The sequence below is a fragment of the Trichoplax adhaerens genome, genomic scaffold, assembly GCF_000150275.1.
Source record: "Trichoplax adhaerens TRIADscaffold_10 genomic scaffold, whole genome shotgun sequence".
Taxonomy (NCBI): domain Eukaryota; kingdom Metazoa; phylum Placozoa; class Uniplacotomia; order Trichoplacea; family Trichoplacidae; genus Trichoplax; species Trichoplax adhaerens.
The window spans coordinates 953,670-1,025,758 of NW_002060952.1; the positions used below are offsets into that span (position 1 = coordinate 953,670).

The following is a 72,089-nucleotide window of genomic DNA, read 5'->3' on the forward strand; positions in this document are numbered from 1 at the left end:
CAGTATATTGTAGCACTGTTAATCGAAGAAAAACCGACAATAAAAAGTGACCAATTTTCGTTAGCAGCTTCATACAGGTGTATTAACATGTAAAGTACAGTACATGCTCGCTGCAGCTTACCCAACTGGAAGTAAGCAAGAAAGTGCATACGTACGATCAATCTCACGTTATTCACTGCCAAAGTGATTAAAAGACTTAATTTAGGATTGAGAAGATGTATCCTTATCTAAGCATGGTACATGAATGGCTATGCGATCACTGCATCATTAGCTCAGTCGCTGGCTTAAGCGTCTTATTTTTGATTTATAAAAGATTAACACGAAAAAGCAAGAAGACTGTGGCAAAAGATGTGATTTTACTACATTCTTTTCCCCGAGCTCCCTATGCACCCAATGCATCTCCTTATGTTTTGAAGTTGGAAACTTATCTACGCATGGCTAAGATACCATATGAGGTAGATGACAGTATTGTTTTTGGCAAGAAAGGCAAAATACCTTGGGTTACGTTAAACGACGAAGACGTTGCTGATTCATATTTTATTATCGAGCATGTGAATAAGTACTTCAAAGTCGATTTAGATACAAAACTGACCGCTGAGCAAAGAGCCACTGCAAGAGTACTTGAAAAGACAATGGAGGAAAACACGATTTGGTAAGGAGAATATTTTATTAATTCCTCTTTACTCTAATCTTGTGCTTACGTTGCCTTACAGGCGGATGGGATTGCTGCTGAGCTATCACAAAAATAATGTACTTCATTAGGATTAATTGCATTCACTATTCGTAATCGCTCAGCTACAATTCCTCATTTTTATGTGCTAATCGGAAGCGTTTATTCATCAGATTAATATGCACTTGCACAGCATAAAAACGTAATTTTTACATAAGATTAAAAGATTACTTTACTTACCTTATGCTTCTCGTATAGTAATATACAATACGTCTAAATGCAAGATTCTAGAAGAAGTTGTTAGCAGCTGAAAGAGCGGCTGGCTATTTGCCAATCTTGCATTATACTACATTAAATTTTGATGCTGTATTGCGAAATTATTATTACTTACTTATTTTATAAAACTTTGTCTTATGAGGATTTTAACCTTGGTTCACCAGATCACTCGATTATATGCAGTATAATTGAGCCTTCAAACTTTGTTACATTTTGATAGGGCAACTTTGGTACAAAATCGACTATTTGATCATTTTGATGAATCCATGGCACTACAAAAGGTCTCCTTCATGCTCAAGTTATTTTTTAAATATTACTTCATACCTAACATTCAAAAATATCGTTGGGGACACGGTATCGGGCGTCATTCTTTTGAAGAGATTCGTCAAATAGGTGCCAAGGATCTACGTGCTATGTCGGTGTTACTTGGTGATAAGCCCTTCTTTATGGGTGAGGAGCCTACTCGCGTAGATGCTACAATGTTTGGTTTTCTGACTTTGCTCATATTTGGGATGGCACCTGAGGCTTCGTCATATAAATTACTTCACAACGAATTAAAGAATTTAGTTGATTTCGTTCATCGAATGAAAGAAAAATTTTGGCCAGACTGGGATGACGTTTTACTAAAGCAGAAAGAGAAAAAATTGAACTAATTGCATGTAGTTAATGGCTCACCCTGTACTTTATTAAAGGTGTAAACTTCATAGTGCCAGAAACATGATGACTAGGTCATTTTTGGCCTTTTTTCGAAGGAAAATGAATGATCTTCTGGTTTAAGTACTCTATATCGTATGTCGGCTTAATGCTATTATACCCGCATAGCCGTTTTGCACGTGTTTATAAGCTTTCTGACGACAGTTCATTGTAAAGTTATACCTACGCATATAATTTATGGTTCTTTATTGTGATGTGCCTGTGTAACTTCTCCATTAAGATAGTCCATGTTGAAAGTGTATTCTAGACTATTTTTATATTTCAATAATAGTATTAATCTCAATTCTGTATTTAAAGCTAGGTATAGGTTATTATTATATTGTACTCTATTCGTAACTTTTATCAATTAAGGAATTATTTTGCAAATGCTCTCAACAGTCTATTGCAGATCTAGAGTGAATATTGCACTTTTATACCGATTGCATTTAAATTGTGAATTCTTCATTTGGACGCGATATAGTCAATAAATGCTCGTATTATGTACGTATCTTATCGAGCATACCATTGCAATTTTAGGTCTAGTCAGCAGTGAATAGTATTCTTGTATTTTCATCAGCCTAGTCAATATTTGATACCAGTGTTGTGCAAAATAATATTGTTCATAAATAGCTGGGTGATACCATATTACTGTCTTACTGTACAGTACAATTCATGAACTAAATGAATGATAAAATATCTCTTCACCAAGCTGTTGTAAGGGGCTGATATGCATACTGTATGACATATATACATATATTAATCAGAATTTTCGCATGCTTGATGATCATAACACTAATGACAGGTATAACAGTATGTGAAAAGTCATTGCAGACTTCTGGAACACTATTTGAGAAGGGCAATAAAACGAAAACTAATGCTTTAGCTACTAAGAGACATGCAGGATATCCTTGAAATCTCGAAACAGTATCTTGTGCAGGCTGCAGCTGGTTTGCAATTGCCATGATTGAGGTTGTTTGTTTGTAAAATGCAACAGGTCACGTGATGCTCTCGACTAACAATACAATATAGTAAGTTGACAATAACCGAATCCAACCCTCGAACGTGTTCATGCATGTTGCAGAATGAGATTTACGATCAGAAGTAGAGGCAGAATCTGCACAGCTTCGGCTATGCATTACTCTGAACCTGATTGCTAGTTCGCTCAAATATGACCCCAAAATCTTTATGGCTCCATCAGCAATGTTTTTTAGCTGTAAATGATAAAAAAACAAAGATCTAGCGAGCATTAAACCATGCTTTAATGCTTTAAACCTGTAACCAATGTCAGCGGTGTCTGCATTATATTTTTGCACGGTCCAGCAGTTAGACCTGAGTGTACGCAGTGTACGATACCTTCTACAGTACTTTACGTGCACCTACTTTACAGTGCACTGTACAGTACTGTAAAGGAAGGCTTACAGTACACTCACTTCTTACAGTACAGTGCAGAGTACTTAGTATTCTGTTAAGCGAAGAATGCAGTAAAACGAGGTCGTTGGCAGCTCTCCATAAAGCACTTTTTAGCTCGATGGCAACAATTGCTGTTTATGCTTTTGCTTGTATGTTGAACGGGGAGGCTAATCGTTATCCAATCATGGTATGTGAATGGCTATGCAATCATTGGATCATTGGTACAGTCGCTGGTTTGGGCGTCTTACTTTTGGTATATAAAAGAGTAAGTGGAAAAAGTAAAAAGACTGTGCCCAAGGACGTAGTTTTGATGCATTCTTTTTCCCGAACTTCGTTTGCACCGAGTGCATCCCCTTTCGCTCTGAAATTGGAAACTTACTTACGTATGGCGAAGATACCATATGAGGTAGATGGAAGCTCTACTTTTAGCAAGAAAAGTAAAATACCCTGGATTACCTTAAACGACGAAGATGTTACTGATTCCTATTTTAGTATTGAGCATGTAAAAAAGCATTTCGAAGTTGATTTAGATAGAAAGCTAACCGCTGAGCAAAAGGCCACTGCAAGAATTATTGAAAAAACTATGGAGGAAAACACGTTTTGGTAAGGAATATAGTAGATTATGAGTTGTCATGTACTGTTCACGCTAGTTATCCCTGTATTGACGTATACTTTGTCAGCATGCACTGCCCTGCAAACAAGATGTGCAACAGCAGCTTAACACTATTACTCACCAATCACAGATAGTTTTAATTTTTTCATTTTGTTTGCGGATCATGGTATTAGCTAGACAGAATGCGGGCTGGGTCCGTGTAATGCAATTGATCCGACAGAAGCTTTCAACATGCACTTGCGCTGCCCAGCGCAAAATATACTTAAAATTTTTAGATTTTTACTCACCTTAGCGTTAGTGCTATTCATTTGCTATACAATATCAAGACGTCGAAACTCAAATACTGTACTGTAATATTCGAATTTATTGGGACTGAAATCCTGGTTGGCCGTTTGCCAATCCCACATTATTCTTGGCTGAACTCTTGATGCTATAGTACTGTAGTGTATAATGAGTACTTTACTACCGTACTTATTCTTAGTTTTTGTTTTGACTTTTAATGCCAGATGTAGATTTTCGTCATGTTGCTATTAATTATCGCTAGATTACGGTTCAAGTGCTTTGATTAATATTATTGACAGTATTACAGTATAGCACTAATGAATTAACGAAACGCTACCGTACTTTGCGCATTGATAGGGCAACGATGGTACAGGACCGAATGTTCGAGTGCTTCGATGAATGTATGGCAATATATGAGGTCTCCTATGTGTTCAAGTTAGTTATTAAATATTATTTCCTACGTGTTATTAACAAGTATCGTTGGGGACATGGTATTGGTCGTCATTCTTCCGAAGAGATTCGCCATATAGGCGCCAAGGATCTGCGAGCTATATCGGTGTTACTTGGTGATAAGCCGTTTTTTATGGGTGAGGAGCCTACTCGTATCGACGCTACAATGTTTGCTTTTCTGGCTTTACTTATATTTGGAATGCCGACTGCAGCTCCATCGTATAAATTACTTCACAGCGAATTGAAGAATTTAGTCGATTTCGTTTATCGAATGAAAGAAAAATTTTGGCCAGATTGGGATGACGTTTTATTGAAGCCGAAAGAGAAAAAAATAAACTAGTTGCATATTGTTTTTTACCATTTGATCACCTCATGCTGACGCTATATTGTATGTACTTAACTACTTGCATCATCTGTCAATATTATATAGTTGCATAAACGTTTTGTACAGGTTCGCGCTATTTTGGCTACAGTTTATTAATTGTAAGCTATGACCTACGGTATAGCGTAATTATTGTTGAATCATGTAGCTCACGTTTGATTTAATATGTAGTACAGTACATTACTGTAGATAGTAGTATATAAATATTATTGAATATTATTATTATTTTTTTTTATTAATTAATCGAAATTACTACCTCCTGTATAATGTACATGCATTACGCTTCCATTAATAACTATCAGATACTGTAAATGTTTGATTTGGATTAATAAATTCAAATTAACACCAAGTAGCGTATCTAGCCATGTACACCGTATGGTAATATTTGATTTACTGTCATTACAAATATGCATTTGTATCGCTTTGACTTACGTTTGTTGCTTTGTTAGCAAATTTCGAAATGAAACAGTGCAGGATTTAATAATATCCAGCTATCTGAAGAACCAATAAAGCACAGCTTCACAGCTTTTTGCTTACTCATTTCCGGAATGCTTGTTACAAATGCCAATAAAGTTAATGATGTGGCTATACTGCACTGTCAACGGTCAATCGCCAAGTTAAAATTATTTGTGCGTACAATAGGCAATTAGGCATACTGTATGTACTCAGGACAGAAACTTAACTGGCTTAAACCCTAAGTTCTTATTATTAACAAAACTGTTGGAATCGTGCGAAGAATTTTTAAAGAAATTTTTTGCCTCAGCTAAATAGTTACCTTACAATACAGTAATGCAGTAGCATCCTGAGATCATATAGGTACAGCATTTCTTAAAATAGAGACAATGAATCGTATCATGAATTCCAGCCATGCAGGTACGGCAGTGGAAGAGTGATGTTTTTAGAAATTCGAAAGTTTTAAACTAAGAACGCTAGTATCCGTTGTAAATATACTAGTTAACAGCGACATTTATTTTAATCTTAATCTTTAATAATATTCGTATTATTTTTTTACACTTTAATTCTTCGTGCGTCGGATAATTGAGCATGCAGAGTAAAGATTAAAATTGAATTGACTTATTTAATTTGTTGTGAATTAAATTTTAGTGCACGCATGAGACATAACTCACACTAGTAACGGGTGCAGTACTGGACTTGAAGAAATTCGGACTGTATTTCATGGGCAAAAGACTGTCGTGTTTGGCTTTCCCTGGATTATTTCATCCCAGTCTGGCCAATATTCGTTTCTCATACGTTCAACACAGTCATTTAAACTCTTCAAATCACTTCTCAATATATTATAAAACGATAACTCCTTTGGCAGTCCGTAGCTAAATTGGCCACTACGCCAAATATAGTAGCATCCACTGTTGTTGCTACAGCATGTTTACCTAAAAAATACGGTTTCGTTCCAAAATTGTCGATATAGCTTTTAGATCTAGCTCACCGATATGCCGAATTTCTTCTTGAGAGTACCTTCCTATTCCATGGCCATGCATTACCTTCTTTAAACGACGCACCAAGATCCACTTGATAAACAAGACCATCAAAAATGGAGCTTTGCAAAGCTCCATGAAACCGTCCAAATGATTGATAATGTGTTTCTGAGCCATACCAGCCCTGTTAATGAAACAAAAATTAGTTTATCATTCGTTCTCAAGATTGCAGTCCTTTTTAACCACGTATTTCAGGTATGCAATTGAAGCCTAGTACAGCATATTAATGTGCTTTGCTTGACACAACTTATCTCTCTAAAAAGCACATTATTTTTTGAGATGGGACTGTACTTCGGTTAACGATGATTGTAATTCATCCCTTACATGTAGTAAGTTAAGCTTTGTTTACTGCAACACTGCAAGTGGCTACGCGGTCACTCGGGTAGTTACATCATCATGAAGAGATAGCAATTATAGGGTGCTACATACTGCACTAGAAACTACAGCTTGTTGAATTGCTGAAATATTACAACGTACCAGAAGGTATTTTCTTCAATCATTTTCCACATGCATCGAGCGAGTGCTTTATCTTCACTAAGATTGTTATCTAGCTTTACTCTAAATCTATCTATTAGATATTCTATACAAAATGTTGAATCTGCGACTGCCTCTTTGTCAAGTTCTATCCAAGGTATCTTGCCTTTTTTTTAGACATTTTACTACTATGATCAATTTGGTAAGGAATTTTGCCATGCGTAAGAAAGCTTCTAGCTTTAAGGCAAATGGAGAAAATGATGGAACGACACCTCAGCATGGAATTTGATACACCGTCATCACACCCGGCTTAGCCAAGGTTGCAGTTGCACGATTTCGAGTTAAAACATATCATGCAAAAGTAGGAGCCGCTGCACCTCCAACAATATGGTAGGAATTAATCTCATAGTTGCTCAAATTTTCAAACCAAGCCATCGCCAGCTGCATAGCAGTCTGCAGTTAAGCAATATTGAGGAAACTGCAGATTCAAGTCAGTTTATTTATTTATTATACGGAATATATTTAGTAGTTTACTGTATTATTATTGACGAAGGACTTCTATTAGCTTGTGACAATATTATATAATACTGTACTATGCAGTACTATATATATAGAAGTGTAGGAATCGAATCTAATATTCTGTATTTCAGGAAAGCAAATAAGAAGTGGGCACTATGATTTTATAATGCTCATCATTGAACAAAGTCGATGTCGGCTAATTTGATTGAACTGTTCTTTTATACACGTTTGAAATGTTGGAAAGGTTGGCGCGAGCACGAGCAGCTAGACCTGACGGAGCGGCATTGTGAGGCAATGCCACTATGGATATCGCCGAAGGATAACAGCAATATTGGCAAAATAGTAGAGTATTATTAGGGGGGAGATGACATGATGTAAATTTTCTTAATATTGTTCTGTATCACTACAGTTACTGTGCAAGCGAATATATTACTGTATACAGAACAGTACTGTACAGTATTATTGCCATTATTACTCGAAAAAGTATTTCCCTCGCTCGTTCTACTTGGCATAGTTTTCTGTATTATTATTATTTTAATTTAATTTATTCATGATCAATCCTGGGTTCAATTGTTGCGAGATAAATTACTACGGCTGTGGCCGCTGTATTTTTTTCTGTCACAAGTGCTGCGAATCTGTAATCCAATTTTTAAATGAGTACCTCTAGTGTACAACTGTACATACGGTACTGATGTGCACTTTGGGGGTCATTGCCTTTTCTTTCCTTTGGCTTTCCTCTTTCCAGTTGGTCATGGACTGCTCGAGTAGTCCCTGACTGTATTCATCAAGTACAGCTGCTGCTTTATACTCCATGGCCTAATGAGCTGCACGCGTTAGTACCAGTCAGATACAGGATTCATAAATGTACTTTTTATACTACAGTAAACAGTATTAATTAATCATGCCCTTCAAAATACGCAGCAGAGCCTTACTGGTTGCAGCTAAATACAGTACAAAGAAAGCAAGCCACAGCGATCGAAAGGCAGTCTACATGGGAAAAAGTTATTTATTATGTAGTCGCGTAGTTGTTGTACTGTAGACTCAGCAAATGTAGCAGTTGCAATGTACAATTGTACATTCGGCCATTCCATTTATGCATGGCATACTGCGATACTTGGTTCAAGGCTTCAAGCTGCCCTGTACAAGTGTACTTAAATCGATGGTAGCTTTAGTGCTAAGTTGATTGAAAGCGAGTATCATGCTAGTCATTATAATTCATTATTGTGGAAAGAGTTTCTGCACATCCATTAACGACCATTACTTTATTATTCACCGTCAGTAGTAGAGTACTATAAGCTAGGCTGACTGTAGTCTACTTACCTGGACTAAAAGTCTAGAAATGTAAGAAAAGCAGAAAAGTTCCATTCGAATGACAACAACGCGATGCATTATTGTCCATTGCATTGTTGGAGTTGAAGGAGAAGAAGACAACGACAATGTCTAATAATAGTAGGAAAATGTTTTTGTTGTTTTTTTGTCCTTTCTGACGCTGCCATTCAATTAGTAGTATCGCATGATGGACTGCTTGTAACTCTACAGTACTACAAGGTGTAGACTGTACAGTATGACTGGAATGGCGGACGTAGGAGCGTAACACTAAGTACGTACAAAGTGACACTAGACATGATTTCTAGTACAGTAGTGTAAATAACGCAGAGATCTGCTATCCCAACGACTACTAGAAAGACCTTATTTCTACTCAGTATCGTGTAAAATCGGCATCGCGTTTGGAAAATTCCAGAAATTGTCCGCTACCTTGGGCGACGATGATCGCCAAATAGCAAATTCATGAAGGAGTCAGAAGGAACCTACTGACACTGCTCAGTATACTGTACTGTACAGTATTATTATGGATTGATGGACAGTGCTGACTACTGTACCGTACAGTATTTATTTATTGTAGATTGGATTGAAGTTTGTGATGGAGTCTTGCGCAGTTCGTTTTGTTATTGGATCCCAACGGTGATCCAATGACAAGTAGCGTACTGTACTGGGCACTGTAGACTCAAGCACAACACGTCGCTACATTGTACTGTAGACTACAATGACACTCCTGTTTGAAGCACACAAGCGTTGAACTGCATCATGACTGACCCCACTGTATAGATAACCGTCAACGCAGGCGCAGCCTATTGTATTGGCCATTTTCGATTGTACTTCAACATAATCAAGATTCAACTGTCGTAGCGACGTCTAGTCTCCATGGCCAGCAGCCGTGGCAAAGGAGCACAGCCAACTTTCAAGTTGCATGAAATGCGATCCGCAGTTCCCCAATTCGAATCCAATAGCCAATTTGGTGACCAATATCAAGATAGAAGGTAGAATAGGAGATTGCAATTGCAAATCACTTGAATAGATGTTGTTGAAATAGGTTGCAACTTTTCCACAGTACCTTCGTTGGAGAACAATGCAAGCCAGTTGACGATACTTGTCGTACTGGAAATCAATAAACAAAAAAATGGCACGCATGGATAGCGTAGTCCAGCAATTTGTAATCGCCGAGAGGCTCTTCATCACCTGATGATACATTAGCTATTTTTGATTTCTTCCATCTTATCATTGCATAGGGTATTTCTCAGTCCATCGTATTATGGGATAGCGAGCTATGCAATTTGATTTTGACGCAGGTAAAGTGGAAAGTAGAAGGGGGGGGGGGGGGAAAAAAAAATCAACCAACCAATGAGCTAGGGTACGAGGTACATTGGCGTACCGAGTACCTATTAGGAACGCTATGCTTTCCACATTGGAGCTACTGCAAAAATTGGCGTTGATCACAAAAATTCATTTTCCTTGTTGTCTCATTAACGATCGATCCTTATCAAGGATCATCATGGTCGTGCAATTGCATTGCTTGCGTCGTAGGATAGACGATGGATTTATTTTTTGACCTTACGATCATCAAAATGATATTAGGACTTAAGAAACATCAAAGTAATGTGCAAAACAAGCAATCAATTACTGTCATCATTGATTCATCATGGCATACAGTCGAGATACAATCCTGCTAGCGTCGAGAGTAGACGATTGATACTCTCGACACTACGCAAGTAGAAATGGACATGATATAGGCATTCATTGGCTAACTACAAAGTTATTGCAAGCTTACTATACCATCGGCAAAGTACTCTCTTTTTTTTTTGCATGTCAACCTGGGATTGCTCTTGGAAACGTAGTATTCTTTCAAATAGACAATGTTGATTCAAGCTAATAGCAATACTGTAGATAGCAGTAGCAGCGGACCTTCACCTTGTTTGTACTACATTTTTGATTCAATCATCCCAAAATTCCTTCCTCTTTTCGAGAAGGATCGATCATTTTTCAACTAAAATTAGGTATCATTACCCTTGATAGAGCATCCATTAAACAGTTCGAGCTTCATCGACTTTCAATATACTGTACACTATCTTACCCCTGTTACTATCAACTAATTATTCTCATCACAATCTATTTTTATTAGATATATCCCATCATATCAAGTTCAATCTGTAAAGGAGACTGGACGAACAATGCCTCATGCCAATTACGATCTTTCTAAACTTTACGAGCCAGCAACACAAGAACTTCGGAATCAACAAATCCCTGATAGCGACATTCATATCAATAGCTCACCAAGCGATACTTCGAACACTAATACAGCTTTGACAACAGAAAATAATGGAAGAATGTAAGTTACTATTCGAACTTTTTGCACGCTACCTCTTATATCATTGCTGGAAATAAATAAAAAATATGACTACAATGGACTTGCTTGTAGTATTTTGATCATTTTCTTTTTGCAATAAATAGACAACCTACTGTAGTGTAGAGAGTTGAACTGTATGCAATTTGGATAAGGTATTAAAATTAGGCGCCACCATGATATCGTTTCTAATTGGATGTTCTACTTTTATAGATCACACTCTGGTAATGGTAAAATGCCGTCAACGAGTATGGTAAGTGTTTACAAAATGACCTATAGTATATTGATATCAAACCGATAGAGAATGCTTGTATAAATATATTTTTTTTTTACTAACCGGCGGGATTTATCTTCATGTTCGTAATCGCATTTGCTATATGAAATCGATCCATTATTTTATCCAATTCTTGTACCATGTTTTTGATTGATTTCTCTCAATTTACTTACAATCACTTAATCGTGATCAAGTATAAACTTACTGCATTGCTAACCAATGATGACACTGTTGATTCAGTTACTAGAATAGATTGCACCATACGTAGTACAGCACTTTCATCATACTTGGTTAGATTGAGTAACTTGACAGAGAAAGTGTTTCTAATTTTACCCAACTATTCTTAGATACCTCATCCCTACGACATGACAACTCGTAACTTTCCTCGACGTGATAGTCGGTAAGAAAGTATCTTCATTTTTGCATTCTTTTGTAGGAATAAACATATGAATAGGCTGATCGCTAACCGCAAACAGAGTAGAAGACTCTATGTAGTAAACCTGCTTTTTTTTGTATAGAACACAAAGTGCAAGTAGCACCCGAGCATTAGAGCTACTCAGATCAACTGTACAGTATTCTTTCAATAAAGAAATTATGAAGTTATGTGAAGAAAATCTAATGGTAAGTTGACTTCCTACGGCGCCTACAAATTAGTGAGATGCAATACACAAAATAGGTCGATAAAACTTGCGCAATTACCGTAACTACCGTGTTATCTCACGAATAACGAAAGCTTTATAATCGCCATCAAAATCGTGTAGTTATACGAAATTGCCGCAAAGAATATCCGAGAGAATACAGGCGATAATATAACTCGAGATGATATTTACGCACTGATTAGGAAAAGTCTAGATGAGGTAATCGTATACTAAATGACTATCGATGTGGTCATACTCATTCTAGTGTAACTATATGATCATTCCGACGTTACTAATCTTGCTTGCCAGTCTTGAAAAAGAGTTTTAATGTCTTTGAATATATACCATTCATTCAGTCAAAAAGAATGTTCGAACCTGGCAAAACGAAAGCTTCTCAAAGTGGCGAAAAGCGTGAAAGAATAAAAGAGCCTAGGATTGAGAAATATAAACACAAAGTAATAAATGTTGATTTCGTTATCGCTATCTTCAGTTAGTTATCTATTTGAAAATAATTACTCATAATTATAACTTTACGAATAGGCCGCTACAGTAAAACAAAACATTCATGCAACAGTTGCAGCCAAGAAAAAGGGAATTAAACTTAAGGTTACTATTTATTTTTTCTGAATCGAATTTAATATTTTATTGCCGCTTGCTTAGTGCTAAACGTGTCGTTTTTGGTAGTAATATTATCCGTATATTTTCTCTCCCAACAGCGAAAGGTTCGTGGTAAAGGTGCAAAAGGGTGAGTTGATTATTTTTGTTTGCTTAATCAAACGTGTAGCATTGATAGGCTGTATTCTTCCCTGCAGTGAAAGAGGTAGTAAAATGGCCCGTCTAGAAGATAAGCATCCAGCTTTACAGGTAGAAAGAATTATTACCGAATGGTTATGCTTTTAATTCTCCAGGACATTTTGTTTACTTCGTAATAATTATTGTATACCTACTTTAGTGGCATGAAGATGACGTCGATTACAACACAAGATTTATTCTTGGATCAAAAGCTAATAAGTTAGTTGGTACATTGTTATATCCTGTTAAGATATAGCATATGTCAAGTCTGATTATTCAACGTCTATATAGGATTCTTGGTTACAGCAGTGCTCGTGGCCGTTTATATAGCAAGCATCCACAATTGTTTAAGGTACTACCAATGCTGTGTTAGTCATTATAAGTAAATTTTATATTTCGTTTTGTAAAGACATTACTAATGACTGTTATAGTACGTCGGCGATCAAGATGACCGACAATGGCTTTATGATAACAAGTTATTACCGATTACCGGAGGAAAGGTATGATAATTATAATTAGAAATTTGGACTGTTGAAAACGATGGCTGTGATATGCAAATAAGTATACTATTGACTCACACTTTTCTTTAACCTATAATCGTAGGCATACATGTTAATAGCAAGACGCGTCAAACAACTTGTCGAAGATTTTGAAGAATACCGGTAAATTCTGATCGTCATCGATTATTGAGAATAAATATTATACCACAGGGCTATACTTCACGCCAGTTAATAACCTATACTGTGTATGACCAATTGATCAAACAGGAATAACGATACCATACAGGGGAGAAAAGAAGAACTAAATGGTTTTCATGTTCCTAGACAGATGATAGAAAAAATGAAAAACGCTATCAGAGCGTCAAGAAAAGCTGCAGAATGTTAATAAATAATAAATTACGTGATACTTTCTATTGCAGTATCTATAGTATCACTGCCTATGCAATTAAATTTAATTACTGACGTAAAGTTTTTTATTATGTTATAGCATCTACAAGAAGATACAATAAGGTGCATCGAAAACAAGATACTAAACAATCGACAGGTAGCGATGAGAAAGAGAAACGTAACTATGTAAGTCATACATCGGCAAAGAGTAATCAGATAGAAAATGGTAAATCTAAGGAAACGGATAAAAGCTCCGATACAACAAAAGGTCATTCCCTAAATGAAAAAGAACTGAGACGACCAGCTTCAGCGTCATCATCGAGGAGAAGTTCAAGGGAGAAACCACCCGTTATCTATTCTCAAGATAGTAGTTCTTCACCGACTGTGGGGGCCAATAATTCCGACGAAGAAACTGATGATGCAGAAGAAACGCTAGAAACCAACCGAAAGTTACAGTACGAAGAGAGTCAAATGTTGAAGCAAGCTCGTGAATGAAGAATCGATTTCAGCTAGTGTGCGATGATATAGGGTGTTTTATTAATATTTAGAGTTAAGGATTATTAACTCCCTAATGAAATGTTAATCTCTGTCATAGAGATACTAACAGTTATCAAAATGTGTAGGAAATAGGATGTTGGACTGTTATTCCTACAAGCTATTTAAGTTTATATGGCTGAAATGCAAACGTTGGCATAATTCTTGTTGACAATTTTATTCCTTAATATTGAATTTAAGTTATTGCAGTTTACGAGTGCAATTTGAAATATACTTGGCATTGGTTATGTGCAACAGCGGTATCGTACTTGCGAATTCCAATATATCTCTCAGGATTGTTTATGATGAAAGTATGGATACCCATTAAGTCAATATTATTTAAAATTGTTATGAAACCGTAAACGTACTGTACAAATTAATATTATTTCGTTTTATTATATCGTCAATAAGTTTGTTATTTAACAATTATTAGAGCTCGATATTTTGAATTTTATTCACTACCAATTTGAATTGGCTATCTCCTGGAGTACTATTTAGAGTAAATGACTATGTATTACTATTCGACATTGACTAATCAGATTTCTCTCATTCTTATACTTTTATACCATGGACAAAATTTATTGTAGAATATGATAATAGCCAATTAAAATGTAATCGTTAAATTAACCAGTTTCATTCCTAAGTAGCAATTTAATGAGATTCGGCCTGTAATTTAGGACAATAGATAAAATTTAATTGATGCCATGTTTAGATAACGTTGGCATACTATACTATGCATCACATTTTGTATGACAATCATCCTCAAGCATCGTGATTCTAATTGTATGAAAGATGGAGGTAATGGAATATAGATTGACTGAAAGCTACATAATAAAATTCTTTTAACATTGTTAAATCCTTACCACAACGTTGTAATTTACATTGCTGCTGCTTATCTGCGCAATTATTACCTTTTTGTTCGTCGAAAAAGTTGAATTTAGTTGCTAGACTATCATGCAACAGTAAAATCATCGATTGAGGAGCCATCACATGGCTGCATGATCCTGCGTGATATCACGTCTTAGATATCTATAGCGGTTTGCACTAAATTGAAGTATTTCATGGCTTAAGAAATTGGAACTGACGGTAATAATTTTAACAGAACTGAAATATTACATGATCTCGTATTTCTAGTTAGCTATAGCCGCTTAATTATATTATTAATTGCAAGGGAGTAAAGGGGTCCATGAATCAATTATGTTCTGATCATAGATACTCATACGTATACGTATGTCTGGTATCAAATACCGAATATTAAGTAAACAACAGTTACAGCCTTACAGCAAAATGATCAATGTCAGCTAACTGAATTATTGAAACAAAATTTCCTACAAGTATGATAAACATTTTTAATACAAAATTATCCAAATCCTGTATATGGCAACTACAAGTAATTACATTTTCTACTACTGTATAATCGATTCACTGTGAGTGTATGGCATTCAGTTCCTACTACGGTATACCAAGCATATGTAGTTTACGACAGATTCATGCTCCTTCAGTGATCAAGGCCTAAACTTCGATAGCTGGCTATTAATAAATTTGTTTACTATTAAAATTGAATCGTATATCAATTCTAGGATGATTTCTAGCTTCTCTTCTATAGATTGCAGAGCAATCAAATGGCAGAAATTCTATTCAATTACCGACTAATCAACGTATCGATTGGTAGGATGAAAGCAGAAACGGATACAACCTCGGTGTGTAATTGTTTTATTAGGTCTGAAATGGATTAAACTTCTCTCAGAAATATACTTCGATATCTATTACCCATCAATAGTACGAAAATGAAAATTAACTATGAAAGCAATCACTGTACACACTCTGATATCAGTCTAGTTGTAAACCAATTTCGGGCGCTCAAGATGAAACGGCTTTAATATTGTCTTGACCGTAGATTTCCATCTTATTTTTTAGGCATGTAAGGAAGCTTGAAGGGATAGCGTTTGTCACTTTTTAAATAATCTATTACTGCAGGTCTGTTAAACATTGAGTTGTAGTACTGCGCCAACTTTGGGAATGGTTTCAACACGTCAGTTTTTGCTTGATCAGGAGAGTCGCCTGGGAGTAAAAACTGTCCAAATTCAATGTTTGCATCAAGAGCAGCTACCAACAAATAGTCTACCCACGTTAAATGACCATGAATAATATAATCGGATTGCTTTTGCGAGTTGGTAGATTGTGAAGGGATCAGTCTTTCAAAGTATCCTAGCCATGTAGGTAATGTGGATTTTAGATATTCATCTCTCATTGCGACTGAAAAGCTTGGATCATACATAATTTTACTCAGTTGTTTTCCCATGTCCTCTAGACAAGCAATATAGTTTAGAAATTAATATTTCATATTTATACTCAAATATTGATGCCCAAGGATATACATCCATAGTCGATAACTTACCAATTCCCGCAGCAATCATGTTGCAATAATCCAATTCATCACATTCACAATCTAATCCAACCGAACGACCCAAGTACCTAAGGATAACTAAGTCAATAGATACCGGAATAGTTAGCATTGATGTACTAAATCTCATAAGCGAGATGGATTGAAATAGTTGTATTACATATCAAATTTAAATTTAATCATTCTTAAGCAAAATGATTCAGCCGCTTTGGATTACTATGCAGAGAAACATAACGTAATATAAAAAGAATTGGCCCTATTCATTCTAACTTGATAACACATCGCTTATATAAATAGCTAGAAATAAACTAGCGTACAGTCACTTGATCCTATGTCTAATTTTAGTACATCAATGATTTGCTTCATGTTGGATATTCAAAACGTGGCGTATAACATAAAATTATCAACAATAAGATATGACTTTTCCTACCGTGGCTTTGAACTAGCTTAACTCCATCGCTGGTTTCGATTGCTGGAGCTTTAATAATTAATATAACAGTAGCCAGAAGAGTCATAGAAAATGATGATTAGAAAACGAATAGTTAGCTAAAAATTACAATTACTCCAAGTGGAAAATTGTAAAACTTTATATACAATATTATTATTCTGCAAGACAGCAATTACAGTGGATTATTACCATTATGGCTAGAAATCGATCAAAATTGAGACTACGCTCAATGTACTTTTGCTGAGGACTTACAGCCTTTAATACTATTGTAACAGACTGTTGCTAGCATCTTTATTAGATTGTATTATATTGGTATGTAATAAGCAATGTGTTCGTAGTTTTGTCTGTACAAGTTGCCTTTGCTAAAAATTTCTCTAATTGCTGTCTTTCTGAAGTTATTTTACACAAGTTTTCAACTGTTGTACTTGTTATACTGGTATAGTCAAATACACAGATAGGTATGGAATACTTATAAGACCTATGAAGTATATAACATATACACACAATATTCGTAAATGGTTATAAAGCATGTTATACACGTTTATCGAGCTTGGTTATGGATTGTGCTATAATGATCGCTAACATCGGGTGAGAAGATAGCTATAGGCAGGATGCCTAGTAACAACACTTGTAATTTCAATACAGAAACGCTATTGCCTCATTTTCAGGTTCAGCAATTTTTCATTATTTACAAAGGGTGGAAGAAATGTATCTTAGCATCGAATTAGTTCACAAACTGCTTGAATTGATCATGACTTGCTACTTGATTGTACATATTGCCTTACTTACTTTGCTATATTATGTGATTTCTGTATTCAATACTATACAGTATTATAGACAACTGATGCATATGCAATGGCAGCACTTGCCATTCAATCTTATAGAAAGCATTACGATATCACTCTATTCAAGTGAAATGTAGGTCTTTATCAATTGGGTTATAGTGATGCTAACTATAGTGTTGTAAAAGTATTGCCTTAGCCTACGACTTGATTTGATGCAGTCGTTGTTACAGAACAGAATAATCCCTGTCAAGAAAAATTGGATTATTTGTTCTACTCATTTGTCGCAGGCTGCAAAATGATTTAGCACTAGCTTTATCACTATGAGTTAAATTAGACGTAGCTTGTTCGATTCTACACTGTTATCATATTACAATTTGTTTGAACTAGATGAGATGATATCAATAACTTGCAACAGCACGTTGTAGCTTTCCATATTAGCACTTCAGAATCCAAGGTGTTATCCCGTTGTATCGGTCAATTCTTGCACAGTTTGATTTTCCATCCAAACATACTCTGGAATATTTGGTAATATGACTGACTTGATTGACAGTATACCGTGGTCAAATCATTCCAAATGAGATTGAATACCGTCATTCAATATTTGAACATTGAAATCATACCTTACCCCTATCGTCTCTAGACATTGATTATGATGTATTCTAGAGAATCATTTGGATGGTATGTTGAATATTGTCAAGTAGGTAATGTGACGGATTGTGCTTGGCACTAGCAGCGAATGCAAGTTAGTTGGACATGCATAGCGATGGAAGCTATTATTATCCTTTGCTATCCACTCACCCTGGCCAAATAAGTATAACCCACTCTTTAATCCTTCTTGTTTTGCGTTAGGCCAAGTCTCTCGTGTATATCCCATCTCAGAATAAGATATATTATAATCATTCATCAGCAATCGCATCGCTTCGCCACGGCCACGTCCAGCAAAATAATGCAATTTGACATGCTTGATGTCTTTGATTGGAAAACAACCCGCCTTACCGTGGACTAGTCGACTGACTGTTTTACTTACTAGAGCTTCATGGCCAGTATAATGTAATGCAATTAAACTGGCAATCAAGACAACAACAAGTGTTGCAGCACTCATCTTGCAGCAAGAAAAGTTAGGAAGGAAAAGCCACTTGGAAAGAGCGATTGGACGACAGGAAAGGCTAGTTTGCAAGTTTCCTTCTCCAATTTTGATACGTGGCCTGTGTTTCAAATCGACAACAGTATTATTATGGCCATCTGGCTAGCATTATCGACACAGTACAGTAGAGTACTTCCATCGTATACAAATCTGTATACCATGGATATCGATGAGTCATTGCCCTCTGATGACGTGGCGGTTGAGACTCACTTTTACTAGCAGATGAGGTACACTGTGCCTTGACCTCTACTGTAAGTCATTCAGCAATGTCCTCCGTGGTGCGCACCAGTTCCCTCTCGTTCTGCGATCGATCTTCAACTCTCCATCATGAGTTTGGGGGGGAATTGGGGCATCAATTTGTACAATATTAATCGCAAATGCAATTAGTAAACCCTAGCCATAAGAAATCTATGTGTATAGGAAGGAAGCAAGGCTCATAACGATTGGTTTTGAAGCGCTTGACCGATAGTTTTGACTGTTTAAATACATCGACTATTGATACACGATGTTGAATCGATTGTCTGCACTACTTTGAACGCCTAGAACTCCAGCAATTGTGGCCAAATTTCCCTGAAATTTCATCAAATGATCACTCATGAAGAAGCTTAAATATATATTTAAAAGCCATTTGAAGCTTAAATATATATGTAAAAGCATTTCTAAATTGAATGATCAATTTTGGGCAAATGAGCCCACTAATTTCAAATGACTTCCCATTCATCCTGTATGGACGCTGTACTTTGAACACACATCTAGCCATCGGGTCTGCATATACAGAAATATTCTATCCCTTTCTTTGAGTAATTTCTGGTTCTACTCTATTGACGCTGTACTTTCAACATACTTCTAGCCATCGTATTATGGTGATCGGGTCTGCATAGCAAACAGAAATATTCTATCTCTTCCTTTGAGTAGTTTCCTGTTCTACTGTATTGACGCTGTACTTTCAACATACTATAGCCATCGTATCATGTCGATCAGGTTTGCTTAGCAAATAGAAGTATTCTATCTCTTCCTTTGAATAGTTTCTGGTTCTACTGTATTGACGCTGTACTTTTACTTTTAGCCATCATATCATGTCGATCGGGTCAGCATAGCAAACAGAAATATTCTATCTCTTTCAGTAGTTTCCGGTTCTACTGTATTGACGCTGTACTTTCAACATACTTATAGTAGCTATCTTATCATGTCGATCAGGTTTACATAGCAAACAGAAATATTCTATCTCTTCCTTTGAGTAGTTTCTGGTTCTACTGTATTGACGCTGTACTTTCAACATACTTATAGCCATCGCATCATGGCGATCGGGTCTGCATAGCAAAAGAAATATTCTATCTCTTCCTTTTAGTAGTTTCTTTTTTCTACTGCATTGACGCTGTACTTTTATCACAAGTCCATTTGAATAGTAAGAGACATAGTCAATAAGCGTAGACTAGTATGATAGTAGCTAAAGTCTTGGACCAAGAAGCTACTGGTCCACGCACAACTTTCACTTGGCATTACTGTACACGGTTAATCCGTTGTAGGTAATGAGATTGATCCATATGCTTGCATTTTCACATGGCATGCTTATAAATGATATATCCGACCAGATCGATAGCAGCACGCGACACTGGTATTGAAAGATCCTGTTTGTACGCGTAAGTCTACGCAGGAGGCAATAGAAGCGCCACATCAGCAAAATCATAAATCAAATTTCACTAGACTAAAATGAAAGTGCTAAATGTCATTCATGCGCATTCAAATCAAGCCTTTTTAAAACAGTTCTTAAAGCCAGTGGTTCAAGAGCTAATCTAGGAAGGTGCTATTGACTAATAGATCAAGTAAGATAGAACAAAACAACAAAAATCAATAATATTATCCATCATTCTTTCCGGTGCGATGTATTAAATGTGTGAGAAAATACTAAGAAAAACAACAATAACATAAACGATACGAGTGCGGGATATTTTTGTTTGCGGCATGAATACCGGACGTTATTGACTAAAGAGGTAGCATGGCTCGTTCCCGTAGGCAATAAAGTTCATCTTTTCTAGACATGTAATAACAATTTTACTTCGAAAATAGAGAGTAGAATTGCAATTGCTTCCATCCTTTCTGACGGCAGGGAGAAATATCGATAAATTAAATTATATTACCAATGTCAAAACTACAGTACCTTTCTAACGACAAACTGTAATTGATTTGGCGCATCAAGCGGACTTTCCGAATTGATTACTAAGAAAAATAATAAGTTTTCAACTACATTAGGCACAAATATAAATACATGATCTCTTGCAGCAATCCTAAATATCTTATTACTGTACAGTGTTCAGTAAAGTGATATTAGTAGGCATATCCCCGTTAGAACACTAGTACAAGATCGAAATATACTGTCAACATTTTGGTATGGATTGTCTAAGAGTCGATGCCAACATTATACAGTTATTCTTAGATTGCAATTAGAAAACTCGAGGAGACTGCATCAAACAATTACAATTCAGTATCAATTGTGTTATCAAAGTTAACCAGATACCCTTATTTATTACATAGCAGCTTTTATATTGATCATCTATTAATTATTATTTTGAATTGGTCGACTAGTTATCTCCTAGAGGGACATAACCAGACAAAGAGATTGCGTCTTGAGTCCATTTTTCAGTTAGTCATCGAAATCTTGTGCATAAAGCCAGGTAAGACTATCTGATACATTGTAGATTGAAAACTGTTCTTGCAAGTGCATCTAGATATTCTACTGCAATAGTCATTACACATAAAATAAACTATCGTGAGTGAGTTAATTAACACAGTGGATGATATCGATCGTTGATCAATACTGCAGTGAAGGCTAAACTGCTAATTTTATTTTTTCGTTTGAAATGAAATTGTCTACTAGACAGCGTGCATTGTAGCTCCTCTACACATTGACAGTAGAGCTATGACAATGAAGTATCCATTCATATCGTATTTTAATTCTATCTGACGTTATAAATCAAACCTAAATTTTTCTACAATGTTGAAAAGAAATGTTCACCAGTCTACAAATCATTTAGCCGTGTTTTGTAATGGTTATCCGTTGCAATTTGCGGTCAATGTAGTCGAAACATGGATAATATTGTGCAGTTTTATTTACATTTCCCGTTTCAAAACGACATTCAAAACACGTTCGCTCTTCTACCATTTAGTATTATAATTTCATAGCAACATAAAAAGTATGATTTACCTTATTGTTAATTAAAATATACTAGGATGATAACGTCGATAAACCTAAGGATAATATTGACTGAAGTCGTAATTCGGTCGATAAACGATAATTTCATTTATGATATGAGAGAATAATGGACTTGAGAGTAATACTTTACTCGAAATCTGTTTTGACTTTCTATCCGACACTAGTCTCATTTTATAGGATCACCAATCATTAATTTACTATTAACTGTAGTTTATTTTTATGGCTACCTCTATTTGATAGTAATATTGACCAAAGTCATGATCCAAGAAACGATACTTTTTAATTATGAGATAGAATAGGATAGACGACTTAAGGGCTATGCTTTACTCGAGATCTAATTTCCTTTTTACTATATCATATACTAATCTCATTTCAAAGGATCGTAGATTTCATTTATCCTATTGCTAATAGAAATTCACATTGATAGCGGCCAATACGCTAATACTCTATTGTCTAAAGTCATGATCCAATAAACGATAATAATATTATTTGTAAAGCGGTAAAATAGTTGACTTTAATGTATTATCTTGCACGAGATCTGATTTGCCTCCTACGATATGCCAATGTTATTCCATGTGATGATAAATTACTATGCCTTAACATAACTGTTAAGTAATACACACTTTTGATATTTGCCCTTATTATACTGATATTATCTACAGCCATGATCTAAGAAACGATAATTTTTATAAATGACATAGAATAGGATAGCTAACTTGAGAGCTATGCCTTACAGGAGATCTAATGTGCTAATTTCCTTTCTACTACATCACATACTAATTTCATTTCACTAGATCGTGAACTATTCATTTACCTTACTGCTAATAGAAATTCACTTTAATAGTTACCAATATGCTAATATTATCGAAAGTCACGATCCAATCAATGACAACAATTTTATTTTTGAAGCAGTAAAATAGTTGATTTCTATGTATTATTTTACATGAGATCTGATTTGCTTATTATGATATGCTGATGTTATTCCATATGATAATAAATCACTATTACTTAACATTACTGTTAAGTAATGATATACACTTTGACGTTTGCCCTTACTACACTAATATTATCTAAAGCCATGATCCAGTTAGCGTCAATTTTGTTGATGACATAGCAGAATATTTGACTTTAAAGAAATACCTAACTCGAGATCTGATTTGCTAATAGCACTACATTAATAATTGCAATAACAAAGATTAGAGTAAATAGTTAAAGCTTTTCTTGAATACGTGATTAAGTCAGCCATATGTTCATGATTGAACATATGTGTGTGCTTTATCCCTCTGACTGATATTCGGTTATCCTGCTTCGATCTTCACTTTAGTCTTGTATTGACCCCACCTAGACAGCCATGAGTGATCCAGCATTTGAAGAAGCAGGAAAAACGCCAGGATTAGAAATATGGCGTATTGAGGTTAGTTTAAGCTGGAAATACACTAATGAATCTTTTCTGTTTTATAGTTATAACCAATAGAGTTCATTTGAACAGGTTATGTTATCGATTCGATTTATTTTGCAATTTATAGCCGATTAGATCTAAATTAATTACGTCAGACAAGCTTAGACTTTCGTCTACTAACACGATATCATTAAAATTTCTTAAACAATCGTGATAGAAATTGGAGGTAGTTAAGCAAGAGCCTGAAACTTATGGAAAGTTTTATAATGGTGACTCTTATATCTGTTTAAGTGTAAGTAATCTGTACATTGAACGCAAAATCCTATTTTGTATTTTATTATCTCACTTCGCTACTAAAGATCCAAAAGTAAATGACTCACTCTTTTATTATTTATACTTATTTGCTAATGAAACAATGTAAGATTCGAGAGGCAAATACTGCACCTCTAGCTATCAAATAGTATAAGGTCGCAATATGATATTCACATGCCAAATTAATATAAATAATGATTCCAATATCTTGTAACAAGAATCGCAATGTACTACATCTATTCGACTGAAATTAATTTATAGCTGATAATTACAGCTATTAGCGTGAATCATGACAAGAATATTGTTCTATTGCATTATTGAAATCTAAGCTAATCTACGGACTAAAATTGAAATCAATATTATTATAAAATAGACAAAGTCAGTAATTATCCACTTTTCCTTCAGCAACCACGCCATCAATATTAATTCTACCAGAAGGAGTTGAAATTAGGAGAGTAGCTGCATAGAATTAGTTATACATAGAAGGCCCCTCTATCTTCGCTCATGACATTATTCGATGCTCTTAGTTGTATATAGTAGATATATTGGTAGAACCATACGAAGATTAATTAGAGGAGATATTTTGTACACTGTTTTTGTGTATTAACCATTTATGCCATTATTGCAATTCTTCAAATTAGATAGTACTCGTGATATATTAGAGAGATTATTTTTACTACACTAAGATATATTTATGACAATAATTCATAGACTAATATATTTGTAATTAAGAGAGAATACAACAGATTAGAGAAACCTTTCATACTTACACGTTAAGGTCTCTTTGAAATTGCAAAGTACTAAAGAAGTAGTAGATGCTACCGAAATACGTATTCTCTAATGTTAATACAAAATCTAGTTATATTTCATAAGCTATCATTTCATAACCTATCATTTTATAGCCTATCATTTTATAGTCTATCATTTCTTATCCTATCATTTCTTAACCTATCATTTCTTAACCTATCATTTCTTAATCTATCATTTCTTAATCTATCATTTCATAACCTATCATTTTATAACCTATCATTTCATGGATCGTTAAATGTGGCGAAATTTACTGTTTTCTTAAGATAAAATAAGATTACACTATTGTTTACTACTTTGCGTTAGAAATTATAGCTATTTACTTTTTTAAACAAATTATACTTCGTGAGATTACATTCTGACAATTAGAATAAAATTGAATCCATTTCAATTAAGGTTGATACTTTAGTAGTTTACCAATCGGATGCATTTATTATTTTATTTCTGCATTTTTAAATTCAATACATCTATCTAGACCAAGAAAAAGAATAATAAGTTATGTTGGGATATTCATTTCTGGCTTGGAGAGGAGACGTCACAGGTAAACAAAATATAAGCACTATTTCTTGATAATATAATTTAATGAATTATTAAGCTTTCCCTACGTAATGAATCACTAGGAGATTTAAGATATACTATAATTCGTTCGAGTTTAAGTTTTTTAATCCAAATTAAACATAAATACATGTATTAATCATATCACTAACATCGGGATCAGGATGAATCTGGAGTTGCTGCTTACAAAACGGTTGAATTGGATGAGCTTCTTGGAGGTAGTCCTGTGCAACATCGAGAGGTAACGTACTTTGCGCCGTACATACACCTTCAAGATTGATTAATAATAAAGTTGCATTTAAAGACTAGCATTGTCTACGGCTTTAATTGATAAGCTTTTGCTAAAATTTTTTAAATGTTATCCTAAGACCATCACGAAAATACCTAATTTAGCATTCAATTTGGCTTTTATCTAGTATTCTTTATATGATCGCATGACCAATTTAATTCTTGATTATGATAATTGCATCAACCCTAGACAGTATAAAACTGAAGTTTTCTATACGTTATTCTTCAGAGTTAAGATTACAGCTATTGCTCAATCATTACCTAAGACCGAGAGTTAATGAACATACATAATTACTATTTCGCTATAAATTTGATTACTTATCAGTAACAACCAATAAAATATTACATATATCAAGAATAACAATTGAAACAAAAATTATTATATCTATCGTATCTTTAATGAACTATGATTTCAGTTGTTCAGAATTATCATTTCCATTTACCTCTTGCTATAGGTCCAGAATCACGAATCTAGCCTATTTTTATCCTATTTTAAGCAAGGAGTGTGGTAAGATATTAGTTGTATATCTTTATTCTTGTTATTAATCAAATTTTTCATAATTAAATTAATATTTTAACATTCTTACCAGCTACGCCGAAGGAGGCGTTGAATCTGGTTTCAAAAAAGTTGAACGTGGTGCATATGAAAAAAGATTATTGCATATCAAAGGCAAACGCCAAGTCCGAGTTTATCCAGTTAGTATAAAACTGATACATTTATAAGTTGAGATTAACATTAATATTTAACATCATAAACTGAATTAATGTATTATTTTAATCATTTCTCTAAGGTGGAAGTTAATGTAACTTCATTAAATGATGGCGATTGTTTCATACTGGATGACGGCGAAAAAATTTATTGTTGGTGCGGTAAAGACAGTAGCCGGAAGGAGCGGATGAAAGTAGTACTAAAAATTATAAATAAAAGAACAACTTTACTTTTTTAATCCTAAAATAAGATAAACTAACTTTACTTATTTATGGTTATCGAATACCTCTAAATTAGCATTAAATTACGATTACTAGGCATCAGATGTAGCCAGGGGCATTCGTGATGGTGAACGTGGCGGTAAAGCTCGTATTTATATTATAGGTAGGCCAGATAGGATCGAATCAGATAAATTTTATTTTCGACACCCAAGCTATGCAACTGCTGATTTCTAGTGCATCTACTAGTATAATAAAAAATTACAGGGTACATATAACCTATAAGAGTAATTACAGATGGCCTTATTTAAGCAATAAATACTACATTCTAGTCATGAATCAGCGTATGCATCAATTGAGGATTATAAGATTTTAAGTATTCCTTGACAAGAACAGAAAATTAAATCAAGCTAGTCCCATACATTACTGAATTTTGTTCCTATTCAGCTATATTAGCTACGAATGAGTATTATTTTATCCAGCATAGTGCTGAGTTGATTTTTGATAACTGGTTAAAACCCCAATTTTTATAATTGTAGCACTTTTTACGATAAATCTCCTTTCGAACTGTGATTTCATTGAAGTAATCTCTTCAAACGACGATATCATAGAAATTAAACTATGTTACATTTATCATGTTGTAACAATACAAATCTACAGAAAAATTATAAATTTAATTTTGTTAAAAAGATGACGGAGAGGATGATGATAGTGAATTTTTTGAAGCGTTGGGTGGATTTAACCGCGAACAAGTATTATCTGCTGAAGCCGGCGGCGATGATGTTTCTTTTGAAGAAGAATCAGCAGAGCATATTCGTTTATACAGGTATCTAATAAATAATCCATATTGATTTAAAGAGGGAAAGCGAAATCTTTTCATATACGATCAGGACTTAGAAGCTATCGAAATAAATGTTGATTTCGACATTTAAAACTTTAGAATCTCTGACGCTAGCGGGGACTTAGAAACTACGGAGGTCGATGAGAAACCACTAAAATATGAACATTTAGACCATAACGTAAGAATATTGTATACCTGGTAGTAGAACACTTTAAATTATATTAAAACCAATATGCGTATCTATAATGTTACACTACTGTACATCAAATGCTTGTAATTAATTAATTGAAGATGAAAGACTAATATTACATGTCATCATTCATAAAATTTTTACCATGCTTTAATTTAATTAATAATGATGAGCGGAATATAGTAAGGTATGGGTATCAGATTTGAATTTTCTGTTTTGATAACTAAGAACAATGTTCTACCTCCCATTTTGACAGGATTCTTTTATCTTGGATACCGGAGGCAAAGGAATTTTTGCATGGGTTGGTTCAAAGTGCACTAAAGCCGAGAAACGAAGTGCTATGAGTCAAGCTGTGGTATGCTATTCATAATAATTTAGCTTTATTAACACAACTCATGACATTATTCCATTACAGGTTTGATATTTCAGAAGCATATAGCACGTATTAAGCTGTTTAAAGCCATTAAAATTCATTAAATCGATCTCATATTTCTATTATTACTATGCGATTATTTAGAAATTTATTGAAGAACGGAATTATCCTAAGTGGACTCCTGTTACTCAAGTAATGGATGGTGATGAGAATGCTCTATTTAAGCAGTATTTCGCATCATGGCCGAGCCGAAATATTGTTATTGCAGCACCTAAGCCTAGTCAGAGTAATATCGGTAAAGTATAAATGCGTATTGAAATTTGTAATTTAGTGTTGAAGAAAGGACTTGAATCTAATGTAAAACTGATACCGTAGTTCCTTCGCTGTAAGTAAGCTATTCATTTAATCAATATCCTTGCTTTTTAGCTCAAGTATCACAAGATGAAATCGATCTAAAAGCACTACATCAACAACATATTCAAAAGAAGCAAACAACTTTGCCTGATAATGGGGATGGACGTGTCAAAGTAAAACCAATAAGAGAATAATCTTTATAGTAATATCTTTAAATACTGTGTATATTCCAAATATAGTGATTTGAAAAATTACAAGAGTTAGATATGACACCTGTAAATCTAATTTAATAGATATGGCGGATTGAAAATTTTCAAAAAGTTCCCGTCGATGAAGAAGTTTATGGCAAATTTTATGGTGGTGATAGCTACATCCTGCTGTACAAATATCTCAAGCATGGAACTGAGCAATACATAATTTATTTTTGGCTGGTACGTATTATTATAATGTCCTAATATTAGTTTACTTTAAAATTGAGATGATTCAGAAGATACAAATAACTCAGGAATAAATGAAGATTAATGTAGATAACTCGTAGTATAAAGCTATCGACACTAATTCGTATTTACGTAGTAGTCTTATAAATATAGAACTAAAATCAAGGAATAAAATTAAGGATATGCTAGTATGTGTCGTTAGATATCTCGTGAAAGGTTCCATAATATTTAAAAATTAGAATTTAAAAAGCCGCTTATATCTACATACAAGTATTTCATTTATCTTTTCAATATTGAGAAATAATAGACTACAGGAATGTCTAACGATAACATTTGCATTTAGGGATTAAAAAGTAGCCAGGATGAACAAGCATCTGCGGCTGCTTTAGTTACTGCAATGGACGATAATCTAGATGGAATGGCTACCCAAGTAAGGCCGTGTTATCGTACATACATGATGGATAAGAACATTAAATATTGTTATATAACATTTAATTTAATACGATCCTCGTAAAAAAATATTCAGATACGTGTTGTTCAAAATAAAGAACCCGAGCATTTTTTACTGATATTTAAAGGAAAACTGGTCATTTTTGAGGTAGATATTGAATAATAACATTGACTATACTGTAGACAATTATCGATCATATTTTCGAATCTGATCAATTTTAGGGAGGCTGTGCTAGCGGATTTAAGAACGTTAACGATAAAGATTCTTATGATACTGATGGTGTTATGCTTTTCCAAATTCATGGAACTACAGCTTTTAATACTAAAGCCATTCAGGTATATCGAATTTAGGAATATTCAATGTATTGTATAGAGCGCAGATTAGTGCTAACTAAACTCGTTAAATTACGGCACTGCCATGTTGTCAAGTTTAGTTACTCTACTCTAAACTTATATACTAGTAGAGCTCATGTTTTTTTCATATTTGAATAATGTGTCGTGATATTAGGTGGCTGAAAGGGCATCGTCGTTAAACTCGAACGATGTGTTTGTTCTTAAAACACCACAAGAAACAGCAATTTGGGTAGGCAAGGTGAGTATAATAATTTAAAAAGTTTACCTAATGCATATTAAGCAAATATCTGCTCTGAAACATGTATAATTGCTTTTAACAATGTAATACAGCTTAAATTTAAAGTGGTTAGTAATTTCGTTATATTTGCAATACGGATAAAGATATTATATATCGAGAGTATATATATACAGCATCTGAGTTGAAAAATAGCCAAGTGAATTTATGCTTACAATGAAAAACATACTTGTAATTCATTATTAACATTTTAATGTGCTAATAATTAATTTTTCCAAGTAATGCTAACGAAATGTGATAGGATCACTTTAGGACAAAATTAAATTGATTAATATCCTATAGCATTATCTATGCTAGCTATAAGTTTAGTAATCATGGCCTATTGTCTATACTGGTATAGGGAGCCAATAATGATGAAAAGGATATGGGTAAAACCATTGCGAAGTTCATTTCGCCAAAAACGTGAGTAATTTGTGACTATAAGAAAAATTGATCAAGTTTAAAATGGTAATCACTTTGGTAATGTTACTCAGTTATATCAATTTGAAAATCTTATAAAAAAGCAAGTATAAGTAGTAATATGAGTATTATTGTTCTAACAGAGATATTGGAGTTGTTAATGAAGGTCATGAACCTGAATGGTTCTGGCCTGCATTAGGCGGTAAAACTGAGTATGCTTCTGGTGAAAGATTACAGGTATTTCATCATTAGAGCGTAAGAAATAGTTTCCTGACATTTTGTCAGTATAATAATACCGAAATATGGCGTCTAATATTACTAATTGCTCTTACTATGCATGATCAATATAGGAAGCTACACTATCGCAACCGCCACGATTATTTCAATGCTCTAACGCTTCAGGAAAATTTAAAGTCGAAGAAATTCCAGATTTCGATCAAGAGTCTGTCTGTCTTGTAATTTGCATAAATACTATACTGTAGTAGTTATTGCTATAATTTCGAAGATGATCATTTAAATACATATTTTCATTTATTGTAGGATTTAAGTGAAGACGACGTAATGCTATTGGATACGTATGATGAAGTTTTCGTTTGGATTGGTGAAGGAGCTCGCCCAGAGGAAAAAAAGGCAGCATTAGAATTAGCAGTGGTAATCGAATTATATTCGTCTATACTATAGATACATTTAAAAAGGACTAGTTTTCTTACAATTTCTTTACCTTACGAAATATAAATTAGAGCTATAGCAACCTGGCGATGATTATGGTGTCTGATAGAAACGTTTATTTCGATTAATTTTATCGCTTAAATATCTAAATAAGCGACTTCTCTTGATTCCTTAAGTTGTTATTTCTTGTATAAAATGTGCTCTCTCTATTTCGTCATCATCAATTAGAAATATGTAAAGTCGGACACTTCTGGACGCGATATTAACAACACCACCATGGTTCAAGTTAAACAAGGCAGTGAGCCAATAGCTTTTACCTGTAATTTTGTAGCTTGGGACCTCAATAAATGGAGCGTAAGTCACACTGTCACGATGCAGTAAATGTGTAGAGATTAATCGATCCTTCTTCATCTGCGTAAAATAATTATTACAAGACTTGATGATTAACTTGTACTATAATTAGAACGGAAAATCTTATGCTGATTTAAAAGCCGAGCTTGGTAAAGAAAATGCTGGTGTAACCTTAATTTCTGATGTAAGTTATCCAGTGATTTCTACTTCTGTTTAAATACTATGCAAAAGAAGATAATAAATTCTGATACTATGTTCAATTTCTATCATGAATTAAATAAGGGACATAGTGTGTAGTTTCCACTAAAGTTATAATTCTATCGAAAGAATTACTAGTAGTGATATCCTTTACTTTGTAACACACTATACCATTCTTTTTATTCTTTGGCACTGTAATCAATTACATATGCTCGAACTACGTATACTTATTATCTTGCTTGTTTTACTAAAAGATTTAATGTACGAACTTTAAAATTCATGTAAACCATATTTCATACTTACTATATCTAGGAGTTAGCTAAATATAACAAAAAGTATGATTATGAATTTTTAATATCTCCTGACTTACCAGAAGAAATTGACGCATGCCATAAAGAGGTCAGTTGCAGCAAATATCATCTATTCGTTCCAAAGATGGATATCTAAATTATCTTGTTGATACATTAAAAAATCGAGATTTTATTATAATTTAAAACAAGATTGCCTGTGATCTAGTCTTAATTCATGTAATTATATGTTATGTAAGTTAGTATTGTCGATGATAAATACTTGAAAACATTATGTTCAGCGTAGTAAAATAGCAATACATCTCAGTATTGATGGAGCTGAAGGACAGCATTTAAATTTAGTATTTTAGAAAAAGTAAGCTAATTTATAATGCCTTGCATATCTGCAATTATAGATTGCATAAACTAGCTGTGCTCATTTTTTCTACTACCTTGGAATATTTTAAGACATTTCGTTTAGCATAGGCTATTACATGCTTGAGGTCAAGATAATATATCTTGATTTGATAGTCTGGGCTTTCCTAATATCTCAATTTTTTACCTGTTTAGCGCTATCTAACAGATGAAGACTTTGAGAAAGTTTTTAATATAACAAGAGAAGAGTTCGAAGCAAAACCGCAATGGCGTCAACAGCTCTTAAAGAAGCAGAAAAAACTATTTTAACTACAACTGGCGCTATTAAAAGTCTTTTCTTATAGGTCTAGGTGTTTCAATACGATAGATCTGTTTAGTTATGATGGATTGTTTGGTTTAATCGCGGTACAGATTTAAACATGAAAGAATTAAATTGAAAATTCTCAATTGAAATAGTATAAATTAACTTATTCAGCAATGTCCTAGCTTGTAATTGTTTTTACTATGAGCCTGATATGCGTTGATTTTTATTTTTAAGGAAGATGGGGAATTTTTTTGCTAGATAAAGGTTGAAATTTAGGAAATGTTCCAACTTGGCATTTAGTAATAGCCTTTTTGGAATAGTAGTATCAAGATTAACTGTTAGATAATACTTCTAAGTTAATGCTATCTTCCAATTTTTCCTATAAGTAATAGTAACAACCAATATCAAGATAGAAAGTAGAATAGGTGATTACAATCGCAAATAACTTAAATTGATGTTGTTGAAATGTGCTTAAGCTTTCCTTATTACCTTAGTTTGAAAACAATGCAAGCTATTTAACGTTACTTATCTTACTGGAAATCGATAACAAAAATTGTACGTATGGATAACTTAGTCGAGCAATTTGTAGCCACCGATATGCTGCCGCTCATTCCCTGACGATTTATCAGCCATTTTCATTTCTTCTATCCTATCATTGCATACTCTGTTATGTATGTAAGAAAGTTGTTACAATAATGTGTTAAAGTGAGATAATGTAGTGGATTGCTAAGATAAAGAGTACGATACGGCTATAACGCGATATGATGTGTGGCCTTCCTAGACGATATTTAAGGCAATAAATCTTAAATAAAGGCAGAATTATTAAGCTAACTAGGCGGAGTATATCTGTGCCCGTAGCAAAAACGGATACTATTAGTCTAATTGTAAACCAATTTCTGGCAATTAAGATGAAAACGGCTTTAATACCGTCCTGACCGTAGATTTCCATGTTATATTTTAGGCATGGCATGTAAGGCATCTCGTAGTGATAGCATTTGTCATTTTTTAAATAATTTATTATTGCAGGTCTAATAAACATTGAGTTGTAGTACTACGACAACTTTGGAAATGGTTTGAACAAGTCATTTTTTCCGTGATTAAAAGAGTCACCTGGAAGTAAAAATCGTCCAAATTTAATGTTTGTATCAAGAACAGCTACTAACAAGTAGACTACCTATATTAAATGACCATGAATAATATAATCGGATTGTTTTTGCGAGTTGGTAGATTGTGAAGGAATAAGTCTTTCAAAGTGCCTCAGTCACATAGGCAATGTGGATTTTAGATATTCATCTCTCATGGTAATTGAAAAGTTTGGATCATAACGATTTTTGCTCAGTGGTTTTTTTATGTCCTCTAGACAGCAACATAGTTAGAAATTAATATTTCGTAAGGGCTCTAAAATATTTATACCAATAGTCGATAACTAACCAATTCCCGCAGCAATCATGTCGCAATAATCCAATTCATCACATTCACAATCTAATCCAACCGAACGACCCAAGTACCTAAGGATAACTAAGTCAGTAGATACCAGAATAATTTAGTATCGATTTATTAAATTTCATAAGCAAGATAGGTTTAAATAATCGTTTTACTTATCAAATTTTCATTGAATTATTTTGAAGAAAAATGATTTAGCTGCTTTAGATTATTATACTGAGAAACATACCGTATCGTAAAGAATTGGTTATATTAATGAATTGGAATTAAATATTCAATCGCTTTTGTTTGTAGCTAGAAAAAAATTAACATATAGTAAGTTGATTCAATGCTTAGTTTCAATGTATGGAAGATTTACTAAATGTTCGATATTGAAAAGGTGCTGTACGAGCAGCAACTTTTAAACAACGAAAGGGATGAAATAATGACCGTATGACTTTTCCTATCTTCGCTTTGAACTAGCTTAATTCCATCGCTGGTTTCGATCGCTGGAGCTTCAATAATTAATATAACAGTAGCCAGAAGAGTCATAGAAAATTGAGATTAGAAAACAAAGTCAGCTAAAAATTGAAATGGCACCAACTGAAAAAGCTGTCATACTTTGATATCCAATATTATTAAATATGAGGTTTACTGTACAGCTACAAGTCATGCTATTGTATTCGGGAGAAGACGGTAGCTGCTAATATATAAGATTTGCACATTCACAGTGATTGAAGCTATGACCATCATTCGTATCCTCTAACCTTAGCCAAATAAGAATAACCCACTCTTTAATCCTTCTTGTTTTATGTTGAGCCACATCTTGTTTGAAAATGTCGTCTCGGAATAAGATATATTCCAATCATTCATTAGTAATCGCATCACTTCGGCACGTCCACGTCCGTTAAAATAATGCAATTTGACATGCTGGATATCTTTAATTGGAAAACAGCCAGCCTTACCATGGACTAGTCAACTAATTATTTTACTTACGAGAGCCTGATCATCACCATAATGTAATGCAAGCAGACCAGCAATCAAGACCACAATAAGCGTTGTAGTGCCCATCTTGCTGGAAAGAACGATAGGATTGTGATACCACCTGAAGATCTCTTCAGCTACCGCAAGATTACTTTGCTTACTTAGCAAATATCGTGCTTCAAATGCCTTTAAGCATGCCTCAATGCGGGTTTATAGATTCCTGTGCCTACACCTCCATTATTAGCTTGAGCATTGAGCTATGGCTGTCGTTTGCGTACCAATTGGATGCCAAGCAGTGCTACAGTATTAGCGCGTATACCAGAGGACTCTAAATCCTCGACTTGGTAGTCCATGACTGTCCTGGTTATGTCAATTATGGCCAATATCCAAACTCTAGATTTGTGTTAATACGCCATTATCTCATGCTAACTAAGGCGAAATTGCGCCATGTTGGTTTTTCCTTTCACCTTCTCAAGGCTAATTAGTTTCCTATAAAAGTTGGATTGAAGTAACTCCAAAAATGGAGTTGTTGCCCAGGAATTTCATCGAACACTTTATTACGTTCAAAAGCCAACTGAAACTTTAAATTCCATGAATGAAATCAATTCAAATTATCAAATTTTGTATGATCTGCTGCATGAACGGAACATCATACAAATACACCAATGCTTATAGTACTGTATAGACAGACATACACCTACACTTATGGTGCTGTGTATGGATAATAGTAACTACAACTCGATGAAGTCTTCTTAACTAACAGTAGGGTAATGACGATGAAATATCCATTCATATCCGATTCTTATTCTATCTTTCTTATTCTATCTTACGTTATAAATCAAGCCAAGATTTTTGTACAATATTAAAAAGAAATTTTTATTGGCCTATAAATCAGTTAGTTGTATTCGTAATGGTTATCAGTTGTAATTGTGGTAAATTTAGTCGAAACATGGATAAGATCATAAAATTTCTTATGCATACCTAGTTATAAAGCGACATTTAAACTAGGTTCGCTCTTCTACTATTTATTAATATGATTCCTTAGGAACATAAAGTATAATTTACCTTACTGTTAATTAAAATTTACTCTTATGATAAGCATCGATAACTTACAAACGATTATTTTTATTTATGGCGTTACAAATCGAAATTTGTATGTGACTGACCGACATTATTTAGAAAGGATTTTGAGCATTTGTAGTGCACTTTTAGCTTTGAAACATCAGTAGCGATTATAGATCCTTTAGCTCTTAGCCTTTAAGGATTGAAGATAATGAATAGCATTTCATTAAATTTGCATTTCTACACTAGCTGAACAATCTTCACGTTCAAGAAATAGCCATGAAACTGCCTAAACTATGATTTTACTGTATCATTGAGTGAAACAATCCGCCATTCATGAACTGATATTTATCTAATTTTCATTCTATTACAATTATATGTGGTAGTTATATGCAGCTGGAACTACACTCCTTGGCTTAATGTTTCTTATCCATAGAAAATTGCAACCTTTACGATCATAAGAAAACAATGACACTAAGTTAAAACTATTTTAAACTTTGCATTATTCATTCTATTTTATACATGGAGACTTATCAGATATTTTAATCTATCCTATTCATTAGGGCTATACAAAATTGAAACTAGCTACCGATAAATGAATAGGGAATTATTTGATCTGTCGTAGATTGCTGCACTAGCTGGGCAATTTTTAGCCTCAATCAGGCAACTGTTAAAACTAAATCAATATTATTAGCTGTATAGAGGAATAAAATGATACTTAACTTTCTATAATTCACTCTTATGAATAAATCTATCTTATTAAATTCAATTATTTCCTGTCCTAATAGAGCTTTTCAGCTTAAGAAAGATAGTGACTTTATAAAATACCTAACAATTTTATAAAATGTCTAGTGATTTTGCAAAATGCTGTTTGGAAATACAAACTTTGATATAACTATGAGGCTTATAATTATAACAAAATTTCATGTCAGATCGCTATGCAAGTAAAACTAAATAAAATACTTCTCCATCAGTTAAAGGACAGTAAGAGTGAATCTTGAAGCTTTGGCACATAGAATTATTACAAGCATCATATTATCCTTTTCTACTTCAGCAACTATTCCATCAATATTAATTCTGCCAGAAGGAGTTAAAAATAGGAGAGTAACTACACAGAATTAGTTATTATGGAAGGCCCCTGTAACTTCGATTATCATATAATTCAATGTGCTTATTAGTTGCATATGATGGGTATGCTGATAGATCTATGCGAAGATTAGAGGCGATAGTTTTTACACCATTCTTATGCTTAACTTTTCACGCTATCATTGCAATTCTTTAAATCAGGGTTGTACCTGTGATATATCAAAGAGATTATTATTATTGCACTAAGATATATTTACGAAAATGATTTATAGACCAATATATTTGTAACTGAGAAAGAATGCAATAGATTAGAGAAACTTTTCATACTTACACATTAATATCATTATTGAAATTGTAGAGTAACTAAGAAGTAGTAGGTGCTACCAAAACATATAATTTCTAATATTAATATAAGGTCAAGTTATATTTGATAAATTGTCACTTCTTAGATCGCTAAATGTGATAAAATTTACTGTTATCTTATGATACAATAAGATAATGCTATTATTTATAACCGTATGTCAGAAGCTATAGCTATTTAATTCTTTGAAAAAATTATAATTCATGAGATTATAACCTGGTAATTAGATTATAACCAAATCCATTTCGATTAAGGTTAACACGTTAGTAGATAACCAATCAGATGTATTTATTATTGAATTGATGGTGTTTGAATTGTGTTAGAGCTTTCCACAGTACCTTAGTTCGAGAGCAATTCAAGCTACTAGATGTTACTTGTCTTATTCGAAATCAATAATAAAAAAAGGCACGCATAAATAGCGTAGTCGAGCAATTTGTAATCGCCGATATGCTGCCGTTCATTTCCTGACGATATAGCAGCCATTTTCATTTCTTCTATTCTGTCATTGCTTACTCTGTTATGTATGTAAAAAGTCGTAACAAGAAGTAGTTACCTATTCTATTACCTATGATAATACGGTAGATAACTACTACATCTAAAATTTGGCAGATCTCTAGTACACATATAAAGAGGCCTTGATAAATCGATTATCTCAAGTCTACTTACGATACAGCAGTCAGCACACTGATCTCAGATCTCATGCATTAACAATATAGTACATATGCGGTAAATTAAATATCATTTCATTTTAACCGAATTTGATGTTTGGTCATTTATTGTCACAAATTAACATTACAAACATATTTACTAAATTCTACAATAATGTTACATATGAATATAGTTTAACATTAAGTAAATTTGTTTATCTATTTTATGATCTAAATATCTAAAAAAAATATTATATGTTGTGTGCATTATCCCGATCATCTAAACAAATCTTACCATGCTAGGATTATAACCACGCTTAAGTGAGTTCATTACAATGTATGTTTTAAAGTTATACATCCAGTACTATAATTCTATTTCTATTTATTAACAAATATGCAAATGTCCCCCTGATTTATCACATCACGGTAAATCCAAAGCCTCAAATAATTTCCAATAACTTAGTTTGCATTATTATATTAATGGGTATAACACGTGTATTGACCGAGTAATAGTCTCCTGCTATTACTGCTAACCACCTACTGTATTACTACAATAAGCTGAGATCATAACAACACATCCCCGATATTTTGGCTAAAGAAGATTAACGTCATCACATCACATGAGCATATTGATTCTAAACCATATAAATAAACAGAAAAAGGCAGCTCGAGTCCATTTTACTTACTCATCGAAATCTTGTGCATCAAGCCAGGTAAGACTATCTAATACCGCGTAGATTAATTAAAAACTTATCTTGAAAATATCCCTGGATATTCCACTTCCTTGCAATAGTAGTTGCACCATAAATAAATTATCATTGTAAGTTGATTGATGCAGTCGATGGTATCAATGTTTTATTAATACTGTAGTGGAGGCTAAACTGCTAATTTTATTTTTCGTTTGAAATGAAGTTGTGCACTAGACAGTAGAGATTGTAGCTAGCCTACTAACTAGCAGCAAAATTATGACATTGAAGTACCCATTCATATCGGATTTTTATTCTATCTTACGTTATAAATCAAGCCTAAATCTTTCTAAAAATATCGAAAAGAAAATCCCAATCCTAACGCTAATCTTAAGTGGCCTAAAAATCATTTAGTTACGTTTGTAATAACAATCTTTTATAATTAAAGGTAAATCTAGTCGAACCATGGATATTATAGTGCAGTTTCTTTTACATCTCTGGTTATAAAGCGACATTTAAACTATGGCTCGCTCTTCTACTGCTTAGTGTTATAATTTTATAGAAACATAAAGTAAAATTTACCTTACTGTTAATTGAAATGTACTCTGATGATATGCACCGATACCATACAGTAAATATACGGATTGAAATCATAATTCGATCGGTAAACGATAATTTCATCAGGACATGAGAGAATAATGAACTTGAGAGTAACACCTTACTCTATATTTGATCAGTTTTCTATCCTGTACTAGTCTAATTTTGTAGAATCGTTAATCATCAATTTACTATTGACTGTAGTTCATTTTCATAGCTACTTCTATTTTAGAGCAATATTAACTGAAATCATGATCCAAGAAACAATAATTCTTATTCATAACATAGGATAGGATAGTTGACTTGAGGGTTTTTCCACACTCAAGATCTAATTTCATTCCTACTACATGGCATACAAATTTCATTTCACAGGAGAATAAACTATTCATTTACCTTACTGCAAACAGAAATTCACTTCGATAGTTACCAATATGCTATTATTGTCTAAAGTCATAATCTAATCTACGACAATAATTTTATTTATGAAGCAGTAACATAGTAGACTTCAATATGTTATCTTGCGCGAGGTCTAATTTGCTTACTACTGTACAGTACAGTATACTAATATTATTCCGTAGGATTATAATTTATTATTAAATGATACACACTTTGACATTTGCTCTTATCATACTTATATTATCAAAAGCCATGATCCAGTAGGCGGCGACAATTTTATTAAGGACAAAGTAGAATACTCGATTTCAAAACAACAGCTAACTCGAGATCTGATTTGCTATTAGTACTACATTAATGATTGCAGTAACAAAGATTCGATTAAATAGTTAAAACTTTTCTTAAATGCGTGATTGAATATATGTATAGATTTTACCCCGTTGATTGATATTCGGCTATTATGCTTCAATCTCCACTTTAGTCTTGTATTGACCCAACCAGACAGTCATGAGTGATTCAGCATTTGAAGGAGCAGGGAAAACGCCAGGATTAGAAATATGGCGTATCGAGGTTAGTCTAAGCTCAAATACTTTAAAGAATTACTTCTATTTCAAAATTATACTAGATATACTGTTGTTCCTTTTTAAAATATCTTGTTATCGATGCGATTGATTTTTTAATTTATGGCTGTAACGAAATTTGACTATGTGTAAATTAAGGTAGAATGTTGCTATGCTAATTGTGGCTGTAACTGCTACGAAATGAATATAAGCTGTCAACTTTAGGCTATTCAGTTTGTTCTTTCAAGAAGTCCTTCAATAGTTGTATTCGGCTAGAGTAGAGCTGTGTGTAGTTAGTCTTTGTATTAGATCTAACAAAGTTCTAATTTTCTAAAACTTTGGAATTTTCGTGGTTGAATTTTATCACAATGGCCGAATAGTTCTAAATTAATTACGTTAAACAAGCTTAAACTTCAGTCTACTAACACGATATTATTAATATTTCTTAAATAATCGTTATAGAAATTGAAGGTAGTCAAGCAAGACCCTAAAACTTATGGAAAGTTTTATAATGGTGACTCTTATATATGCTTAAGTGTAAGTAGTCTATACATTGAGAGCAAAATTCGATTTAATATCGTCTCATTTCGTTATAGAAGATCTGAAAAGGAAATGAGTCTCTCTTTCATTAATTACCCTTATTTGCTAATTCAATAATGCATGATTCGATAAAAATACTATACCTCTAGCTATCAAACAGTATACGGTCGCATATAATGTTCATATGCTAGCTCTTTATGAATAATTATTCTAATATTTTACAACAAGAATCGTAATGCACTACATTTTTTCGACTAAAACTGATTCTTAGATGATAATTGCGGCTAATGAGATGGATCATGACAAAAATATTGTCCTATTGCATTATTAAAGTTTAAGTTAATCTACGGACTAAAACTGGAATCAATATTGTTGCAAAATGGACAAAGGCAGAGATTGTTCACTTCTACTTCAGTAACCAAACTAGTGTTGTGACATACTGGATAGCGAGTGAAATAAATTAACAAGATTGTATCTCATATATATCTACGTTAAACTTGTCTTATAGAGACTATAAGTGTACAATTTACTCATATAGCTATTTTGAATATCACTTGCGTACGGGCTAGCCTTATTAAAGGTGTATACGAACTTCATAACTGTGTAGATAGAGAGGAATTAGATAAAATTGCAGTGAAATACTTTTTCAATAGAGGCTTATTACCTAGTTTGGAGCGGTTCTATCAGCGTTTAGCTGACTAAGATAGTACAAGTAGGTCATTGTAACTAGAAACGCTTAGTAGCAGCCAACTTAGATTAGCTATACTTCCAATAGAGAAAGTTATTTGTGATGTGGCACATACCATGAGCACTAGTGCAAACTCCCGTCGCTTTGCTGACGGTTTACGATAATGTGCTCATTTAACAGATAGTATTACCATTTGTCGTACTCAGTAGACCTGTCAGAGGTTCAGTAACTTTATACCGTGTACTGTGTCTATCTTCGATCAGGACACTATTCTGTGCACTTAGCTGTATATAGTGCGGATACTGGTGGACCGATACGAAGACTACAGAAGATATTTTGTGCGCCATTCTTGCATATCAACTTTTTGCGCTATTATAAAATTTCTTAAATCTGGTAGTACTTGTGATTTATTAGAGATTATTATTACTGCACCAGGATATATTTATGAGTAAAATTTATAGACTAATATATTTTTAATCGAGTAAGAAAACAACAGGACAGAGAAACCTTTCATACTTACACGTTAATATCTTTACTGAAATTGCAGAGTAACAAAGAAGTAGTAAGTGTTACCTAAACACATATTTTCTAGTATTAATACAAATTCTAGCTATATTTCATTATCTATCATTTCATAGATCGCGCTAAATGTCACGATCTTTACCGCTATCCTATGATTGAATAAAATGATGCTATTATTTGCTACTGTGTGTCAGAAAAGATATACTTCTTTGAAAAAATTATAATTCATGAGTCTACAACCTGACTACTAAATATTATCGAATTCATTTCGATTACGATTGATACGTTAGTAGGTAAGCAATCAGATGTATGTATTACTTAATTTCTGCCTTTTAAAATCTAATATACATATTTAGACCAAGAAACAGAATAATAAATTATCTTGGGATATTCATTTCTGGCTTGGTGAGACAACATCACAGGTAAACAAAAATAGACGCACTATTTCTTGACGATCTAATTTATGCGATTAATTAATTATTTATTCAGGTTGTGCTGCCTGGTAGATTACTAGTACATTTATGATGTACTGCATTTTGTTCAAGTTTAATCTTTCTAATCTAAATTAAACATAAGTACATATATACTAATTATATCACTAACATCGGAATCAGGATGAAGCTGGAGTTGCTGCTTACAAAACAGTTGAATTGGATGAGCTTCTTGGAGGTAGTCCTGTGCAATACCGAGAGGTAGCGTACCGTACTTTGTATCACATATACTTTCAGGATTAATTAATAAATCAAGTTGTAGATAAAGATTGGTAATACCGATAGTTTTAATTGATAAGCTTTTGCTTAAAATCTAAGTATTGTCCTAAATTATCATGAAAATACCTAATTTATTGTTCAATTTGGCTTGTACATAAAATTCTTTTGTGTCATAGCTTAATCAATTTAACTCATAATTTATGGAAATTTCTACTGTAATGCATTAGCTCCTAGAAAATTTTAAACTTTAGCTTTTTATAAGTTTTTATTTAGAGTTAAGGTTATAGCTATCGCTCAATCATTATCGGAGAGTTAGTAAGCCTAGATAGTCATAATTCTGATATAAATTTAGTTGCTTATCAGTAACAAGCAATATATTATGCATATTAAGAATGAAATTAAAATAAAAATTACTAGATCTATAATTTATTTAATTATTTTAACTACGATTTCGGCAGTTCTAGAATTGTCTTTTCCATTGACCTCTTGCTATAGGTCCAGAATCATGAATCTAGAAAATTCTTGTCTTATTTTAAACAAGGAGTTCGGTAAAACATTAATTACATATCCTTATTTTTATTATTAATCAAATTTATCATACTTAAATTTATATCTTCACATTCTAACCAGCTACATCGAAGGCGGTATTGAGTCTGGTTTCAATAAAGTGGAACGCGGTGCATATGAAAAAAAATTATTTCATGTTAAAGGCAAACGCCTAGTCCGAATTTATTCAGTTAGTATAGAACTAATACAAGTTGAGATAAACATTAATAATAAATATCGTATACTAAATATACTAAATTGATGCATTATTTTAATCATCTTTCTAAGGTGGAAGTTAATGTAACTTCATTAAATGATGGCGATTGTTTCATATTGGATGACGGCAAGAAAATTTATTGTTGGTGCGGTAAAGATAGTCGCAAGGCGGAGCGGATAAAAGTAGTCCTTAAATCATAAATAAATGAATAATTTACTTTTTTTAATCCTAAATAATATTAACTAACTCACTCATTTATAGCGATCAAATACCTCTAAATTAGCATCAAAATTACAATTACTAGGCAATGGAGGTAGCTAGGAGCATTCGTGATGATGAACGCGGGGGTAAAGCTAAAATTTACATTATAGGTAGGTAAGATAGCATCGAGGAAGATAAATTTTGTTTTCGACACCGATTTTATTCGGCTATCGATTTTAGTGTATCTACGATTATAATAAATAAATACGGCATGCAAATAATCTATAATAATCATTGTAGATGGCCTTTTTTTAAGCAATAAACAGCACATTCTATTCATGAATATACCTCAATTATAGACTAGAAGATTTTAAGTATTCCTTGACAAAAACAGAAAATTAAATCAAGCTAGTCCTATACATTACTAGATTTTGTTCTTTTTCAGCTCTATGAGCTACTAATGAGTACTATTTTACCCAGCAGAATGTTAAATTGATTTTGATTACGACTTAATGTCTCAAGTTTTATAATTGTAACACTTTTACGATGAATTTCCTTTCGGGCTATGATTTATGATTTCATCAAATTAACTAATATCGTAAAGGACGATATCATAGACATTTAACTATGCGTATGTTACATTTCATAACAATTTATCACGTCGCAACAATACAAAACTATACAAAAATTATAAATTCAATTTGATAAAAAGATGACGGAGTAGATCATGACAGCAAATTTTTTGAAGCCTTGGGTGGATTTAACCGTAATCAAGTATTATCTGCTGAGTCCGTTGACGATGATATTTCTTCAAACAGAGATGTCTGTTTATACAGGTATGTAATAATTCATCTTGATTTGAGGTGGTAAAGTGAAATCTTTCTATATAATGTAAGATCAGGTTTTAGTAGCTATCGAAATATACTTTAATTTCGACGTTAAAACTTTAGAATTTCGGATGCCAGTGGGGACTTAGAAATGACGCAGGTCGATGAAAGACCATTAAAATATGAACATTTAGACCATAATGTAAGAATGTTGTTTAGTAAAACACTACAAACTATGTTGAAATCAGTTTTCATATCTACAAATATTATACACTACCATACATCAAATACTTGGTATAAATTAACGGTAGATGAAAGATTAAATTGTATATCGTCATTTACAAAATTTGTTACCATGCTTAATTCAATTAATAATAATGAATAGCACTTAGTAAGGTATAGACATCAGATTTAGATTTTCTGTTTTGAATACTAAGAATAATGCATTATGGCCAATTTTGACAGGATTCTTTTATCTTGGATATCGGAGGCAACGAAATTTTTTTTTGGGTCGGTTCAAAATGCACTGCAGCGGAGAAAGCAAAAGCAATGAATCAAGCTACAGTATGATATTCAAATTAATTTAGCGTTTATTAGAACAACTAATAACATTATTCTATTACAGTTTCGATATTTTAAAAGAATATAGCATGTATCTCTTGAGTTGTAAAAAGTCCCTAAATTTATAAAATCGATAACGTACTTCTAATATTAGTATTTGATTATTTAGACATTTATTGAAAAATTCAGTTATCCTAAGTGGACTCGTGTTACTCGAGTAATAGATGGTGGAGAGAACTCTATTTTTAAGCAATTCTTCGTATCATGGCCGAATCGAAATATTCTCGTTGCAGCTCCAAAATATAGTTCTAGTAATATCGGTAAAGTAGAAATACACATTGAAATTTGGAATTTGATGTTGACGAAAGGACTTTAATTTAATGTAAACTGATAACGTGACTTCTTGGATACAAGTAAACTACTCATTTAATCGACATCCTTACTTATAGCTCAAGTATCACAAAATGAAATCGATGTGAAAGCACTGCACCAACAACTAAGTCTAAAGAGAGAAGTCTTGCCTGATAATGGGGATGGCTCTGTTACAGTAAAAAATCAATAAGAGAATAATCTTACTGTGATATCTTTAAATACTATGTATATTCGAAATAAGGTGATTGGTAAGTTTACAAGAGTTATATGTGACACCTGTATATCTGATCTGATAGATATGGCGGGTTGAAAATTTTCAACTAATTTCCGTTGATAAAGAAGTTTATGGTAAATTCTATAGTGGTGATAGTTATGTCCTGCTATATAAATATCTCAAACATGGAGCTGAGCTGCACATAATTTATTTTTGGCTGGTAGGTACCGTTATAATGTCTTAACATTAGTTTACTTGTAGACTAAGATAATTCAGAAGATACAAGTAGCTCAAGAATAATGAAGATTAATGCAGATAACTCGTAGCATAAAGCTATCGCCACTAATTCATATTTACGTAGTAGTATTATAAATATAAAACTAAAACTAAGGTATAAATTAAGATATCCTAACGTTTGTCGTCATATATCTTATGAAAGGTTCTATAGATTTCAAACTTGAATTATAGAACTGCCTATATCTACATACAAATATTTCAGTTACCGCTTTAGTATTGAGAAATAATAGACTACAGGAATGTCTAACGATAACATTTGTATTTAGGGATTAAAAAGTAGCCAGGATGAACAAGCATCTGCGGCTGCTTTAGCTAATACAATGGACGATGAGTTAGGTGGAATTGCTACCCAAGTAAGTCCATATTATCGTATATAAATGATGAATAAGAACATTAAATAATATTATATAACATTTAATTTTAATACAATCATTGTCAAAAATATTCAGATACGTGTTGTTCAAAATAAAGAACCCGAGCATTTTTTACTGATATTTAAAGGAAAACTGGTCATTTTTGAGGTAAATATTGAATAATAACATTTACTATATTATAAAGTATTATCGATCATATCATTCGCATCTGATCAATTTTAGGGAGGCTGTGCTAGCGGATTTAAGAACGTTAACGATAAAGATTCTTATGATGCTGATAGTATCATGCTTTTCCAAATTCATGGAACTACAGCTTTTAATACTAAAGCCATTCAGGTATATCAAATTTAGGAATATTCAGTGTATTGTGTAGAGCGCAGATTACTGCTAATTAAACTCTTAAATTACGGTACTGTCATGTTGTCAAGTGTAGTTACTCTACTCTAAACTTATAAACTAGTAGAGCTCGTGTTTTTTCATATTTGAATAATGTGTCGTGATATTAGGTGACTGGAAGGGCATCGTCGTTAAACTCGAACGATGTGTTTGTGCTTAAAACACCCGAACAAACAGCAATTTGGGTAGGCAAGGTGAGTATAATAATTTAAAAACTTTGCCTAATATATATCGAACAAATATCTGCTCTGAAACATACAAAATTGCTTTATTACAATATAATGCAACTTAAATTTAAAGTGGTTAGTAATTTCGTTATGTTTGCAAAATGGATAGAGATATATATATCGAGAGTATGAATGCAGTATCTGAGTAGATATGTGCTCAAGAAAATTCAGGCTCCAGATACAAAATATACTTGTAAATCATTATTAACTGCTTAATGTGATATGCATAATGCTAACAGAATGTGATAGGATGGCCTTAGGATAAAATTCAATGGATGATCATCCTATAGCATAATTAATGTTAGCTATAACTGCAGTAATCATAGTCTATTGTCTATATAGGGCGCAAATGACAATGAAAAGGGTATGGGTGAAACCATCGCTAAATTTATTTCACCGAGAGTGTAAGTAATTTGTGACAATAAGAAATATTGATCAAGTTTAAGATAGTAATCACCTCTACTCATTCATATAACAATTTGAAAATCTCTTCATAGTACAAATATTAAAAATAATTCCAATGCTATTGTTGTAACAGAGATATTGAAGTTATCAATGAAGATGATGAACTAGAATGGTTCTGGTCTGCATTAGGTGGTAAAACTGAGTATGCTTCTAAAGTAAGATTGCAGGTATTTCATCATTAGAACGCAAGAAATACTTTGCTAACATTTTTTAGTATAATAAATAATATAGTATAATAATACCGGAATAGGGTATCTACTATTGCTAACAGTCATTACTGTGTGTGGTAATATTAATAAAGGAAGTTGCACTATCGCAACCGCCACGATTATTTCAATGCTCAAATGCTTCGGGAAGATTTGAAGTCGAAGAAATTCCAGATTTTGTTCAAGAGGTCTGTCTTGTAACTAACATAAAATACTATACTAAAGTAGTTACAACTATAATTTCGAATATGATCATTTAAATAGATATCTTTATTTATTATAGGATTTAAGTGAAGACGATGTAATGCTATTGGATACGTATGATGAGATTTTCTTGTGGATTGGTGAAAGAGCTCGCCCAGAGGAAAAAAAGGCAGCATTGCAAGTAGCAGTGGTAATTGCCTCATATTCGTCTATACTGTAGATACATATGAATAGGACTAGTTTTCTTACAATTTCTTTACTTTACGGAATATAAATTAGAGCTATATAGCAGCCTAATGATGGTTATGGTGTCTAATAGAAATATTTACAACAATTAATTTTTGCGCTTAAAATATCTAAATAAGCAACTTCTCTTCATTCGTCAAGTTCCTATTTATTGTATGAAATGTGCTTCTATTTCGTCGTCATTGACTAGAAATATATAAAGTCGGATACTTCTGGACGCGATATGAATAATACCGTAATGGCTCAAGTTAAACAAGGTCGTGAGCCAATAGCTTTTACCTGTAATTTTGTGGCTTGGGATCCCAATAAATGGAGTGTAAGTCACACTGTCATGAAGCAGTAAATGTATATTAAGATGTACAAATTAATCGATCCTCCTTCATCTGTGTAAAGTTAATTGTTATCAGACTTGATGATTTAAGTTTGTGTTATAATTAGAACGGTAAATCTTATGCTGATTTAAAAGCCGAACTTGGGAAAGAGAATGCTGGTGTAACCTTAATTTCCGATGTAAGTTATCTAGCGATTTATACTTCTATTTAAATAGTAAGCAAAGGCAAATAACAAATTCTGATAATGTATTCAATTTCTATCATATATTAAATAAGGGAGACACTGTATAGTTTCTTTTAAAGTTATAATTCTATCGAGAGAATTACTCCTAATAGTAATATTTTACACTGTAACGTACTATACTATTTCTTCTTTGGACATTTAATCAACTATGTGTACTCGAATTACTTATACTCATTATCTTGCTTGCTTTTGCTATAAGATTCAGTGTGTGATGATTAAATTTTTTTTATAAACTAATATTTCAAACTTACTATATCTAGGAGTTAGCCAAGTATACCAAAACGTATGACTACGAAGCTTTAATATCTTCTAAGTTACCGGAAGGAGTTGATGCTCGCCATAAAGAGGTCAGTTACTGCAAATATCATCTATTCTTTCCTAGGATAGATGTTTAAATTAAGGTTTAGTATAATTCTAAACAAGGACGCCTATGATCTATTTGTAATTTATGTAATTATGTATTATTAAGCTATTATTATCATCGAAAGATATTTGAAAGCGTTATGTTCAGAGTAGTAAAATACAAAACATCTGTGTCGATGGAGCTGAAGTTCAGCCAGTAAATTTTACTATTTTAGAAATAGTAAGCTAAGTAATAAAGCCTATTATATCAGCAATTGCGTACTGTATCAGCTGACTGCGCTAATTTTTCTGCTATCTTGGAATATTTCTTTTATGATATTTCGTTTAACGTAGGCTATTACATACTTGAGGTCGAGATAATATGTTTTGATTTGATTGTTTAGGCTTCGTTAATATCTTAAGTTTTTACTTATTTAGAGCTATCTAACAGATGAGGACTTCGAGAAAGTCTTTAACATAACAAGAGAAGAGTTCAAAGCAAAGCCGCAATGGCGTCAACAACAGCTAAAGAAGGAGAAGAAACTATTTTAAACTACAACAGGCACCATTAAAAGTGTTTTCTTAGAATGGGTTTAAAAATGGAAGGATTTACTTAAAATTTTTGATTGAAATAGCATAACGTAAACTTATTCAGCAATGTCCTAGCTTTTAACTGTTTTCACTATAAGCCTAACATTCGATAATTTTCATTTTTAAAGAAGATGAAGAAACAATTTACTTGATAAATGTTTACGTTAAAGACACCTTCCAACTTTGCATTTAGTAATAGCCTTTTTAGAATGATAGTATCAAGAATATCTGCTAGACTAAATGTCTAAGTTAATGAAATCTTCCAACTTTCCCTATTAGTAATAGCCTTTTTAGAAATAGTAGTATTAAGAATAATGATATCTGTAGGTTTCTTTTCTACTCAACCAAGATTTAAAAGTGGATTGGTTTCTACGAAATCATTCATAAATGAAACAGTTTTTCTGAGCTCTAATTAAGCATTAAGTTTGGCTATATTCGTTCCTGATTTAATATTGGATGTAATGGTTACTTTTAGGCCTGGTGTAGTTAACTATTTTAAAAAATCAATCAGTACTATTTGCCAATTTGCGAATAATTTGGCTTATTTCCGTTAGATAACTTAGCTTACATTAGCTTTCTAAAGCAGCTTGCAAGTGGATGGATTTTACTTGATTTATGTAACAAGAATATGATAAATACAGTGTGAGAATAGGGATAAAATAAAATAAAGACATCAAATATAAAAAATTGATATTATCGAATGACTGAGCAACAAATATAGTATTTAGAAACTATTTTAGGTATTTGAAGTCGCACTTTTAACTATGAAATATTTGTTACGATTATAGATCCTTTAGTTTTTAACTTTCAATGGTTAGGGATAATGCATCTAATCGAATTTGAATTTCTACACTAGCTGAACAATCTTAACGTCCAAGAAATAGCCATGAAATTGCCTAAACTGCAATTTACAGTATCATAGAGTAAAGCAATCCGTCATTCCTGAACTGATATTTATCTAGTTTTCATTCTATTTCTTTTATATGCGGTAGTTAATGGATTGAAACTACACTCCTTGGTATAATGTTTCTTAGACATAGAAGATTGCAAAATTAGCTACCTTAAGAAAACGATGACACTCCGTTGAAACTATTTTAAACTTTGTATCAGCCAATTTATTTTACATATTGAGACTTGCCTGATATTTTATTCTATGCTATTCAATCGGGCTATACAAAATTGAAACTAGCTACCGATAAATATTACTTGAATTGTCATAGATTGCTACGTCAGCTGGGCAATCTTTGCCTCGATTAGGCAATGTTAAAACTAAATTATTTACTAACTGTATCAAGGAAGAAAGTGATACTTAACGTTCTAAAATTCTTTTCATGAATGAATCTATCACATTTGCTTATTTTCTGCCCGAATAGAGCTTTTCAGCCTATGAAAGATATGGGTAGATTAACCAAATCTAGTGCAGAACTGTTAGGCTTACAATTAAACCGAAATTTTATATCTGATGACCATGTAGAAATAACTAAGTACAATATTTCTCCATCTATTAAAGGACAGCAAAAGTGAATCTTCAAGCTTTAATACATAGAATTACTACCAGTGTCGTATAATTTAGTCAAGGGAAATTAAGTTAGCCATTCAATTACTGACATAAATCAATCATAACAACATTTAGCATAATAAAACCGCAATGTATCTAAGAAATTCGTATATTAATGATATTTTACTACCTAAATGGCTACCTATCTCCGCATTTTGTAGAAAATTAACCACAGTCAACTAAAAGATTAATCCTATTTTTTATCAATTGATGGAAGGAAATTCTTTACAAAATTTTTAAGCATATTTAAGTAAATATTTAGAAATGAAAATTCTAAATTTTATCTTTCTAATTTCACCTCTAGCATAACATGCCTCCGTAACAGCGCTCTCTAGCATACAAGGCAGCATTTTACTGGTATATAGTCATTAGTTTACGGGGTAAAAATTGAACTCTTTACGCATATATATTCAACAGATCCACATTATAACATGTAACGTGTGTAAAATCTTTCTCTATTAATTATTTAAACGAAGTTAAAGGGAACAATTATTCGTTTATATTATTTTCTGCGACATGGTATAAACCTATTTCATGGTCAATCCAGTTAGCAGAAATAGCCCATTTGATGGATACTAAGGCCAGAAATATTAACGAAGTAAAAATAATACTGATTTAGAATAAAGCAAGGCAGAAATGATGATCTCTCAGATAGCAGATTCATAAACGGGCCCAGATAGTTGGCCCCACTTTTGGTAGCCGTTGGGGTACGGGGCTTTCTTTTCACCGCCAGCTAAACTACCGTAGAGTTCCCTTTTCATTTGCAATTCGGTTGCGTCCTCGGGAGGAACTAATAATTTGGTAAAACGCTAATCCATGAAGAGACATAAAAGTTAGTTTTAAATGTATTGTGTATGAGGCCTAATACATTATTATCCATGAAAAATTTCCATATCCTCAAATTGTAATATTATTGGACAGTTCATTTCTTGATACTTCAATTATTATACAAATAACTTTCTTCTGATTACTATGCAAGTTAGGCTATTTTTATTTCAAATTAGAAATATGACTAGGTCTATTTACCTCAGTAATGGAGCCTTTCGTGATGAATAAGAGATATATGGCTCGAACAACGATGCATAATAGCGAAAGAGCAACCATAAGCCAGCCAACAAAATCTCCCCACCAAGGATATGGTTTGCCATCGTATTTTAATGGTGCATAATTAAGGATACCAAAGATAAGTATTACCTAGCCAAAAATAAAATAATTACTTCTAATATAGCCCGAATTAGCGATTAAATGCTAAAGGAAGGAGAATTAGTCAATCAAATTTTAGTACAATGAGTAGAAATGGAAATAATATTTTACCAGTGTAAGCCCTGGTGATATCAATAACCAACAAATGCGCCAAACAATCCAGACCTTTTTCCCAGTAACGTAACCAATATTACGACTGAATCGGTCAACACCTATAATAGTAATTCAAGGGAATGATTTAGTTTATTGCTTGGCTATGAAATCTATTTTGATGGTTTTGATAGGAGAATACGTTATGCATGTAACATCTCAGTTACTATTCGATGTCTTTGACAACTGTCCAGCACTAGTTATAACGCATAACTAACATATATTGTACCTATCTAAATCAGGATTAATAAAAACTATCAGACCTACAGCCCATCTCTACTTTGTAATTCGATCAAAATATAGTAATATGTGGATTGGAAAGGAGATTTAGCGATTGATGTAATTGTTTTATTGATTTCAGTAAAATCTGGATATAATTAAGGCTACCAATTACCGTAGAACCAGGAAACAGTTACAATTTCAAGAAAGACGGATACAACCAAAGCTGAACCAGCCGAATATAAATTAAACATTTGGAATACATAGATTCCACCCTTCAAGGATAAAAATGGTCATTATTTTTATGATTTCAAATATTAATTTCAATTAAGATTTTGCAGAGAAAGAGAGAACAGTGCTTCAACTTTTAGCTAGGTTATGTGATTAAGATTGAATTCTACTTACTCTTGTTATACATGTCAATCCGAGCAATAATTCAACCATGCAAATGGCTAATTTTAGCCACATTTCACGTTCTCTAAGAACTTTAGGCCACATATCCATTAAACCAGTGGCCATAACTTCAACAATCCCAAACTAAATTCAAAGTAGAAATTGAGTAAAACCCTATTAAAGTCTGTTCTATAGACATGGAAGTAATTATTGCTTTGATTTACTAGGCACGCAAAGTCATTTTTTAATCTAACTATTAGTAAAGGCTATTAATAACATTTTAAGATTTAAGATAGATTAAATCTGAATTTATAGCTACCGCGGTATCGATGCCAATAGTGATAAGCATGAAGAAAAAGAGTAGGGCCCAAAAATTAGCTCCAGGTAGTGTGGCTAATCCAGCCGGATAAACGATAAATATTAATCCGGGACCTAGATACGTAGTCAGCAAATTCCGTTTAGTAAGTAGGATAATTTCTATACTCTTTGGAAATATAAGTAGTATTGCAAACTGTCTTCCCACAAGTAAACCAGTTCGAAAATATAGTAGGCAAAGGAAGTCTATGTTATATGATTGGTTTAGCTACAAAATATTTAGTAAGATTGACCTTGAGTTACTACGCTAGAAATGGGAGCGCGTTGTTGATAGGCCATAAAACCCAACATGGAGAAAATGACAAAGCCAGAAAAAAAGCTAGTAAGAGAATTGCATACAGCTATAATAATAGCGTCCCTAAAATAAACGAAAAAATAGGATTACAATAAAAGAATTTCCTCGAGTTTTATCTATTGGGTTTAAGTTCGACAAGAATATTGATATTTATAAGATAACTATAAGTGTATCAAGATTGCTATAAAAGAATTGCTTAAGTTGATCGTTTTAGGCGTAAGTTCAACGAAAATACTGATATTTACACGATAATAATATAAAGATTACTGTAGAGAAATTGCTTGAATTGACCATTTTAGGCGTATCTTTAACGAGAATATTGATATTCATAAAGTAATTATATAAAGAATGCAGTCAAGAAATTGCTCGAATAGATTATTTTAGGCGTATAATTAGCAAGAATATTGATAATAATATCGCAATTATATAATTAAGCCATTAGGATGTCCATTATAAAAAATTTAAATGAATAACTTAGACTACTTGAGGACGTTCTTTCCGCGTTTATTATAGCTAGCCATCGTTAACGTAGTGCCAAACCCAGCACCTAAGGTATAAAATATTTGTGTCCCAGCATCTCGCCAAGCCTTGTATGTATAAATTATTATAATGTGATTTAATACAGCTTTATTCACCACTAATGGTTTTAAATTATCACAGTTGTATCTGGTTTATTGTAATTGTAAATTTATAGAGAAAATAGGACTTGTCCGTCGCCTGGCTGCGATGCAACGCTTGGCTATCATTAGCTTACATTTAAATCGCGCAATTTAGATCCATCAACATTGACATAGTATAAAACTCCTTGTAATGCACCAGGTAGAGTCAATCCACGAATAAGAAGTATAAATAAGACTAGATATGGGAAAGTAGCAGTAAAATATACAACCTATCGTAAAGAGTAGATCAAACAAGGTTAATAAAGAGGAGAATCAGCTTAAGTTTATATCATTTAATAACTATCATTAAAGGCTGTAGTTATATTATTATTGACTATTTCTGAATTGAATACACTAGTAATGAGTCAGATACCTTCCCTGTCCATCGGATTCCTTTAAAGATGCAGAAATAAACCAGCAACCAGGCAAATAACAGCAGTAGGGCAAGTTCCCATTTAACTGGACCAGCAATGTTTGGGTCACCGCTCATATCTAATACACGACGACTAAAGGTATAATAGAAATTGCATATGGGTATTAAATTTGTTGCCATTTGTTAATGAAGAATTGGAATAGAATAGCAAACGAGATGATGAAAACAATACTGTTATAGATTGATATTATAGAGTAACCGAAATATTATCATGTTATTAAGGACGAAGATAGAGCTCATGGAATATCCAATACCCGTCCATAAGCAATCTACAACGACTATATGCACAATAAAATGGCTAAAAATGGAATAAAAAGTTTCACATAAACTTCAAGCTTGTTACTATCGATGTTGAGGAATTGTAATATACGGCAATATCGGAAGAAAAGCGAAATACAATATAAACATATCATGGAAATAGAAATGCTACAACTTGATACTATGGAGTAAAAGGAATACATGTATTATGACAGTATAAAGAACAAAGATTCAGCTATAGAAATATCTGAAATACTATAGATTAATTATAGCTAGTTCTATCTTGCTTCCGATAAATATAATTTATAAATCCAGGACAGAATTTGAGTTCATTAATACTTGTTATATCCCTCCGAAAAAAGCTAGACTCGATATCAAGTTGGATTGATGCTAACGAACGGAAACTGATCAATATTTATCTATCAATCATCTCATGTAAACTGCTCTCAATCAATTGAGTAGTAGAAAAATAGGAGAATTGAAATAATAGTTTATGAGCCACATTTTGCACGCTGAGGCACTGTTTCCGCATGCTAATAAATATACAATATTAAAATAATGCTGAGGCTTTACTTATAAAATTCCTCGCTAGGCGAAACTCCAGTATCGTTGGCATCCGATGAGATATTTCGAATGAAACAGTTGACTGTGTTCCAGTCGTTATTGCAGGTTGTCCAAGGTAATGGTGAGGCAAAACTGGCAAAGAAATAAAATAGAGCCCATACCAAAATAATGATGTAATAGATTGATGCCAGGAAGCAAAGTGTCAACATGGAATAACCAACACCTAAAGAAAGCGAGAAAATTCATATTAAAACTTTTTCATACCGCTTCTTCTAAGCATTAACTTTTTTATCGAATAGTAAATTGAAAGAAAACTTTCTTCGTAAGAGTCAATTTACCTTCCAAAGGATGAAATAATAGTCATTGAAACTTTCTAAACTCTCCATAATCATACCTGACAATAGGGGGCAAATGTTGTAGAAGCTAATAGATGCACCGCGCTGGAAGTATTGCCCAATGCAAAATTCCAAGCCCATAATAGGAAGGCCAATGAAGAGTAGCGCAAGGAAGTAAGGAACAAGAAAAGCACCTTTTCCACAATGTGAAATGTAATTTATAATGAGTATTAAAAAATGAGACGTTCGTTTCTATCTATTTGCTATGCTTTGGAATAATATCATACAGTACGTTTAAAGTGGAGATAACATCAAGATAGTGGTATAATATTGGAGTACATACCTCCACCATGTTGGTAGCAAAGATAAGGAAATCTCCAAAGATTACCAAAACCAACTACTAATCCAAGAACAGTTATGACAAAATCAATGGCTTTCCCCCAGCTTTGACGTTCAGTGTTATCACTCGTGGGCTCCTCGCTCAAATTCTGGCTATCATCTCTTGCTTCATCTACCTTACCGTTAAACGAATTCTCTGCCATTTTACAGTTTCTACCTTGCTATGATGATCAGCTAAGTATTGTAGGAATAAAATTAGGAAATTTTAAATGACGTTGTACCCTATCCCAGTGATAGCGTAAGAAAATCAGAGTAAAACTTCTATTCTAAGATTTTTATTTTTGTTAGTACAAGATTGCAAGGTATTTCAAAGTCTTTCAAGCGTCTTATGAAAAATAGCGTAATAAATGACAACGGATTTGCAAGAATGTTTCATGAATGGAAAAAAATTAAGTTACACTGATCAAATTGATAAGGAGATCATCTAGGATAGACTAAAAAGAGATCCCATAGCTGTAGATCCTTAATTCTGCTAAGAATGAATCGTGATTCAGTCCAGTAAATCTACTAACTATATGAATATTAAAGGATAGCCTAGGCATAAGCCAAGAACAAGGTTGTCAACGCAGCTGTCTGGATTTATGTGGGAAAAGCTAAATACAATTTATCATTCAACGTTTCATCCTATAGTCGTGAAATATCCAACTACAATGAATAAAAGCAATCTTTTAAGGTAAGAATTTAGCTAGAATAGCTACAAAATAGGAAAGATCAGGGTCATCAACCTTGGTTAAAAGGTGTTTTATCGCTGGAATATTTTATGATTTTACATTTAACCGCATTATCCAACAATAAAATAAAGCATTGTAAGTTAAAAACTCTAACTTCTTCACTGCAACAGTAAAACACAAATCATATATGAAAATCAATTTAGCTTATTAGGCAACACTCTCTCTTTATTGGAGTATGCATGAATCCAGCTTTGGCCTTATTATTCTCCCGTTATTTTTTGAAATTAATCTACTGCATACGCTCATTGAGATATGATTACAGTAAGAGTAAGATTAAAATCCCTAATCCTGCCATAAATATTATATCCGCTAATATGATTGCAAAGATGAATACAAGATAATAATTCTATCTTCAGGGTACGGTTTAATTCAATTGCTAGGAAAGTAATTCACTGCCCAAGACTACTGTCCATGATACTTTTTTTTCAGGGAAGAAAATTTGGAACGAAACAGTATTTTTCCTCGGAGCCATGTACTCGTATTACATCACCTTATTTGGAATTTTTTTATTGAACTTACCTGTAAGCACTAATAGGAAATAGTGGACGACGTTAAAGGTACCGATTAAATTATAGCCCAAAATGGATCGCTTGACTCAGAATTAAATCAGCTTTGACTTATTTGACGCTTGCTAACAGTCAATTAAGATACAAAATCGATTTATTATAAAACGCCAAAAAAAATTGGTAAATTATATTAATTATCGGCGTTAGTTGCTAAGTCTGATTAAGGATTTTAACTTAATTAGTTTTCATCTTATGCATAAGTTATTGTTAGTTAAATCAATATATTATTTGCATGAAAATTGATTGGATCAGGCTAGTAATAGACTGGTGACTTCTTCTTTTCATCAAATAACATAACAAATCCAGCCATTATGCCTCATTCTAATCATTAATTATGGGTTGATGAATCATTTCAAAACAGTTTATAATTGACAAATTACGAAAATACAACGAAAGGATTTATTGCATGCTTTCTTCATCCAAGCATCGTTAATGATTGTATATCACTTAATTTAATCGGGATGCGTGATTTTATTTAGAGATCATTCTATTTTATAGCGTTATTTGTGCAACCACTAGCCTTAATAAATAAGATGTTGTTGGCGTATTTTAATTTCGCCACTATTGTGTAATTTATAGAATGCCTTATTATCATATCAGTTGGATAGCTAATGGTTAACATTAAATTATAGTTGTTGCCTATTGATCGGATAGAGTAATTACATTTTGTCTCGTTTATTCTGTAAATCAATTTCTAGCTTGAATTGATACCTAAACGTATTGAATCTTGACAGTCAAAGTTATTTCGACACTTTCCATTTTGCTGACCAATGATATTCTTACCGGCTTTGAAAGTTAACGCTTTATCTTTAAAATCGTTGGAACTTTAATTATCGCTACCCAATAATCTTCACATCTTAGAATAACAATTTGTCTCAATATCACTACTAGATTTATCATTTGATAAATCGATCAGGTAAATTAGTAAACTGATCAGTTTGTAAGTTTATATTGGTCTTGCCCGATTTAAATAAGATTCTTTGGATCGATTGCAAGTTTAGCAGCGTTCTTGACTCGGTTACATCAAATAAGATATACAAGTTGCTTAATAGTTCTGAGTTCACTAGATAAAACATAGTTGCCAATCAATTTTACGTATGTAATATCGATTAGTAGTCCAGCTAATTACAGTTATATCAGTTTCGTTTTACCAATTCAAGGTGCTTGTTCGCTAGACATCAGTCTGAGCTACATTGAAATAGCTAATAATTACATGCAATTGATTCTATGGCTGAACATTTGACCAAGCATCCGTAGTGTATTAACTTCAAATATGATTTTGCGCTTAAAATTATCACGGATTTTATCTAATTACTTTTTACCCATATCTTAGTAGAAATCAATCTAAATATTGTATAAGTCTGCCTTGATCCATAGCATCACCATTTCATCAGTTTTGAATGACTTATGCAAAAAATGCTGCATTATATTTCTACTCAAGCTGTTCAATCAAACCAGTTACACATCGAATCGAAATAATCAATTTTGAATACGAATAAATCGCTATAGTACAGATATCGTCCGTTTTATCAATTCACTTTGTATCTATCCTAAGATGACTCCTCGAACAATAATTAAATCCATCAATCACTCCATGAAATATCAATATCCGGTTTCTGCATATAAGCAAATCGACATCCTCGATTATATTCTGAAATAATCGATTATCGCCACTGTATAATATCTACTGAAGATGGTTTGATCTAATCAATTATGTGCTTACATTATAAGTAAATACTTTCATTTTAATAACGATGGAATGTCTAGAATTATTTTCGGATCAATCAATTGGGCTTTGAAATATATGCTGAAAAGAATCAGTGGAATTACCATTGTGCAATCATTACGATTTATGAAACCATGGTAGAAACTAGTGAATTAACTCGAAATCTTTAGGATTCTTGCATAATATTAGGAACATATGTCGGATATCGGTTTTTATGAGACTAGAATCTGTCAACGAGTGCCTGTCTGCTATTAATTCTATACGGCAAATGAATTATATTCCTGCAACCATTATACTGAGAGCTCATTCATTGATGGCGTTAATAAAATTATAATAATGATTAAGCTATTCAATTTTAATAACAATTCTTGGAGGTATAGCAAGCATCCGCTGATCAAGGATTTTTCAGTATTACTATACATAAAATAGATTGTCATCATGATTTCAATGACTAGACCTGCTCAATTTCGAATAAAAACTCAAGATTGGTACAGGATTATGCTAAAAGATTTTTCAGCTATAGTTGCAAATGTTCTCTATCACAATTCCAATAAATAAACTGTTCAATTTTTAATGAAATTTTAGGGCATTGTAGGCTTGCGCAGCTAATAAGAGATATTTTACAGGTAAAATATACATCTTAGCGAAATATTTGATATTAATCTTATAAATTCAATTTTAAAACTAAGTTTGTTGACGTAAACTCTACAATTATTCCAATAGATAGAATCTATTCACGAAGCTGAAACCACCTATCGCGGCGAAGTAAGGTTGAACCAAACAACTTCTGCTTCCTATAGACTAAACCAACTAATTTTCAGTTCAGTTCAGCTCATTCAATAGTCTAAGTCCATCTTCTAAACATCGACAGTTTAGAATGAGCTGAATGTAATTAGTCTTACAAGATCAAATTCAAAGCAGTGTCAGTCTTTGCAGCTAAAGGCACCGAAGCTTTTAATTTTACCCCATTTCTTTAGAACAATTGCTTCAGTTTTATACGTCGAGGTAATCAAAAGTTTCGTATTATTTTCGATGCTTTTAACATAGTAAAGTTAGCTGCCACATACTAGCAATAGGATTAAATGGGATTTTAATATAGTCAAGTACCAGTATAATTATTTTGTGATGCGACTTCTTTGTCTTACGTGCCCCATAGATGAGCTAAAATAATACATCATATTGAGAGGGAAAAAATTTTCCGTTAGGAAAATCACCCAGAGTGATAAAAGCGTCCAAGGAATGGTGCATTACTCTTCGAATATAGATCAAGAAATCAATAAGACCACCTGTAATGGACTGAAAAGGTCAGCAATTTAATTTATACCCTAATGAGTGTTTACTTTTGCTTAGAGTATAGCAAATGCGTTGTTGAAAAGACCTCATGTCCGCACTTTAGTTTTTCAGACCGCTAGTCTTGCTACCAAGTTAATCTAAAGTTTGATGGTAGCGAAGAATAGCTGAGATGTATATCATAGAATAGTTTAAAGGAAGTAGATTTAAGCTCAAGATGGTACACAAATGCAATGATGACCCCTCGATTTCTGTTTATTTCAAGCTTATATGATATAAAAGTTAAATGGCAACAGTGTCGAAACTGCAATGAATTCATTTTTTTAATTCCACCGTAGGGTTGTTCCTTCCCTTCCTTCCAATTTTCTGATATATTACAGAAGTTAAGCGTATTAGCCGACAGCTGTGTCTAAACTGAAACGAAGTGATTTATTGCAATATTACTATAGTAGTTTATTATAAAGTAGCAGAGGACAGCCGACATACTCGTATTTACTGAACATTGATGGACGAATTGAGCCGGTATTTTCCTTTAAATTTCCGATATCATACGAAAAATAAGCGCATAAAGTGATTACGTAGTCTAAACTGGAACGGTTCTATTTTTATTTATGGATCGGATAACTGAAACCATTATTAATTCTCGATGCAGTATAATGGCAGAGGGATCAGTGGAAATAGAAATGAATCGCTATATGCTTACCCACTTAAATAAAAGCCCTTATTGGTTGCTTGAAATAAATGTAAAGATTCTATAGCCTATGTTAGACAGTTTTATTTCGTATCCTTCAATATAAATTAACTGTAGTTATATGACAATTTACATGAGATAGAATGATATCAATTTATTGCAAGAAATGAAATATTCACTAATGGCTTTTGATGTATAATCGTTCAATTAAATCGTTTAGATTAATGACCAGGTAGGATAGCCAATCTTAATTTTACAAGTACGATATATGCTATAATTTATATTAGATATTGCTAAGTATTATTAACCTTGACTGATTATTATTGTAACAACAGCAGAGCTATCCTAAAGAAGAACAAGTTATGAACTGCCCAAAAATTATAAGTATAGTCTTTAGACAAATACAGTTCAGTTCCAAATGGAAATAAAGAAAGTTAACACAGTGTCGATAATTATAATACTATATATTAATTATCTTAGTATCCGCATCAATATCGATATGTAAAAGGATTTCCTTGATAATTTAGAACAGCTTGGAATACTTAGTAAGGGTCTTTAGCAGAAAAATGAAAGACATGTATGCTACCCTTTCATTTTGAAGCATTTCAATAAGAAGAAATCAGAAAAATCTTGAAATGTAAATAAAGGGGATGATACCGTAGCCAAAAAGGCGAAGTTTTTCTAATTTCAGGAAAGTATCACAAATAATCTTAAAATAATGAGGCTATCCATGATTTTATCTTACTGCAATAAGATAATTCCAGTATTAAGGCTAATATCAACCTTAGCGGCTGTAATTCAACAGGTATTACGAAATTTTACAGGATTGATCGAGAAAGACAGCTTAACTAGATTTATCTAAAACGCGGTTATTCAAAAAAATTAAAATTTTGCATTAAAAAGTCTGAGATTACTTTTATAACCATTATGGTTACATTTTCCATTAATGATAATTCTAATTCATCACTTAAGAAAGATACCCTAAACCCAGTAGTTGGTTAGCCAAGGTTAACAAAAGAAAATAGTTGTTACGCTGTTCTTGTTTGCTGATGAAACATATTAAATTCGATCTTGTAAGCTTTGCGCACTACTAGCTAACGAGGTGTGTGTGCTGGATTTGGTAGAAGTTCCTGCAGACTAAAACAGGATAATTAATATAAGATTGTTAAACGATTTGGAATTAATTAAATTTAATATAAACCTGCTTTACTTTGAATACTGGTACTTAATTTATTTCAACTTAATATTTGCATGACTGACGATAACTGTAGCAGCTCCTGATCAATGCTGTATTTTAGCAATTGATCTCTACTGGCTTATGATGAAATTTAAAACTAAAATTTTCACCTTTAGCGATAGCCTAAATCAGCACTTTATCTACGTTATATTCAGTAATTGATCTCTACTAGCGTATGTTGATAGTTAAAACAAAATTTTGCGTGACTAGCTAGGCTGGCGATGACCTTAATCAGATCTCTATTCTACATTTTAGTTCAGTTTTACATAGAGTCAATTTAATTACAAAATCGGAATTAGTAGCTAAAATCTAGACTAGTTTCCAGTTCTGATCGGTACTACATTCAATAATTTAGCTAGGTTAACTATGATAACTTCAATATGGGATATATAATATATAAGTATATGACTATGTTACCTTAGCAATTTAGCTCTATTTAATTATGATTAATTTAATGCAATTTTGTGAGACAACAGAATCTAAAATTAGCTCCGGCTCTTTTTTCTATTCAGCAATGCAGCTCTACTTTAGGTATGATCATTTATTGAAAATATGAATTTTCTTGACTAGCGATATCCCAGATTATATCTTGAATGTACATTAAAAACTATCTTTTAATATTTCAATATTACCCTATTTTGATAGCCGATGTCTTTCAAATTGGTTACAATACAATCAATTTTCTTGCCAACATTTTGTATCATCAATTCCAAAGTTTGAGTTCTTTCTTCCAATCTGTATTAATTATTTATGCAGCGCCAAATAATTATTATACATATAGTAGAAAAGATTATATATCACTCTCTTATTAATTAAAATGCTTATTACTAGTACTGGAGCATCATATATTTAAACTTTACATCTCGAAAGGCACAGTAATTGTAATCTATCGAGAACTAAATGAAACGCAATATTACAGCTAGTGATACTTACTTATTAAATTCAGCAATGCTAACGTAGCTATCTGTGTCACGAAGGCTGTCAATATCGCTTGGAGAGCTTTTCCTTGATATTTTTTTGCTAGCTTTAGACAATGATGTTCTATTACCGTCATCAAGCTTAATCTAAGCATGAAATTAATTTTTAATAAAACATGGGATGATAAAGATTAAATCATACATTAAATTTGTGACCTATTCCAGCTTCAATATTTAGGTAATATTACAAATCAGTCCAAATCAGACAAATTACCCGAAATGCTTGCAAATCTGCGGCTGCCTTACTCCTTTCTTGCTCATCGTGCACTGGATCTCCGTCTAAATCGTATTTAGCAATAACTGCATCCATTTCCATACCTACAGGATCTCTACTGGAAATTTTAAAAGGAAATCTTTCAGTAATTTCAAAACAAAGTTTTAGATCTACATTTGGCTTTGAATCAGATATTTTTATGCTTTAACCGTTTCTCCATACTATGAAAGATTATCTATATTGAGCTTCACTGCAGTAGAACAACATTCACTGCTCTAAAGGTAACAAAACTGAAATAATTTCCTACTCCTTATCTTCCGATCGCCATTCATCGTAGTCTACTTTACTGTTATCATCTGGATGAGCCAGTTTTAGAGCTGCTGTTTGATCGACAACTCTATCTTTCTTGAGTAGTAGCTTATGCATGAAAGATGAGTAATGCTAAACGAATTACAGAAAAACTGAGTTAATCAACTGTTAACTGGAAAATTAAGTATACTTTCAAAGTTTAATTATAGTGAATAAAATCCATTCGCTACGGTTTACGCTCATAACATTGTATAAAATACAGTAGTTATAAAATTATTCTCGTTACCTTTTTAATATAATCTGCGATTTCGTAACGAGCATCTTTCTCCATAATTTCTGTCTTTACTTCTGTATAAGTATCGTTAATGATGGCCAGAAACATATTCTAATAGATGAAAGCAGTATGCCACCATCAGTATAAATTTAATAAAATTTAAATCGGTATATTATATGATAGAACTCTATCTGATATACATAATATATGAGTTATAGGCTAAAAAAGCAAATAGATGGGACATGTTAAATGTTATCATAGAATACACAAAAACAGCAAGAGACGATGTGCAAAATAATTAGTAAGTAATCTGATAAATAATTTTCAGCTAACTTACCAGCAAAACGAAAAAGACAAAAAAGACATATGAGATGAAGAATATGGGGCCCAGTACACGATTAGATCGCTCAATTTCACTAAAATTAAAATCACCCAAAATGATCCTAAAAAGGGTGTATCTAGTGTAGAAAGTTGGATAGAAATTAATACTTAATTAGTATTTAATAAACAGTATATAACACGAAATAAATTCCTCTATCGATGAACTAACACCTCTCATTATTTGTCAGTAAATAACCCTGAAATTTACATGAATTCCTTACATGCAATCATGGAATGTACTAAAATCACGAACTTGATTTCCAAAAGCTAAGTAGGCTAGCTGTGCATATGCGAAGAAGATAATGAAGAACATGATTGCAAATCCCAAGATATCTTTGGTGCACTAAATAGAAAATATGGTGCCAAAATTAGATAACGGATAGTAATTTGAGAGAATACAGATTAATACGTGAATATTCTCAGACATCTAGGTAGATGAAAATGACGTATCGGTAAATGAAGATAGAATGCTCAACAATAGTTGAGAATGGTTGCTTACTCGACCCAAGGTAGAAGTTAATTGTGTCATAGTGCGATTGAAACTGATATATTTGAAAATCTATTTGTTATCGAATGAAAATAATTAGTGTAAATCTTCAATCTTGCTAGAAATATTATAATTGCTGTATTTTTATCTATTCGAAATCGGTAGAACGAATAACCATTTCATTTTTAAAATTTTTGCCTCCTAGTTTTAATGCTGTAAATTTCAACTAAAACTTTACCTTCATCCACGAGAAAAATACAACTACGGCAATAATATAGTTAAATTGAGATTGCCAATGGGCTAGAAACTCAAACTTAGCGGGATATTGATTTGGATAGCGTAGCAGTTGCTATAATGTTGGAAATAGTGAAAATATATTATTTTCTGCCAAGAAAGGGTAGAACTTAGGAGTAAGGAATAATAAAATAGATCTATTTAATTCAGCATAGCTTCTTTCTAAACTATCTTACCTCTAGGTTATTCTGTACTGTTAACGTTCTGTATACGTTAAATGCGATGGTAGTTGCGGACAGCTATACAGGGCGGGCAAAATTTTTAATTAAGGTCAATAAAGGGCCTTAGTCAAATGCAATGTGCCTTTCGTTTTAATCACGATTTGCTTTATAGCGAATTGTCGTTAATAAAACTAATTCATTACATGATACTTTGCGCGGCTATACTATATATATGCTATATACATTTATGGTATTAAGGGCACTGTTAATTATGCCATGGATACAATAATTATGACGATATCCAAATAATTCCAGATATTTTTAAGATATTTCCATTTCATCACTTTTATCTATTAGGGTAGATTGAAATTGGTATGTAATTAATTTTAAATCATAGGTAAACTTATCAAATTTAAGAATACTTTGTATTATCAAAGTATAGGCATGTGTATGTACCTCGATAATTTCTTCGATAACATAGTAAAAAATGAAAACGCAGAAGATGACCTCACAAACCATAACAAATTGATCATAAGGAGTAACATAACGCAGCAGCTTGACCGTTCTAACGTTACTACTAGCTATTAAACCTCCAGTTGCGGGAAATTCGATCATGAGCCTGGTCAGTATTGGTCAAGATATTTTATGTTCATTATATTTATTTATTAATTTTAGAAAATGATAATATCTTAATCAATCTCAATTAAAAGCTAGGACTATCCATAAGAGATTATTTAAGCTTCACTATTTTAACAGTCAAGATTTCTGGTAATTTATTAGTAGGAAATTTGCTATGTTCATTTCTATATATTAAATGCGGTAGCTATCTAATAGTAAACTAATTTGGTCAGCAATCATGCTAAAGAAGATGGTAATAAATCAAGTTTAGGAATGTTACTTCGGTATAAGATTTTTAATATTTATAGTTAGATTGTTGATTGGTGTATTATTAAAGTTACCTGACGATACAGAATAAGTTAACATTCGTATTGTAGACCGTAAAGTCGATGAAAACAGCTCTTGTAGCTCGATCGGTCCATAGATTGTTCTATTCCAATTTAAAAATTAAATGCATCAATACTTCAATGATCGTATTCGATATAATGTCATTAGAGGTACTTCAGTAATTATCTAGCTAAGGAAAATTATATTCGTAATGAAGCTATTGTACCTTAAGCATATCAATAGCTTGTTTTCCCTGGTCTCGGGTCCGATTTAGAAGCTGAACGAAGCCTCCACCGCTGTAGAAATAGCCTAACTTACCCCAAGTTGTCATACCATCAAGCTGCTGTGATGATTGATAATTCCAGCTAAAAATAATTTATTGCAATTATATTGAAATAATCCATATATTGATACACCATAACTAAAATGCTTCGATGAGAAATAAATTTAATATCGCTTGTAACAAACTTACGCAGAGCCGAGTTTTAAACCAAACGGCTCGTGATCTTCATTAGACTCTGAATATTCAGCGAAACAGTTATGGATAGAATTGATAAAATCGTCTGGAACTCTATTCATAATTAAATAAACGAGATATACTTAATTAAGGAATGATGATAGACTTCTTGATCTTCACAAATTAATAAAATGAAATTAATTTAGAATATATCAATCTCCTCTTATTAATTTATTCCACATTTCGAGTTTACTGACTTAAGATACTATTATACATTACTACAAAGACAGTATTGTACATGTCGTCCTTCAAAACGCTCTCTCACTTTTACCTGCATTTTATTGATAACTATGGTACGATCAACTTCTTTCTAATATTTAATCGTTACTTGGTTCGATAGTATGATTTTACCATAGGATACTTATGAATTAAATTTCTCGTTAGAGCTACAGTCGCTTTTATCTTATTATTATAGACGGTGAAGTTTTTAGCATTTCAAATGGATATTCTAAGGGTTGCAGAAAATGGAGCAGTTCATAGTATCCTTACCGACAGGAATCATTTCGGACTCTTAATTGACGTAACTGAGGTAATCCTAAAATTTTATTCTCATAGTAGACGAATCCTTTCTGTTGGTTGGTCAAATTTTGAGCATTGTACCAATCCTCCCAATATAATCCTCTAAGAAAGGGTCCTTCCATGAACTAAATGGTAAATTGATATTGATTACACTTTATGATTCATGCTTAATCATTTAATGACTGCGATTGTACAAATTGCTTTTAATAATTTAATGTAAATATAAAAGTAGCGAAAATTGACTTGATAGTACTCAATTAGCATGTAATTGATTGAATATATTGCTAATACTCGTTAAGTAAATAATACTATATATGAATATCCTACTAATTCTTAGCTAATTTTAAAGGATATTTAAATGCTAGACATTAAATTACCTGCCAAAATTCGTTCATATTGGAAATATCGTTAAACTTTAAGATGGTATCTGACGCAAGTGGTTGATCGGTAAATAGTTCTATAACATGCCATTATCATTATCACTTTAGTTGAGGTGTTATTAATTTAAAAAAATTTTTTTAGCTACATCGTTAGCAAATTAGTAAATTTTTATAATAATGCCGGGTAGGAAATCTATCTTGAAGTAACTACTTATGTGCTTCTATGGCACAGACAAATTATAACTTGTGGTACTTGCAGTTTTGACATCCATACGAAAAGTCATATTGTGACTTACTAAATTATTAATCATCTGCACTTTAAAAATAGACGAAGTACCATAGCATGTAAATTAAATAATTGACAAAGCTTGATTTTTTACCTCTCATTACTTGAGTGAAGATAAACATAGTTGGGCTGATCATGGAAAATGTGACTGTAATGGGAAATTATATGAGCAACTTAGCATTATATATTATCGTACGTTATGATTAGCAATTTGCTATTATATGATACAACTTATTTCTACTTCGCACAGAAATTTCTTGGCGTGATAGCAACAATTATTAAAAAGAATTTAATGCTATGTATCATATACAGTAAAGATGTGATTATATGCGAAGATTGGCATAGTATTCTGCAACGTTATTCCATTAATTAAGCCGCTACAGTCAAATCTACCACCGAACCTATTTGGCCATGGTAATATTATTTACGATATTATCATGCATATTAGTTTTACGCCATGCATAATCTACAGCTTACTTATATTAACTTATTAGACTTGTATAGTCGATATGATAACAAGACCGTGGAATCGTGATAATTTAAAATAAAGATTAAATTGACACGAATTCATGCGACACGTTAAGATGCACTGCATGAATCCGGAAATTCTATTTCCTGAAACAATTTCAATATAGCTGAATCTGTATAACTATTGCCAATTTGTACTGTTCTAGAAAGTATAGTTGAATATAGATTTTTATTTTTATACGGAGTAAGGAGTATCAAATCATTAAATATTGAATATTATTAATTATCAACATATTTTACCTATACATAAGATGATCAGGAATAAAATAAAGACAATCAGTTCTCGGATAGTAGTTTTAATAAAAACATCTTGATCTTTCTGTGCTGATACGGTTTGCCTTGTTCTACATGAAGCTATGATATTCACAGAAGAAATGAAAATATTGATTAGAAATATAGAAGTAGACATAACGCAACAACTGATAAACTAATGATGCGATATATAAATCTATAAGCATCATCGTTAATACTGCTCAAATTAGCAATGTCAAATGATCAAAGCATGTCATAACGGCATTACTAGATCGAATAGCTTAGAAAATGAATAAAGACAGAAAATAGAAAACAATTAGCGATTTGTTATCAGTAGTAAACAAGGACATATTAATTATTGACTAAGCAAGGTAGCTCGTTTATTGTATAACTGAAAGGATAGCTCGTTGAATACTATATAAATTGTATTAAAGCGCAACTACATTATCTAATACCAATTGTACATGCATATAAATAACAAAAGATAATTTTTTTATTTATTATTGTCACGAATAGCGAAAATATTGTTTCATAATTTATGAGCTCTAAGGCTATAAATTATATACGACAAGCAGATGTTTAATTTAAAGGTGATTTATTCGCTGATAGATGCCTAGAAGATGCTCCATATTTGTGATGTTGCCAATGCCTTTTTTAAAATTAATAATCTAGGCGAAAGAATGAAATTTTAATAGAATTTTTGTGTTGTATTGTTATGTATAAGTATATCTACGAAGAAATTTAGTTTCAAATAAAATAATAAAGGTAGACTATTAGCATTGCAGGATTGATATTATGGCCTAAGCTTACTAAAAATATTAACAAAATGAAATATTATGAATAAAATAGCTCATCATTCACTTTGGATCAACTCTAAAATCGCTGCAATTCCATTCCCAAATACTTAACTAGTAATAAACGATTAGGATCTGTAAAGATCTATATTATATTTCCGCTAGCAGTCACAAAGCTAGGCCATTTTTATGTACAGCAAGACATACAATCTATTGGTAGCCACTTAACACTAGAATATCGAAATTCCATACCGATATTTGTGATAAATATATCGTAGGTTAAATAAAATGAGAAAACATCGGCTACGCTATTCTCTCAGTGCGAATGATACAGCTATTAAAAGTTAGGAAACCTTGTTAAGAAATAGGACAAGTACATGCTAATGGGGCTCAAATAGGATTACTTGGCTATTACATTATTACAGGACAAAAAGCTGCAAAAAGATTACATATTCATTGTAAGCCTTAAGTAGGATTATCCAGTTCGGTGATCAGATATCTCATCGATGTTAAAAGGGACTCACAATAAGAACATATTAAATGCAAGATTAAAACTTTTGGACAAGATTATTTGGCTATTACGAAAAATTTGAAAACAAATTAAACCTCGTAGAAACTAATATTTAACATTGCGATACGTTTAGTTTTAAATTTAAAGGCAGTAAGCAAACATTATTAGTCCAAAATTCGCTACAAAAGTTTCCATATTATATTTTAATGTACATATGTGCGGAAGTTTTAGCGGTCCTCACACTATAGTGATCCACTAACCGTTAAACTCTTGCAATTCATACGAAAGAAAGAAGTGTTGATTATTTTAAGAACTAAATTACATATTGCATCGTTACTACGGCGGTAAAGTATGTGAGAAGCTAAACGGATTATAAGCCCCAATATATAACATATGATTCGGAGTGGACATGCAATAGCTGATAGTCAAATTTCCAGTAACTTATAATATACTGTATTTATGCTTACACTAATTTAGAAAACTAAGATTCATTAAAATTGAGATTTCACATTTGATAATTGCTTTAACGAAATGCGTCTCTTATCAAAGTTTAAATCTATAAATAGGTTCCAAATTATGTTTCATCAAAACTTGATATCATAACATTCTTGAGGTAGTAAAATCAAGTATAACTGATGAAGTTGATTAGATATCATTTTCGTGATATCAAGAAGCATATATTCAGAGCTATATATAGATCATAGCGGAAATAAATCATACAATTAGTTGATCGACTTCAATAATATTGTATTCGTGAATCATTGGTTTCCGTCTACTTATATCGTCAAAATCAGTTTTCATATAGGATATAAAACTAATCGATTTCAGTACCAAAGTTATCATAGCAATACTACCATCGAACAAATCTATAAAATGGCTCACAATTTACTTAAAAAATAAATTGCAATAGTATGATTTTGTACGATTTTAAGTTTATAGACGTAATTGGTTCAGTTTGATTGTTATGGAGTTTAGATTAACATTCGTTAGCCTATAAATGACTGCCGAATTCACTTCAAATAGCGCGTTATTATTATTTCTAGACAAGGTTACCAAGATATTTCCGTTACGAAATTTAAAACCAAAATGGATCCAGATTAAATTATGGTAATTACACCTATACGACTATCTATTATGTCTCTTGATAGAATATCTTATTGAAGGCTTAGCAGCTACAATAATTAATTATTTAAGTATTTATTACCATTTAAATAATGTAGTCAAACTAATTAAGGAAAAAAATTAAAGTTTAGACGAAATTCCTTTTTCTGGTTTAAATGCGGTATAAGAAATAGTTGCAGTATCATCTTTAGTCTGCTTGATAATTCAGTAGCTTGTTATTACGTAAACGATTTCGAAGTAGTTCGAACTTAGAAGCTATTTTGCAAAATATTTATCAATCATGTCTTTAAGGAGAAAATTAGTCAAGAATTTAGTATATTGCTGCAGATAGGTTTAATGAGCAATGCTCAATATGAAGCCACCATCACCTTAAATGATGAGATAATCGTTTCAATTATTATTAAAATTGCTGAACGTGAAAGTAGATCATCTAACTGAGAAAAAATAGTCAAATATTTGCTAAAGTTTCTAAATGATAAATTTTATGAGATTTCATTAAGTCGGTTGAGAAAGTTCTTTATAAAAACGTGGCAAAAAGAACGATGGAGGCCAAAAGTAAGGGAAAAGTATAATCCTTAAAGACTGTAGATTTTAGTAAAAAAGAAAGTTATTTATATTGTAAGATCGCGAATATTGATTTTACATGTCGGAATTCATCTATTTAAAATAGAGAAAGAAGTTTTTACTCTTAATTTAGCAAAGAAATTTTTCTA

The 72,089-nt window shown here is 32.5% G+C and overlaps 8 protein-coding genes across 8 annotated transcripts; 4 read left to right on the forward strand and 4 right to left on the reverse strand.

The window, feature by feature from the left end:
• Window positions 1–233: 233 nt before the first annotated feature.
• On the forward strand, window positions 234–4,734 carry TRIADDRAFT_29295 (uncharacterized protein; the record flags this gene model as incomplete). The annotated part of the gene is made up of 2 exons (XM_002115230.1): window positions 234–652; window positions 4,302–4,734. The coding sequence occupies 2 exons, from the start codon at window positions 234–236 to the stop codon at window positions 4,732–4,734; spliced, it is 852 nt and encodes a 283-aa protein (XP_002115266.1).
• Window positions 4,735–6,063: 1,329 nt separating this feature from the next.
• On the reverse strand, window positions 6,064–8,075 carry TRIADDRAFT_59275 (uncharacterized protein; the record flags this gene model as incomplete). The annotated part of the gene is made up of 4 exons (XM_002115356.1): window positions 6,064–6,164; window positions 6,276–6,393; window positions 7,171–7,221; window positions 7,947–8,075. The coding sequence occupies 4 exons, from the start codon at window positions 8,073–8,075 to the stop codon at window positions 6,064–6,066; spliced, it is 399 nt and encodes a 132-aa protein (XP_002115392.1).
• A 1,389-nt stretch (window positions 8,076–9,464) lies between these two features.
• Window positions 9,465–14,027, forward strand: TRIADDRAFT_59276 (uncharacterized protein; the record flags this gene model as incomplete). Its single annotated transcript, XM_002115231.1, has 16 exons — window positions 9,465–9,580; window positions 10,720–10,926; window positions 11,155–11,194; window positions 11,563–11,615; window positions 11,734–11,836; window positions 11,977–12,072; window positions 12,210–12,308; window positions 12,394–12,459; window positions 12,570–12,598; window positions 12,666–12,717; window positions 12,806–12,864; window positions 12,937–12,997; window positions 13,077–13,145; window positions 13,249–13,307; window positions 13,413–13,525; window positions 13,633–14,027. The coding sequence occupies 16 exons, from the start codon at window positions 9,465–9,467 to the stop codon at window positions 14,025–14,027; spliced, it is 1,617 nt and encodes a 538-aa protein (XP_002115267.1).
• A 1,762-nt stretch (window positions 14,028–15,789) lies between these two features.
• Window positions 15,790–18,805, reverse strand: TRIADDRAFT_64179 (expressed hypothetical protein; the record flags this gene model as incomplete). Its single annotated transcript, XM_002115357.1, has 3 exons — window positions 15,790–16,373; window positions 16,465–16,551; window positions 18,502–18,805. 3 exons carry the CDS (start codon window positions 18,803–18,805, stop codon window positions 15,973–15,975), a joined length of 792 nt encoding a protein of 263 aa, XP_002115393.1. The 3' UTR covers window positions 15,790–15,972.
• A 4,604-nt stretch (window positions 18,806–23,409) lies between these two features.
• TRIADDRAFT_29352 (uncharacterized protein) lies at window positions 23,410–32,228 on the forward strand (the record flags this gene model as incomplete). Its single annotated transcript, XM_002115232.1, has 26 exons — window positions 23,410–23,472; window positions 23,675–23,749; window positions 25,052–25,117; window positions 25,295–25,372; window positions 25,875–25,927; window positions 26,010–26,115; window positions 26,211–26,321; window positions 26,446–26,512; window positions 27,037–27,172; window positions 27,287–27,365; window positions 27,634–27,732; window positions 27,895–28,045; window positions 28,177–28,277; window positions 28,398–28,535; window positions 28,885–28,971; window positions 29,068–29,139; window positions 29,238–29,327; window positions 29,500–29,583; window positions 29,981–30,042; window positions 30,183–30,276; window positions 30,390–30,485; window positions 30,580–30,690; window positions 30,937–31,062; window positions 31,172–31,270; window positions 31,570–31,656; window positions 32,115–32,228. 26 exons carry the CDS (start codon window positions 23,410–23,412, stop codon window positions 32,226–32,228), a joined length of 2,445 nt encoding a protein of 814 aa, XP_002115268.1.
• A 7,740-nt stretch (window positions 32,229–39,968) lies between these two features.
• Window positions 39,969–49,304, forward strand: TRIADDRAFT_29447 (uncharacterized protein; the record flags this gene model as incomplete). The annotated part of the gene is made up of 26 exons (XM_002115233.1): window positions 39,969–40,031; window positions 40,484–40,558; window positions 42,128–42,193; window positions 42,386–42,463; window positions 42,977–43,029; window positions 43,112–43,217; window positions 43,316–43,426; window positions 43,549–43,615; window positions 44,158–44,281; window positions 44,396–44,474; window positions 44,738–44,836; window positions 45,003–45,153; window positions 45,283–45,380; window positions 45,502–45,639; window positions 45,983–46,069; window positions 46,166–46,237; window positions 46,337–46,426; window positions 46,597–46,680; window positions 47,056–47,117; window positions 47,252–47,345; window positions 47,480–47,572; window positions 47,668–47,778; window positions 48,025–48,150; window positions 48,273–48,348; window positions 48,678–48,757; window positions 49,191–49,304. 26 exons carry the CDS (start codon window positions 39,969–39,971, stop codon window positions 49,302–49,304), a joined length of 2,397 nt encoding a protein of 798 aa, XP_002115269.1.
• A 2,244-nt stretch (window positions 49,305–51,548) lies between these two features.
• On the reverse strand, window positions 51,549–56,327 carry TRIADDRAFT_59280 (uncharacterized protein; the record flags this gene model as incomplete). Its single annotated transcript, XM_002115358.1, has 13 exons — window positions 51,549–51,710; window positions 51,928–52,095; window positions 52,216–52,316; window positions 52,649–52,748; window positions 52,879–53,010; window positions 53,186–53,298; window positions 53,475–53,599; window positions 54,020–54,123; window positions 54,291–54,425; window positions 54,569–54,701; window positions 55,460–55,673; window positions 55,845–55,979; window positions 56,129–56,327. The coding sequence occupies 13 exons, from the start codon at window positions 56,325–56,327 to the stop codon at window positions 51,549–51,551; spliced, it is 1,821 nt and encodes a 606-aa protein (XP_002115394.1).
• A 7,863-nt stretch (window positions 56,328–64,190) lies between these two features.
• Window positions 64,191–67,922, reverse strand: TRIADDRAFT_28988 (uncharacterized protein; the record flags this gene model as incomplete). Its single annotated transcript, XM_002115359.1, has 13 exons — window positions 64,191–64,310; window positions 64,537–64,657; window positions 64,802–64,923; window positions 65,080–65,139; window positions 65,306–65,416; window positions 65,538–65,600; window positions 65,807–65,872; window positions 65,979–66,141; window positions 66,482–66,570; window positions 66,694–66,832; window positions 66,940–67,038; window positions 67,474–67,628; window positions 67,881–67,922. Coding segments are annotated over 13 exons (1,350 nt in total), but the record flags the coding sequence as incomplete, so codon positions are not given.
• Between the last annotated feature and the right edge of the window lie 4,167 nt (window positions 67,923–72,089).